The following is a 72,089-nucleotide window of genomic DNA, read 5'->3' on the forward strand; positions in this document are numbered from 1 at the left end:
GAAGTCCTGGTATGCTGCGATTCATGGGGTGGGGTCGGAAAGAGTCGGACATGACTGAGTGACTGAACTGAACTGTGAATATTTTGAAAAACTTCCTCAAATGTTGATGAAAACTTATACCTACCACTAACTCCTCCACCATGTTTTACTTTCTCCTCTCTCTACTCTGTTCCCTAATTTGCTTCCACCCATCAAAATGGTCAAGAAGAGGAGGAATTATAGGCCAACTAGGAATACTTCTAGCAGGTAAGGACTTGATGATCGGTTCTGGTCTCAGGGAAAGAAAACTTATCCTATTTGAAACACAAAGAAACCATTTACACAGATAGTTAAAGTAGCATTGGATGGCTTCCCTGATAGCTCACTTGGTAAAGAATCCGCCTGCAATGCAGATTCGATTCCTGGGTTAGGAAGATCTGCTGGAGAAGGGATAGGCTTCCCACTCCAGAATTCTTGGGCTTCCCTTGTGGCTCAGCTGGTAAAGAATCTGCCTGCAATGTGGGAGATCTGTGTTCGATCCCTGGGTTGGGAAGATCCCTTGGAGAAGGGAAAGGTTACCCACTCCAGTATTCTGACCTAGAGAATTCCATGGACTCTGTGGTCCATGGGGTCACAAAGAGTCGGACACTACTGAACAACTTTCACTTTCTTTTCACTTTCCCCTTAGCAATATATCACAAACATCTTTTATTCCTATAAAATATTCTTCAGAAGAATAATTTTAATGGCAGCTTGGTAGTCTGTGTATAATTTATTTTCAAACTGCCTTTGTTGGGTGTTTTTAGCATTTTCTTTTTACATGATTATAATGGTTCATAACATCACATATATACATCAGCATTTTCCAAAATAAAACTATGTTTACAGTGAATGATATTAAATCTCACTATCAGTCAGTCTCCAGGTTACAAACATCTATGATTTTGTGATTTAAAGTTTCATGTTGCATAAGGTCCAAAAACACGACTTGCATCTGCCTGGACACCCTAGCAGACTGTTCTATATAACATTTATGAGGACTACATATTATCAGGATGAGAATGACAGTAGGCTTTAACATGATACATGCTTTGTAGGGTATAGCCATATTAAGACCAGTCTGTGGTACAAAAAGTAGTATGATTTAGAAATAGGGAAGGGGACAATGTTCACAATGATATAGAGAAAGTGCTTTGAATCTTAGTGAAAATCTCATTCTACAAACTTAGAAAAATCTCACCTAAGACTTAGGAAAATCTCATCTAAGAAACCTGAGCCATTTTAACAATGGCCCTTCTATCTTAAGGGAAGATTGAGAGACAATACTTCATAGTAAGACATCAAAGTGTTTAAAAGGCAGGCTATGGAACTGAACTGCCTGGGTTTGACTCCCAGTTGTTACTACTAGAAATTGACCATGTTGATCTTGATGGCTCTTTTTCTGGTGCCTCAGTTGCCTCTATTGCATGAAGGGTAGAGCTCGATTTTACAAGTTTGCTGCTACTGCTGCTAAGTCGTTTCAATCGTGTCCGACTCTGCAACCCCATAGACGGCAGCCCACCAGGCTCCCCAGTCCCTGGGATTCGCCAGGCAAGAACACTGGAGTGGGTTGCCATTTCCTTCTCCAATGCATGAAAGGGAAAAGTGAAAGTGAAGTCGCTCAGTTGAGTATTAAAAATAACTTGGTGAACATAAAGCTCTTTGAATGTATTCAGCTTATTAATAACCATATATAAGTGTTAGCTATCATCAGCGTTAAGGTGTGGAATTTCTCTGCCATTGAGAGGATCATCTTTAATTCTCTTGGCATCTACAGAAAAGAAGATAGTGGTGAGACATTGAAGAGCTCTTCTACTTCCTTTTTTTGCTAATTGTGAAAAACTTACTTTGAAAAGTAGTTTTCATTTCCTGACCGTGGAATTCAGCAGGTGGTTATGGGGACATCTCAAATAGCTGAACCAGGCCTTCACACTGTTATGATCATTGCTGATAATCTTTTGTGCGTTAACATGAATTTAGAACTGAAGTGGAAGCAGGATGAGATCTCCAGCTCCTGAAAGATCTAAGGATTTCTCAGAGCTCAGAGACCAATAGAAATGTTTGGGTCTCTGCTTCCAGCTTAGACTTCAAAGGCAGATGCAAAACAGTGGCCCCAGGAAAATCCTGTTGCAATACATCCTAATTCTAAATGCTCAGGGCAGGCCCCTTTACCATTTGTTGACCACGAATGGAGTGAATGAATGAATCTGTTTTATCTTAAATCTCAGAGAGTAATATGTTCTCATAAATAAAATTCTCATAACTTCAAAATTTCATAATGCTTAATACCTCTCCTTGAAAAGTATTTAGATAGTTATCAACAAGATTTTGGCTTAAAAGATGTATTGGGACCTTTAGCTAATGTTCCTTTGCTTAATCATGGGCAATGGGAGAGAAGAGGGCTGCTGCTGTGAAGCAAGATTCCTTTTTTCTACATTCAGTAGGCACTAAATTTGGTAAGTCCCCTACATATGAACCTTCAAGCTGTGAACTTTCAAAGGTGTGAATGTGTTAGGGGAAGCACACTGATTGAAACCGCCCACCCTGGCCAGGCACCATAGTACCCATTTGCATGAGCTGTTTTATGACAGGAGATCCTAATAAGGAATATGGAACTAATAAGCCACCACCAACTGGAACAGTTCGGGAAAGGTCAAAAGAAGACACTGCATGTCCGTCCACTTCCCAGAATCCCTCTCTCTAGCATCCATCTTGGCTGAGCGATGCATGCGCCACCAGGAAAGACTGAATTAGAATGATTGGTGGCCAAAGACCACCTGGAAACTAATTCCATCACCATAAAACCTGAGACTGCGAGCCACATGGTAGAGCTGTTCTCCTGGCTTCCCTTACCCTACTGCTTTCCACCCGGGTGCCCTTCCCAATAAAATCTCTTGCTTTGTCAGCATGTGTCTCCTTGGACAATTCTTTTCCGAAGAGCCCAGTTTCGGGGCCTGGAAAGGGTCCCCTTTCCTGCAACAAATGTGCTTGCCCTCCATCTCCTATTGCTGATAATTCTTCAGAATGACCATGTGTCTGTCATTGCTCCTTTGACTCTCTATCAGGAGTCAGCAAACTTTCTCTGTAAAAGACCAGAGAGTAAATAGTTTAGGCTTTTCAGGTCTCTGTTGTAACTTTGTAAACTCTGTCATTATAGCAGAAAAGCCACTATGGACCATGTGTAAATGAATGGGCACAACTTTGTCTCAATTACACTTGATTTACCAGAACATGCAGCTGATCAGCTCACAAGGCACTGTCTGCTGGTTCTGACAGTCATTATGCAATTCTGAATTTCTTCATATGTGTGATTCTTTTTTTAACATTGTATGAATAAAGATAATTTCATCTTACTGCTTGATTTAAAACTGTGCTAAACAAAAGAGGTAAATGAAGACAATGTTTTGTTCTATACACAGAAAATCCACGAGCCAAGAGTAAATCTGAGGAGCTGGAGAATTGTTTCCTTGCTTATCCAATGATAACCACCAAGTGGGAGGGTCTTTGTGGGCTCTAAGGAATTGTACTGGGATAAACAAATTCCTGTCTCACCTTTAACTGTGAGACATTAATGGAACAGGAATGTATAGGGACATTTACAGAAGTTTTAGCTTTCAGCTTCCTCAGGAGCAAGACTCATCTCTTGCATTCACTCTATCCTTTGAATAATTCTTAGTGACCTACTCAAAGGTTCAGTTAGGCAACTATACCCCAAGCCTGTGAAGTTGCTCATCATGAGCCCTTTCAATAGCATTTCAAACCATGACTTAGAATATTTCCTTCCTATCTTAGAAAGCATTATCCCTGGGAATTTTTTCCAGTTTCTAGGTGAAGACTCTAGTAATGGTTTAAAGATTGGCTTCATTGTAAGCCCCAAGGCCAAGTCCCCATGGGATCTAGTCTCCATCTATAAAGGAGAGAAAAATTCTTGAATTAACCTATTGTTACTATAATGCACATTTTCTGCTCTTCTGATTTTATTAAACAGATTGTCCCTCAATATTCAACAGGTAAGTCTGATTTTCCACCTGTATTAGTCAGTAAAAAACCGCAAGTTTTTCTTAAAAATTAAAATTCTAAATTCCATAAGCTTCTTGTGGCATTTGGCTCTGTATTTACAGTGATACTTCAGGAGGTATGACATCTCTTATATGACTGACCTTCCCTTCCTTACACTGTACATCCAAATTCTGGTAATCATGGTGTAATTGGACAGTGGTAGGGATAATATTTTCATTTGAGGTATAGCTTAGTTCCTCACCTTGGGATCAAAATCCTCAACTATAATCCTAAAATATATTGCAGATGTGACAAACACAAAACATAGTTTGGTACCATAAATAAGTGAAGACACAGGGTGGAAATTAGATAATCCATGACCAATCTAAGAAGAGCAGCCCTTGGGGAGGACATTTGTATTTGGTAATGAAAAAAAATTTTTTTTTCACAATTATCAGTCACTTAAGAACTAAACCTTGGATTTAAACTCGTATCTTCCTCATTATAGATTCAATGAATGGACAAAAAATTTTTGGAAACATTTAAGAAGAAAGTTCTGAGAATTGAAATTACTGGATCTTATTCTAGTAACCAGCTTATTCTGCAGTTATCCAGGCCACTTTGTGGTTTCATCTAGCTAGTTAAGAAGAAGGAACAGAACATGAATTTATAATATGGCATAGAGCCTTGAAAGATTGGAAGAAAGCATGAGCTATGGGAAAGCAAATGCCCACAAGGACAATGGTCCCCTGTGTGATGTCACCAATGCAGAAAGCTAAGAAGTAGGAGCTTTAGCAGAATACACTTTTGCCATGTAAAAAGTTATTCCCTGCAATGGACTGACTGTTTTAGTCAGTTATCCACTCATGTGTTAAAACCATCTTCCCACAGTGATAGTATTTGGAGGTAGTATTTTTGTGAGGTAAATAGATTATAAGGGTAGAGTCTTCGTGAATGGGATTAGTCCCCTTATAAGAAGAGGTCAAAACTGGCTAGTTTTCTTCCTGCTGTATGAGAAAACAAGTCAGCAGTCTGCAACCTGGATAAGGGGCCTCAGCAGAACTAGACCATGCTGGCACCAAGATAGGGCTTTCAGGCTCTAGAACTGTGAGAAATATTTGTGTTATTGATAGGCCCCCCTGGTTTATGATGGGGGCTTCCCTCATGGGAAGTTAAGGCTATTTACTCTGGCAACTTGGTGGCTCAGACAGTAAAGAATCTGCCTGAAATGCAGGAGACCTGGGTTCGAACCATGGGTTGGGAAGATTCCCTGGAGAAAGGAATGACAACCCACTCCAGTATTATGGTTTATGATATTTTGTTAAGTGCTAAGGAAGTTGTTCAGTCATGTCTGACTCTTTGCAACCCCATGGACTGTAGCCTACCAGGATTCTCTATGCGATTTTCCAGGCAAGAATACTGGAATGGGTTGGCATTTCCTTCTCCAGGAGATCTTCCCAATCCAGGCATTGAACCCGAGTCTCCCGCATTGTAGGCAGATGCTTTACCATCTGAGCCAACAGGGAAGTCAGCCCAAATTGACTAAGATATTCTCTCAGGAAAAATAAGATGCATGTCTGTCTGCCTAATGGGTTGCAACTACCATTTTGTCTAAAGGTGAAGAGATTGTGCCTAGTACCATCTCACTGCCTAAGAGTAAGGGAGTAGGTTAGACATTAGATTCTCTGCAGAAATGAGAAGTCCAGTCCCCACCCCTCCCCTCTCTTTCAGACTGTCTCACCTTCTTGGCTCCTTCTTCTGTCTTTGAATGAAACAGTGTGATTCTGGTACTCCAGAGAGAAAAGGCCTGGAAAACAAAGACTGCAACTTATGACAAAACTAGAAAAATTTTGTCCACAAACAAAAGAAAAGAGGTATTTTGTGAATAACTCACAAGAGTTATCTTGTGAAAGGAGTTATTTTTCACAAATGAAGTCTTAAGCTTTCCTGTCCAAAATTGGCAGTTGTGAGTGACAGTGGCAAATATTACTGTACTGTTACTCGGAGAAAATTCTAAAGAAAGAAATAGTAAAAAATAGTAGAGGGACTTCCCTGGTGGTCCAATGGTTAAGAGTCTGAGCTCCCAATTCAGGGGGTCCAGGTTCGAATCCTGATCAGGGAACTAGATGCCACAAACTTGAACTAAGAGTTTACGAGCTGTAACAAAGGTTGAAGATCTCATTGCATGTCACAACTCAGACCTGGCACAACCAAAATAATAATAATAATAGCAAAGATTACTGTCTTTGGTAAAATCATCACTCCTGTGAAAGCTGGGCTGGACAGGAGACAGTGGTAGCAGAGCAGGTGAGAACCTCCTAGTGGAAACCTAACCATACATCAAATACGAATTGAAGTCCTTGTGGTGTGACCATACAAGGGAGACATGGTAGATGATATATGTCTTGTTATGAATATCCTCTTTGCTGGGATTGCTTTTCACTAGGTCCTTTTCAGCAGGAACCGTAAGTTGCAGTCTTCTGAAAACCATTGTGATCCCTCTTTTCAGAACTGTTTCCATGTCTTAGGCTGACATTTAGCTCCTCTGGGCCCACTGATGGGGGCCCAGTGACCCTGACGTCTCTTGAGAGACCTAGTCTTTTTTGCAGAGCCCAGATGCCCAACTCTAATTTGCTTCTTAAGAGCCAGCAGGACCCTGGGATCAGACTAGAGCAGCTCCTCAGAGCTCCAGATATCCACCATACTGAATGAAGACTCAGGATCTTACTGGTGGCAGGCAGAGACAGTGATTCACAGTGTCAGAAGTCGGAGCCTCCAGTCCTAAATTCATGAGCAGAATAAGTATCAGTGGAGCTGAGCATGGGGGAAAATATGAACACTGTAGCTTCAGCATGGGTTGCTAGTCTTCTGTTTCTTTGTGCAATTTCTGTCCTTGTGGAAAGTAGGAGTTGGACTAGAGACACTGCAAATTGCTGTTGGCATTTCATAAGAATAACAAATGCACCAAGCTCCTTATAATCTTTCTCTTTTTCATGAAAGTAATATCATCAATCAAATCATCACTGATCACTCATTGTGTGCCCTGGCATTTAGCAGTGGGCTGGGGACTTTAAAAGGCAAGGCTTCTACTCTCCAAACAGCTCCATGTGCTGAACTGCAACACATATTTAGCTAAATGAAGTATCAGAGAAAGGAGAAACCAAAGTGAACAGGAGTGGTCAGAGGATGGGTGATGATTTGTGTTGTCCCTTAGAATTGGGAATAATAGATTAAGTGTTATTATTATTAGGAACAGTGTCTTTTTCAAGGTAGAATTGAGGCTACCAGTGACCCTCTTCATTCTATGTGAAAAGTGTATCTGCACAGTGACTCATCTAAAAAAAATGTTTCTTCTCTCATGGAGTGGATTCATCACAGTTATTTAATGATTGCCCCCCAAGAAATTAGCTAAGATCTGGGTCAGGTCATGCAAGCATCAGTATCCACATACTTCAAGGATAATTACCATGGATTCCATACCATTGTGTACTTATTATATGTTACATAGGCAATACCCATATTACGCCTCCTTGCATTAGAGAGTGAAATAAGTCTACCTTCTGGTCCCAGAGTTTTTCATAGTCAAGGTTCTCACATGTCATTTTCTATTCAGATAAAAGTCCCAATCTGTGATGTAAGCTAAGATACTCAGGTCCCTAAAGGACAAGAGATTAAAGGAGGAGATCTCGTTCTGTTCTGCTCAGGGGCTGAAGATATAGGAAACATTACATTTTCCTAGCACAGAGAGGCCACAGGAACCCGTTTGGGACAGGAGTCCAGCATTCTCCATCAGCAGACCTAGAGATCCCAGCTGTGAAGGGCCGCCATGCTGGCCAGTATGACTGTGGAGCTGACAATGGCCACAATCCCACCCAGAGCAAGGTGATGAATATCCCTGTGAGAAGGAAGTTTCATGCTCTTTCATCTCAGATAGAAATCCCCAAACCAAGAGCCAGGAGTCATGAGGAAATCCCAGGAGATCCCAGAGATCAGTGCTGTGGAGAACCAACAACAATTTGAGGATGGGTTTCCTTTACAAGTTAAACTGCTGACATCTTTCTTTCTTTTCATGGAATAAAACACAAAGGGGGCTGGCTTGGCATTAGAAACAAATAAGATGAGAAGGACAAATGATCATGTCTCCAGACAATATCCAGAATTATATTTCCCCAAACTTCTAATGATACTGTTGCAGAAACAGCTTCTGATAATGCTAGTGGGAATGAGGGAATGGAAGGAATTCATAATGACTGAGAGCCAGGCTCTTTGCTGAGATCCTGGTATGGGAATTTGTGAGTCTAATGTATCACCAATCCTCTCTGATAGCCCCACTTTGGGTCTGTTAATTCCATCATCTTGTCCTGTCCTCACCCTCAGGGTTCCCAGGACCCAGACTGTCCTGGGGGATATGGTGGAACTTTGCTGTAAGATTTGAAGCTGCTCCCACATCCTCCCAGTCCTGTACTGGCTTTATCATGAGGACATCAATCTGGGGAACAACTTAGCACCCTCTGGAGGAGGAGCATTTCTCAATCTCTCCCTGACCACCAAACATTCTGGAAACTACTATAAGGCTGACGGAGCCCTGGGGGTCCAGCTCAGTGAACTGGTGCCACTCTTTGTCTCAGGTGGGTTGATGGTCCCTGGATATGGAAAGTGAAAGTGAAAGTTGCTCAGTCATGTCCGACTCTTTGCGACCGCATGGACTATACAGTCAATGGAATTCTCCAGGCCAGAATATTGGAGTGGGTAGCCTTTCCCTTCTCCAGGGGACCTTCCCAACCAGGGATGGAACTCAGGTCTCCCACATTGCAGGCAGATTCTTTATCAGCTGAGCCACAAGGGAAGCCCAAGAATACTGGAGTGGATAGCCTACTCTTCTCCAGTGGATCCTCCCAACCCAGGAATTGAACCAGGGTCTCCTGCATTGTAGGTGGATTCTTTACCAACTGAGCTATCAGGGAATCCCAGATACAAGGATAGTATTATAATCAATGACTTTTTATTGGTAACACATGGGAATTTAAGAAAAGAGGTGGAAGTATCTAGGTGATGTTGGCTAAGTGGGAGGAGTTGGAGAAAATGAGCTCATTCCAAGTTTGACTGCTTTTGTTCTCTCTGCACTAACCCGAGAAGTACACACTATATTTAGATAAAATTACATGAATTTATATTTACCATTCCTGCATAGTACCGGCAAGGATTCCAGGGCTCATCACCGATATAGATTGGATTTGAAAAAAAAAAAGAGAGAAAGAAAAAATAAAACCTTCCAAAATTTGCTCAATTATTTTTATGCTTCACAATTTTCTAAGGTTCCATGCAGTGGGCAATGTTGCTATATTACTAATTTTGCAATATGTCATTTTCCCCTGCATGTAGTCACTTGAGACTAAAATCATTAACACATTCCTCCATGCTTGACTTTTAAATAAAAAGTCCAATTATTAAATGTAATTTAACAATTTCAATAGACAAAATTAGTTTATACTCAATGGAGTAGGATATAATAAGGAGTTATATTTAAATAAATTAAAACAACTTAGTACAATATTTTCCCTTTTACTTATCCATTTCTTTTCAGTTACCCTCCTCATTACAAGAACAGAGACTCCTTTATGTATTCATGAATTTATTTTACAGATCATAAGTGGCCATCTACACGTACATAGCTGGTGGTTGATGCTGGGTATGGGTTGGGACCTCAACCAGAACAGTCAATTAGAGAGTGAATGTAAATGTGATCTGGATTCTCAGGTACTGTGGTGGCCTCAGGGTAGGCCTTTTTGTGTGTTGGCTTAGGCTTCCAAAAAAAAAAAGAACGTGTGATAGTGAATCTACAACATCTCATCAACTAATTAAAAAATTACCAGTATCACTTCCACCACAATTTCACTGGAAATGCAGGAGATGCCAATTTGATCTCTGGGTGGGGAGGATCCCCTGGAGGAGGACATGGAAACCCACACCAGTATTCTTGCCTGAAAAATCCCATGGACAGAGGAGCCTGGCAGACCACAGTCTATGGAGTCAAAAAGAGTCAGATATGACTGGGCAGTTGAGCACAGTACCCAACAAGGGCTTCCCAGGTGGCTCAGTGGTAAAAAATCTGCCTGCCAATGCAGGAGACATGGGTTCAATCCCTGGGTCAGGAATATCCCCTGGAGAACAAAATGGCAACCCACTACAGTCTTCTTGCCTGGAAAATACCATGGACAGAGGAGTCTGGTGGGCTGCAGTCCATGGGGTTGAAAGAATCGGACACAACTTACTGACTAAACAATAACAACAACAGTGTCCAACAAACTTGTCTGGATGCAAAGAGAGGGAGTATAGACTCCACTTCTAAATAAAGGAACTGTCAAAAATTTTAGAACCATATGTATATTTTAAATTGAAGTATAGTTGGTTTACAATATTGCATTAATTTCAGGTGTACTACACAGTGATTTGTCTTTGTTTTGCAGATTATATTCCATTATAAATTATTACCAGATATTGAATATAATTTCCATATTATACAGTAAACTCATTGCTTAACTATTTCATATATAATAGTTTGTATATGTTAATCCCATACTCCTAGTTTATCCTTCCCTCCCTCTCTTTCTTGTTTGGTATAGATTACTTTGTATTATTTTTTAGATTAGATGTATAAGTGATATAATTTGTCTTGGTCAGACATTTCACTAAGTGTAGTATTCTCCAGATCCATCCATGTCACTGCAAATGGCAGTATTTTATTCTTTTTTATATTACATCCATATTTTAAACATTTCCACACACTCACCAACATGAATTCCAGTCCATGCCTCCCAACCTCACAGCTGAGTCATGCAGTTGTGTATGACTCTTTGTGACCCCAAGGACTGCAGCACACCAGGCTTCCCTATCCATCACCAACTCCTGGAGCTTGCTCAAACTCATGTCCATTGAGTCAGTAATGCCATCCAATCATCTCATCCTCCGTCATCCCCTACTCCTCTTGCCTTCAATCTTTCCCAGCATCAGGGTCTTTTCTAATGAGTCAGTTCTCCGCGTCAGGTGGCCAAAGTATTGGAGTTTCAGCTTCAGCATCAGTCCTTCCAATGAATATTCAGGACTGATTTCCTTTAGGATGGACTGGTTTCATTTCCTTGCAATCCAAGGGACTCTTGAGAGTCTTCTTCAAAAACATCAATTCTTCAGCACTCGGCTTTCTTTGTGATCCAACTCTCACATCCATACATGACTACTGGAAAAACCATAGCTTTGACTAGATGGACCTTTGTCGGCAAAGTAATGTCTTTGCTTTTTCACATGCTGTCTAGGTTGGTCATAGCTTTTCTCTCAAGGATCAAGCATCTTTTAATTTCATGGCTGCAGTCACCATTTGCAATGATTTTGGAGCCCAAGAAAATAAAGTCTGTCACTGTTTCCATTGTTTCCCCATCTGTTTGCCATGAAGTGATGGGGCCAGATGGCATGATCTTCATTTTTTGAATGTTGAGTTTTAAGCCAGCTTTTTTACTCTCCTCTTTCACACTCATCAAGAGGCTCTTTAGTTCCTCTTTGCTTTCTGTCATAAGGGTGGTGTCATCTGCATATCTGAGGTTATTGATATTTCTCTCAGCAATCTTGATTCCAGCTTGTGATTCACCAAGCCCAGCATTTCAGATGATGTACTCTGCATATAAGTTAAATAAGCAGGATGAAAATAAACAGCCTTGACATACTCCTTTCTTTGTTTGGAACCAGTCCAGTGTTCCAGGTTCTAACTGTTGCTTCTTGACCTGCTTACTAGAAGTATAAAAGTAGGCACCTTTTATTAACCAACACTTTCATAAAGGTGTGTTTTTAGCATTTTCAGCATAAGTATATCTCTTTGTAGTATATTAGTTGTAAGTCCAAGAATCTAAAGAATTTCTTCAAATGATATACCATACTGATCCTCACTAATATCTACTAGCCAAAAATTATTACCAGTGACCAAGCTCTAGAGCCCTGCTGCATAACTGTTGCATCCATTGTCAAAAACAATGTGTCATATAATTAAAAATTCATTAAGAAGATAGACATCATGTAACGTGTTTCTTCTATAATAGAAAAAGAAAGGAAGGGAGGAAGACAGGAAGGAGGAAAGAAGAGAAGGGAAGAAGAAAATAAAGCAAGCATGATGGAGAACACACCAGACTCTTTTCAGCTCCTGTGATACTATAGTTTAAGGAGAGAAAGGAACATCATACATCTTGAGTCCTGCCCCAGGCTACAGGTGAGATGTCTTGCAAGGCCACAGAAGCAGAACCCAAGGTCATCTCTGAAGCTGGCTGAGACCCACTGTAACTGTTCCCAAAAGCTCTTGATTATCAGTAGCAAGCTTCCTGACTCCTAGTTAGGCAAAGATGTCCACTCCAGGAAACACCCTATAGTCTCCCAACCAATCACGTAATGCCAACCTTCCAGCAGGAATTTTCTTTTACTTGAGGCCATAAGAATTAGCTATTAACCCATAAAAACTGTCTGCTCTCCCTGGTCTTTCAGGAGGTCGGCCCCCTGTGCTCACAGTGCCCAACTTTATCTCTGCTCTTTATTCTTAATAAACTGACTCCTTTCTGCAGTACTCTGTGGCTGGAAATTCTTTTCCAACCTGCACTTGGACTGCCTCAACAATGCAATCACATAAATACATACAGAAAAACAAAATTTGGTAACTGTCATGGGGGGAAAGCATAGAAAGACATTTGTTTAAAGAGAACTTCTTTCCCTTGTAGCCTCAGGATGACCTCCTCAAAGAAGGGAAACTTGATCAGAGATTTCTCTAAGATAAAAATGTCTTTGAATGGCCATAACTTTCTATCCTACTGAGAACCATCTGTCTCTATGTGTAGAGCATACTTTCCCAGCAGAGGTGATATCAACCTCAAGGCAGCAAAAATTGGTCCTTGTAGAGGTGAAAAAAAAATCTTATTTTTTATATATAAAGCGTATATAATAAATACATAAAGATATACAGCATATCTGTGCTATTGCTTCATACAGTAGGGAGGTGGTTAGGGGAAAAAAAAAATCTAAATAGACCCTTTGGGATGTGCTAATGAAATAAATGTCAAGAAATCCTGGTCTAGAGTTTTTCATAGTTTCTTTAAATAATAATTATTAAATGCCTCCCTGCAAGAGAGAATTGGTAGAGGCACAGGGGATACAATGTTGGGTAAGATAAGCATGGGCCTTTAAATGTTAGCTCAGGAAAAGACATAAAAGCAAGCAAGAAAACAGAGGAAACAATTACAAATTATGATAAATGCTGTGGAAAAAGGGTACAGAGGCCTGAGATAGGAAATAAGCAGCTGAGACCTCTTCAATTGAAAGGTTAGGGCTCTGGCTTTAAAAACAGAAGTTTTGCAGAATGAGGCCTAACACCTGGTCTTTCCTTTGTAAGGCAGAAGCCTAACGTAAGCTTTGTTTGCTGAGGCATCCACTTCTAAGAACTGCTTTGAATAAACATGTTTCCAGCCACTGGATAAGAAGGCAGCATGAAAGCCCATCCCCCAATCCCAGACTTCCTAGTTTTAGAGACATTGATTGATTTTCATAACTGACAATCTGGGCTTGGTTCCCCCTCTCCCGCCCCCCACCCCGCTCTCTCTTCTTGTGCTCCACCCTCCCCTCCCCCCCCTCCTCCGGTCAATAAAAGCAGAACCCCAGGCCTTTGACCTCATAGTGTAGCCTCAGGCGAGCCATATTGCTTTCCCGGATTCTGTGAGTAATAAACTTTTCTTTTTCAAACTTTCTTCGTGCTTGTTGCTGAGGGTTGTCAACTACAAACTTGCACTTGCCATCTACCTCTACGAGGATCAAATCGTGTGCTGCTGCAGCTGCCAATTTTCAACACCCTCTGAAAGGAGTTCAGGGTGGAGATCAGAAATGAGGCACTCTGTGCTCAATGCGGGTGGGACTGGCCGGACAGGTCTTCAGATAGGTATTTTCAAGAGCCGATTTTATGAGCCTAATTCTTGTATCTGCTCACATCTAGAAAAGCACATGGCGATGACTATTCCTTATGACCAGCAGAAAGCTTCACGTGACTAGTAGAAACCTTCTGTGAAAATATATGCTTGATTGTAGATATCCCCCCTTCACCAAAATCACATATATACTGACCTTTCCCCACTGCCTCTTTGGAGAAGTTTCTCAGAGCTATCTGACATGCTGACTCCTGGGCTGCAGTCCTTATTTTGCCCCCCAGTAAAGCTGAACTCAATTTTCATACTGTGCTTTTTTTCTTTTTAAGTCGACAGGGTGTCTTGAGATCATAATCAGAACCACAAGTTTCTGCGCAGCCACACCACTGGTTATATAGGCTGAGTGTGCATGTGCTAAGTCCCTTCAGTTGTGTCTGACCCTTTGAGACCCCATGGACTGCAGCCATCAGGCTCCTCTGTCCATGGGATTCGACACTCCATGGAGTGGGTTATCATGCCCTCCTCCAGGAGATCTTCCTGACAGAGGGACTCAACCTGTGTCTCTTATGTCTCTTGCATTGGCAGGCGTGTTTTTTTACCACCAGTGCCACCTGGGAAGCCCAGTTATAGGCTGAGGTGGGCACAAAACAGTTTCTTATTTAATGCGTGTTCATTTACCTCCTAATTTGCCTAGATCTAGGAGGAATTTAGGGACAGACCCTTTAGCTAGTCTGTGAATTTAAAAAAAAGTCCTCTTCAAAAACTTCATGCCAATGTGTATTAGGTCAAAAGATTTTCATGTCTGCTTTGACACTTTGATTCTTTGTGAGTCACACTACAAATCATAGTGGGACATCACAATCTATATTAGGAGCCTCATACAGAACCAAAAGTTGTATGAATTCAAGGTAATGAAGGGTTTTCCATTTTAAAAAATGGAAAAAAAAAGTTATTTAAATACTAGCAAATCCATAGCATGACCAAAGAACCCAGCACAACCTTGGAGACAATTCTCCTAAGAGCTGAGCTGTTGAAAGATGACTGTCAACATCTGAAAATGCACAGCTGCCGGGGTTGAAATACAAACAACATTTTAAAAGGTAGCTGTGTTAATTTTTCAAAACCCAAGGTGAAATATGATTCTTTCACTTCCCCTTTTCTGATTCTTGCAGATCTCCTCTGAGTACCTCCCTTCTGTCTTCTTTGTGGATGGGAAATAAGCCCAGCTTTGGTGAGACAGATTTGCCCTGCCCTCAGCCACGCCAGTTCCCCATGCTTCTGTGGCTTCTGCTGCTGCTGATCCTGCGTGAGTAGATGGGTTAGACTGGACAGTGGCCTCTGTTCCTAATACCAGCCAGGGAAAAACCAAGGAGCTTCTGCCTTTGCTCCCACTCAGGGTTCAGAGACATATAGCAAGTGTCAAGCAAAAGAAAAATGTACAATGTAAATGTGAATTAAGGTTTATTCGGGAACCTTACTGAGGACCATCAACCAGAAGGCAGCCTCTCAGATAGATCTGAGGAACTGCTCTGAAGAAGTAAGGCAGAAGCCAGGATATATATCAACTTTTTTCTGGGAAAAACATGTAGTCAAGCATCAAAAGATCACTGCTAATCACAAAGAACAGGAATCTCAAGTTAGCAATTTAAATGCTTTTCGATGTATGGGAAGATGAAAAAGCCGAGTCATTTGAATTTGTTTTTTCTTAGTATGCATCTTAACTATCTAAGGATGAGTAAATCTAAAGCACAGAATGTTCTCTGTTTTTTTTTTTTTTTTTTCATCCTGAATTGTCCTCGGAGCCTACTGCCAGTGGGCAACCGCAGCAGCTAATGGCTTGATCCTTGTAGAACTGGAATAGCAAGCAACAGTTTTTTCCTTACAGTGCTCTTTGTTGGTCATAAATTTGACCAAGGTTTGGGAGGCATTTCATGATAGATTTATCCCATGGTGCTAAGAATACTTATTCCTAATTAAGGCAAAGATCTCCATGATAGGGCATTCATGTACTATATCTGGATTAGGCCCTGTTAGTAACTTATAGTTCTCTGGATCATCTATTTTACTAATCTATTATGATCCAGGAAATGTTTTTCTCTTGTTACTTTTTCCCATGTCTAGAGTTGCACGATTACAATTATTCTGTATAGAGTTATATGTGTAATCATTGCTTCAAGACTTTTAGCCATCATTAATTTTGTTGGAGGCTTCATTACACACATTAGGTAGGTAATTCAAGAGACAACAATTTTACAAAATAGACAGAATATAAGTAATAGTGCTAGGAACATTAACAGGGTCAGACTAGAACAGAAAGAGATACAAAGCATCTCTTTGTAGTTTGAAAACAACAAAGAGAGAACAGATTAAAATGATTTGTATAACGAGGTATAACCTGAATCACAATAAGCCATAAAGTCCAGAGGGGGCCCAGCTGGAAAAGCCAAATTCTGGAGGATCAGGTAGAGAGAAAAAGATTAATGTTTCATATTTGTTTACAAAGGTATACATTATCAATTGGTTGTAAGTCATAGTGTTAAAGGAAAGGTTTTCTAGAAAACTAAGGATTAAAAGTCAGCAATACTTCAGAAAAAGATATAAATTATAGGGACTTACCTGGCAGTCCAGTGGTTAGAAGTCAACACTTCTAATGCAAGGGGTGCAGGTTCGATCCCTGTGGGCTGCAGTCCATGGGGTCGCTAAGAGTCGAACAGGACTGAGCGACTTCACTTTCACTTTTCACTTTCATGCATTGGAGAAGGAAATGGCAACCCACTCCAGTACTCTTGCCTGGAAAGTCCAATGGACGGAGGAGCCTGGTGTGCTGCAGTCCATGGGGTCACTAAGAGTCGAACGCGACTGAGCGACTTCACTATCACTTTTCACTTTCAAGCATTGGAGAAGGAAATGGCAACCCACTCCAGTGTTCTTGCCTGGAGAATCCCAGGGACGGGGGAGCCTGGTGGGCTGCCGTCTCTGGGGTCGCACAGAGTCGGACACGACTGAAGCGACTTAGCAGCAACAGCAGCATATTAGCTATTTCAGTCCCATAAATTGATTCTTATTGATCTGGATGAAATTATCATTTTTTTTGTTTGTTTTGTAATTTCTTACCCAGTTCAGTGGTATGATCTAAAAGTCTCAGAAAACTTGTTTGTTAAAAAGTCCTTTTTGTGAATCTTCTTAAAGATCTTCATTTTGTAAAACCATCAGAGTAAAACAATGACTGTCTATAAGAGGCAACAGATTTTAAATGGCATGGTTAAATATCGGATTGCAATGTAACTGACAAAGAATATACAATATTTTGCGACATACAATATTTTGAGATAATAGAATGATGACTAATAACATTATACCAGGATATATCAAATTTTTAGAAATTTCATAGAATTTTTGGAATCTCTATGTTAATGACATATATCCATATAATAAAACCTAAGAAGTTTTATCACCACTTATTTGGAAAAGACCCTGATGCTGGGAGGGATTGGGGGCAGGAGGAGAAGGGGACGACAGAGGATGAGACGGCTGGTTGGCATCACTGACTCAATGGACATGAGTTTGCGTAAACTCCGGGAGTTGGTGATAGACAGGGAGGCCTAGCGCTGCGATTCATGGGGTCGCAAAGAGTCGGACACGACTGAGCGACTGAACTGAACTGAATTGATTTGACAATATTTCCCATGTATTAATAATTTAACATACCCAACAAACCTAATTAGTTTAATACCTCTCTTTACTTTGAAACATCTCAAAGTTAGCTAGAAGTCTAAAGAACTTCATGTGGAATTTGACTTGAGAAGTTCATCAAAGATATTAAAAGGTTTTTAAAATATTTGGTTAAGTAGAACCATAGGTCACTGTGAAACAATTCTTATTCACCCAACTAAAGTGATAATAAAAGATTTTAAAGGCATATACAGACAGAAAGTTACAACAAATTACTTAGAAGGTAAAGAAACTTTACAATCCATTAACAAAAGCAGATCAATATTCCAAAAAAAACTGTTCTCTGAACATAAAAAAAAAATTCTAGCTTTGTACCAGCTCACTTTTAATATTTAAATTTATTTACTCAAATTTTATTTTAATCTTAGCCAGTCCTGACCATGCACAAAACTCTTTGAAGCTCGTTTCCCACAAACCTTCTATAACTTTCTTTTTTGCTTTCAGATTTTGCCCAGGGATTTTTCTTTCTTTCTTTCTTTCTCTCTGGAATAAAATGACTGTTTTTTCCCATAACAAAATGAATGTCCATTCTTTAATCCTTTTCCTTTTACACAAAGATATTGCCTTTAATAATTTTAGTACTTTAGATTATATATAAATTAGAATTCTTAACTTTTAAGTACCTTAATTTCTAGTAGACACTAAGAAGTAAGAAATGATGAACTGTCTCTTACATTAGCATTCTGTAGATTGGAAAACATAAATATTATTTATGATTCCTAAAAATTTGTGTTTTTTATAGGATATTTTTTAGTGTGGCACCAAAATTTTTATTAATAGTTCCAAGTATCTTTAGTTTCTCTGTAAAATGAAGCCTATATTTAGTAATTAATATTTCATTATTTTATTTGCAAATGATCTGATATTTAATAAATTTTCCTCATTTTAATTCACTTAGAAAAATTCTAAAGTTTTAAGAAATCAAAAATCTGGAAAAAATATTTTCAAGTAGATGTACCATAAAACACAATTATTTCTTAAGTGTTCACCTCAAAGTTCTTACCCCATTTGTAAATATTAAATTAATCTGTTTTCAACAGTTCTATTTAGCTTACCCATGAAAACTTTATGAGACATGAGACCAAGTCACCCATCATCCCAAGCTATTTTTCTTGCTGATAAATTTTATAACAGAGATAATATGATCTTATTTGAATTTTAGTAAACCTAAGTGTAATAAAAGTAAGACATATCTGTATTAATTAAACAAACTTGAATATAATACCAAATATTAATTTAATATCAAATATTTCCCAGATTGTGTGAATTTTAAATTCACTTGGGTAAGTTTCTAAAACATTTAAAAATATTTAATTTGTAAGTATCTACTTTTAAGTCTATTAGATAGAGATTTGTTATAAATTTAATTTTGATAATATTATCTGAAGGTAAAGATACATCATCTGTATAACATACTTAATTCAGTTCAGTTGTTCAGTTGTGTCTGACTCTTTGCGACCCCATGGACTGCTGCACGCCAGGCTCCGCTGACCATCACCAACTCCCGGAGCTTTCTCAAACTCATGTCCATCAAGTCGGTGATGCCATTCAATCGTCTCATCCTCTGTTGTCCCCTTCTCCTCCGGCCTTCAATCTTTTGCAACATCAGGGTCTTTTCCAGGGAGTCAGTTCTTCATATCAGGTAGCCAAAATATTGGAGCTTCAGCTTCAACATCAGTCATTCCAATGAATATTCAGGACTGATTCCCTTTAGGATGGACTGGTTGGATCTCCTTGCAGTTGAAGGGACTCTCAAGCGTCTTCTCCAACACTATAGTTCAAAAGCATCAATTCTTCAGTGCTCAGCTTTCTTTATACTCCAACTCTCACACCCATACACAACTACTGGAAAAACCATAACTTTGACTAGAGTGACCTTTGTTGGTAAAGAAATGTCTCTGCTTTCTAATACTCTGTCTAGGTTGACCATAGCTTTACTTCCAGGGAGCAAGAGTTTTTTAATTTCATGGCTGCAGTTACCATCTACAGTGATTTTGGAGCCCCCCAAAATAAAGTCTCTCACTGTTTCTATTGTTTCCCATCTATTTGCCATGAAATGATGGGACCAGATGCCACGATCTTAGTTTTCTGAATGTTTTTTTTTTTTTTTCCACTCTTCTCTTTCACTTTCCCCAAGAGGCTCTTTAGTTCTTCATTTTCTGCCGTAAGGGTGGTGTCATCTGAGTATCTGAGGTTATTGATATTTCTCCCAGCAATCTTGATTCCATCCTGTGCTTCATCCAGCCTGGCATTTCATATGATGCGTTCTGCATACAAGTTAAATAAGCAGGGTGACAATATACAGCCTTGATGTACACCCGATTTGGAACCAGTCTGTTGTTGCATGTCCATTTCTAACCAGACATGCTCACAGATGTGTAAAGACATAACTGAGATTGCATAGCTTCATTTTAAAACTTTGTCATGAGGTATTACAATACAAATGTACCAATTTATAAATAACAATTGTTGTAAAAATTTTTTGCTCAGATGATGAAGGCTTTTTACTATTTGTGGAAAAGCCTTTGAGATTTGTATCTGTCCTTGATAAATCCTTAAGAAGGCCATTAATTAGATTTTGGGTGAGAGAAACTTTCCAGCAGCTTGAGTTATTTTGTTTGTTTTTGTTTTAGACAGGTAAAAAGTGGATTTATTTAGAGAGACACATATTCCACAGACAGAACACAGTCCATCTGAAAAGGCAAGGAAGGCAGTCCTGAAAGAAAGACACTCTACAGAGTGTGGGCCATCTCAGGAGGCAAGAGTGCCAGCAGTTTGAGTCTTAAAAGGTCTCTTTTTTCCTTTTTTCCCCTCTTCAGCTTCAGATTCAACCTGATTGATTTAATTAGGCTCAGTCTCAGGTCACTGTTGAATTGTATTTTCTGATTTGTAGCCATTTGAGGGACAAAGACAGTTGCTTTTAATTCCCCAAAGAACTGGTCTGCTGCCTAAATGATTTTATTTTTATTTTTTTTGCCCAAATGATTTTAAAAAGTTGATTTGCCCAGCTATATCCAGCTATATTTTCTTTAATTTACTTTTTTTTAATATATCAACAAGATGATATTCAGCTAAACTGGAAGTCAAGAGTTCTATATTCTAGAACTTTAAGATTCAATTTATTATGTCTTCAAAAGTGTATACAAGATATTCAATAAGGACACTCTTTATGAGTTGACAAGTTAAACATAGCAATCTATCCTAGAGAAATAAAAAAATTATTGCTTTTATTAGTCACTGAATATTAGCCCCAGTTTTTACTTTATACTGTGTGGGCTCAGGTAACTCTATTGGTTTCTTTTAGTATGTTTAACTAATACTGCCCGAGGGGCAGATGTATATGCTCCATCTTATAATACAAGGCAAGGGAAGCATTGCTCAGAGATGTAATGTCTATCCCACAGTACAATTAGGTGAAAGAGATGCAACCATCTCATTGAAAGCTCATGCAAATACTCCAGTTTTTATAAGATTTCATTTCAGTTGTATAACTCTTATACCTTTAACTTTACCCTCCCTCCATCAGGACCCCATCAACAAGTTTTGGTCTTAAAAGGAGTCCTGAAACTTTCCTTTTTATCACCCTGGCCATTTAATCCATTTGTGTGTAAAAGGTTTTTGGGTCCCCAGTGAGGGGTCAAGCCCAGGGACACAGGCCCTTTTGTCAGTTTTAACTTGATTAATTGATCTCACTGTTGTCCCAAGTAAATGCTAGTCAGGTATCTCAGTGTAATTTTCTTCCAGCCTTTAAATTTTGTTTCAAAACAGGGATAAGTAGAGTGAATTACACTGTTGCAGGGACCAACTGGGGTGTCCCTTTGGTCTATCCAACCTCAGGTAGTGTTAACTCAAAACCTTTGTTTTAATCCCATCAGCATCTATTTTATTTATCTCATTTCCTAATAACCATCTAAAGATTTCCATCCTGTTGAGATAAGCCCTTTTAAAATTTCCACCTTGTTAGAAGTCTCTTGACTTTCCCCTCAGTTTCTTATTTCTCTGTTAATCTACCTAACTTACATTAATTAAGCTAATTTTTTGTTAGCATCTTTAAGGCTCACTGAAGGGAAGCTGAGACCACAAATAAAGCTTCCCCAAACAGTTTTTGTTTGTTCCTCTAAACTAAGGGAGTTTTTAAGATTAGCTGTTACATATGTGTAGTATTTTTCATAGGCAACAATAGAATAGCTCTTTAATTTCAGAGCTCTCTAAAAATTTACCAGTTTAGAAGTTTCTCCTTAAATTCTTTAAATAAGAATCCATTGTCTGGTCGTTGATGAATAGTATCTTGTGAGCATGCTGAGTTGCTTCAGTTGTGTCTGACTGTTTGTGACCCTCTGGACTGTAGCCCACCAGTCGTCTCTGTCCATGGGATTTTTCAGGCAAGAATACTGGAGTGGGTTGCCATGCCCTCCTCCAGGGGAATCTTCCCAACCTAGGAATTGAATCCTCATCTCTTACGTGTCCTGCATTGGTAGGTTGGTTCTTTACCACTAGAGCCACCGGAGAAGCCCTGAATAGTATCTAAATACTGACTCAAACCCATAAGACACAAGAGGCATTCTCAGAAGAGAATGCAAAGGATGCAGCTTTCATAAGATACAGAAAGTTTATTCCCCCAAACAGCCTAAGAAATTAATGCCTTTGTTGCACGGGTAGACACAGCAAAGATTGAAATGACAAAGGCCCTTTATGGGCTAGGATTCTTTGTTTTTTCTTTCTTTTAATTGGAGGCTAATTACTTTACAATATTGTGGTGGTTTTTGCCATACATTCACATGAATCAGCCACGAGTGTACATGTGTTCCTGTACCCTCCCTCCCACCTCTCTCCCCATCCCATCCCTCAGGGTCATCCCAGTGCACCAGCCCTGAGCACCCTGTCTCATGTATCAAACCTGGACTGGCAGTCTATTTTACATATGATAATACACATGCTATATATATTTCATTGCTATTCTCTCAAATCACCCCACCCTTGCCTTCTCCCACAGAGTCTAAAAGTCTGTTCTTTACATCTGTGTCTCTTTTGCTGTCTTGCATATGGGGTGATCGTTACCATCTTTCTAAATTCCGTATATATGCGTTAATATACTGTATTGGTGTTTTTCTTTCTGACTTACCTTGCTCTGTATAATAGGCTCCAGTTTCATCCACCTCATTACAACTGATTCAAATGCATTATTTTAAATAGCTGAGTAATATTCCATCGTGTATATGTACCACAGCTTTCTTATCCATTTGTCTGCTGATAGACATCTAGGTTGCTTCCATGTCCTGGCTATTGTAAACAGTGCTGTGATGAACATTGGGGTACATGTGTCTCTTTCAATTCTGGTTTCCTTGGTGTGTATGCCTAGCAGTGGGATTGCTCAGTTGTGTGGCAGTTCTATTTCCAGTTTTTAAAGGAATCTCCACACTGTTCTCCATAGTGGCTGTACTAGTTTGCATTCCCACCAACAGTGTAAGAGGGTTCCCTTTTCTCCGCACTCTTTCCAGCATTTATTGTTTGTAGACTTTTGGATAGCAGCCATTCTGACTGGTGTGAAATGGTACCTCACTGTGGTTTTGATTTGCATTTCTCTGATAATGAGTGATGTTGAGCATCTTTTCATGTGGGCTAGTATTGTTTATAACAAATTTTCCCAAGAGCTGGCATAGCCAGACAAAATGACTGCTTGAAATCCCAGTTGATTCAATTGCCTGCCAAATGTACACCATATGTGTACCTTCCCATGACAGAGACTTCTCCCTCAAAACACGGAATAAAATGCCTCAGAAGTCCAGATATAACATTTACTTCTCAAAGGCACAAGGAGAGAAATTCAAGTTCCTCCTGGAAGGGCTTTATTACAACCTTTAAGGTCAGAATTTTGAAAACATGTTTTATCAGGCTGACTTTCTTCTAATCAGTCTTGAAATGTCAAAATAAGCCTATCTTGGCCACTTTAGGACAAGATTTCCTTTGATTTCCAATTAAGCAAGTACCTATAAGAATAAATTCCATAGGGACATAAACAAGGCTGGAGTGTTAGTTGGGGGCTGACTTTCTGATGCCCCTCATTTCACCCAGTCTAGAACGCTCAGTGTCTTTCAACCAGGCTCTCCCAGTACCTTTAAACTGGGGTTGGGGGAGGCAGAGGCTAGATCCCTGTCATATATCAAAGAATAAAACTCAGGACCATCAACCAATAATTGGGAGATCCGAGAGCCAGGAGGGACTCATCCAAGTTTGTCTAAGTTCGCAGAGGAGAAGAATGGTCACAAGAGTCCTTGCTGGTATCAGGGCTCCGGATCTTTGTAGAGTTAAGGCAAAGGAATGAAGTCTGCTCTGGATCCCTTTGTGATCACCAATACCATTGAATGAAAGAGAAGCTCACAATGTAAAATTTGAGTCAAGTTTTATTTGCAACCTTACTGAGGACTATAGTCCAAAAGACAGCCTCTCAGCTCCAAGGAACTGGTCTGAAGAAGTAAGGCAGGAGCCAGAACATACACATGAACTTTTTTGGTGGGAAAAACATGTAGTCAACCATCAAAAGCTTACTGCTAATCACATGGAAGAGAAATCTCAATGATTTTAGTGCTTTCCTCTGTATGGGAAGACTTAAGAATCTGGGGTCACTTGAAAATTTCCCTTAGATATGCATCCTATCTAAGGAGCCAATATATCCAAAGCACAGAATGTCTCCTGTCTTTCTTTATCCTGAACTTCCTGCAGAGTACACTGTGGGCAATTGTGGTGGCTAATAGCTTGATCCTTGTACAAACTGGAATGGCAGGCAACATTTTTTTCTTTACACAAGAGATGGAAAATGAGCAGAGTTGGGTTGCAGGAGAACTAAAAGACTCTGCATACAACCAGCATGGCAAATCAATTATATTATCCTTGGTTCCTCAACCAATTTTTTTTTTCATTTTGTAGGAAGTTTGGATGTTTCTTTCTGTCAAACCCTCCCTATATCCCTCACATAAATAATTATTTTCAAAATTTAGGTGCGTAAGGGAAGATCTACTAAGAAATATGGTTCCCTTCTTGAGACTTGATGCCATAATTTAACCAGAGATCAAAAAAGGAGGAGGAACAATGTCCAAGAAATGAGAGGAGAATAAATCATTTCTACAAGCCCTTCTCTACATTGCTGAGTTCAGGCTAGAGAAGAGAGGGAAGGAATGAACTATGAAGCTGCTAAGAGATGAGCCAAGGTTGTGGATACAAGTCATTCATATTTATAAAGCAAATTACAGGCTATTCTTTTTTTGTTTGTTTGAGGACTATGGGAATCATAGAATGGGGGCAAAGAAATGGGAAGGAAAAACTAAAAGAGTGGTGGTGGCTGTGTTATTGGAACATTTCTCAGATTGTCTAAGTGAAAAGATTTGAAAAATTGTGCTCTGTGCTAATCTTTAAATCTTGGCTCCCTCACAGCTCCTGGAAGAGATCAATCAGGTCAGTTTTCCCTTTTCTCTGTTCCTCCCGGTCTCTGGGCATTGGTCCTCCCAGCCAGCACTACCTGTCCCCATAAATGAGGCCTGTGGTAATGCGCCAGCATCAGTGGTGTTGCTACTCTGAGGTCACACCTGTTGCGATAGTGGGTGAGCAAACCCTCCTCTGATCTCTCCTGGCTTCAGTTCTTTCCCTATTACTGAATGCCATAGTGTAGAAGGGAAGAAAATGTTTGCAGAAGGAATGACAGAGGCAGGAAACTGATGTTTAAAGATCCTCGGATTTAATCTCCTGTATTCCCTAAGACCCCGCCCTCTGTATGTCCAAGCCGGTGCCACAATCAAAGAACACAGAAATAGCTCCTGTTCACAGAGGGAAATGCTATGGCCAAATCTTTATATATCTCCAAAAGAAACTCATGTCACTGAACTGTTTCAATTTATGGTCCCGTTGGTCATTTGCAATTATATACACATATATGATTATGCAAGCAGTCCATGCCCCTTTGTTTAATCTTTTTTCATGTGTCGTGTATCAATTGCTGATTATGTTCACCTTAGGTGGAGAGTTGAAAAACATTGCCCTCCCCATAGAATCTAAAATTAAGCAAGGTTTAAAAGAATTGTAAGTGAAAAAAATCTTGCTCATTAAATATTAACAACCAAGGAGGAACTGGTTTTTCAGTCTAGAAACTGCTTCTGAGGTATATACATCCCAGGCTCACTTTTCCCTTGACAAGAATGTGTAGGACAAGAGCTTTCAGAATCAGCCCACTTACAGGCCCTCAAATATAGCTCAGTCTTCATCCATCTATAAATTATATCTCCTGAACTTTTCTGAGCCCATTCCAGGAACCTATACCCCCATCACCACTAGGCAAAAAAAAAAAAAAAAAAAAGAACAGATTCTGTATGAGGTATTTTTCTCCAAGTTAATATGGAGGTATTGCTCCATTTCCAATCCTGTCCCTAATAGGAATTAGTCCAGAAAAACTCATAGTTGCAGCTGGGCCTTTCCCTATGTTCCACCCACTTCCCATTCACCTTCACCTGCCTTTGTCTTCCCTATTTCGTCTTCAGGAGTAACTCCAAAAGCTTTCCTTCTCCTCAACCCTCCATGGTCCACAAACTTCCACAAAGATGAAGTGACTCTCACGTGCAGGGATTCCCTTTCTCCAGCTCAAGGAGACATATATTGGTATTATAATGAGAATTTGTTGAATAAAAAGTCTGAAGAGATCCAAATACACAAGACTGGATATTACAAATGCAAGACCCAAAGATCTTCTCTCAGTGACCCCGTACATGTGGATTTTTCATTTGGTGAGAAAGGAAAGGGGGTGGTCTCTGAAACTAAACCCCTGGGCAGTATGTCTAAGGGCTGGGGAACTGATGGGAGCTGAGATAAGATTGTAAATAGGCATGAGGATATTTGATGTACTGACCCCAGGGGGGAAATAAGGAGATAGGGCAGCGACAGAATGCTGTCTTGTCCATCTTTTCCATACAGAGAAGTATAAGTCAGAAATCACCAGGTAAAACAGATTCAAGTCAGAAGAAAGATGAGGTATAAAATTCCTCTTTTAACCATATACATGGGGATTGCCTAAGGACATTTTCTGGAAATGAGTTCATTATCCTAGGATAAGGGAGAACTGGGTTTGGGGACCATGTAGAAATGTTGATGGAGGGTATTTTCAGGTGTACAGGATCATAGCTCTTTCTTCATGCGCAGAAATGAGAGTTTGAAGAAAGAAGCATCAGGGAATACACTGAGTGCATTTCTCTACTCTTTGCAGACAAGCTGATCCTTCAGGCTCCACACTCTGTCTTTGAAGGAGATGAGGTTGTTCTCAGATGCCAGGCAAGAGAAGAAGCAAAAGAAAAAAGATTTTACAGAAATGAAATACAAATTCAATCAAACTTCACTCTACAGTCAGTCTCCATGAACAATGACAAATATCATTGTACTGCTCTTGTGAGAGGCTTTTGGACATGGAATAAAGAAATTTCAAAACATCTAATGATTCAAGTTCAAGGTAACAGCTGCCCTTCTGTGGGTAATAGGACTCAGCAGAGAAATGGTGTGTGACGATTTAGGGAGTGGCTCATCGGGGATTTCATGAAGTGCTTCCTGTCCTAGGAGGGAGATGGGAGGTGATTCCACCTGCTTGGGTCCTTGTGTTCTACTGGCTGATGCTGAGTGCTCATATGCGTCTTTCCAGGATCCCTGAGCTGCGCTACCCTGAGAACTGTGTTTGTTCTTCTCTCTAGAGCTGTTTTCCCCTCCTATGCTGATAGCCAGCCCCTCCTCACCCACAGAGGGAAGCCCGGTGACCCTGAAATGTGAGACGTGGCTCCCTCCACAGAGGTCACACATTCAGCTTCAATTCTGCTTCTTCAGAGAAGACAAGGCTTTGGGGAAATGCTGGAGCAGCTCTCCAGAGCTCAAATTACCCACTGTGTGGAGTGAAGATGCAGAGTCTTACTGGTGCCAGGCAGAGTCAGTGACTCCACCTATCAGAAAAAGAAGCTTGAGATCCCAGTTATATGTGCAGAGTGAGTATTTATGGAGTTGCTCTTCCAGAGTCAGAGCTGGGGAGATGAAAGCAGAGCAATGACATTTCCTGCTCCCTGGGACAGTGAACATAACCAAGAGGAGGTTTCTGCTATCCTGATATCCTTCTCACTTCAGGTTCAACACTGGCCTAATGTCCCTAGAACATTCTCTTCCATCTAACTCAGTTAATAGCAATTGTTGATCAATTGCTGGGTCCCCAGCCCTTTGGGGGTGACAGAGCCATACAGCATATGTTCTCTCAAGAGCCACAGATAGTTAGAAGCACAGATGACCACATGCAGTCTTTAGAGGTCCCTATGCTTCTTCCATTTGTTGATCTAAACATATTCCAAAATAAAAGAGGAAATTAAACATGAACTGGTGTAATCAGAAAAATACATGGGAAGATGGGGGTGAGAATGGAGAAGAGTCTTGAAGGATAGGAGAGGGGTTTGAATTTTAGGATAGAAGTAATATTCTCAGGGTTCTGTTTCTTTTGAACAGAAGTAAGACTACTCATTTTGTGGTCATTGGTGCAACAAAGATTCCTTAAGTATAGGTGTCCATAAAATGTGACTGCTATCAATATTAGGTTTAAGATCAAGAACCCGTCACTGCATTCTCCAAGGATGGGAACTGTTGTGTGTGGTGGGAGGGGTATTTGCTACCTTTATAATAACACACACACTTAATTCCCTGTTGCTCACTTTGGCCCCCTGCTTATTGTGTCTGCTGCTATTGACTTATTCATGGCAGAACCAGCCTTCTCCTTGATCCTGAAGTTTCTGCCATGAGAATCTTCATGTGTCATCTTGTGTCCTCCCAGGAATCCCTGTGTCTGATGTAACTCTAGAGATCCAGCCCCCTGAGGGGCAGCTTACTGAAGGAGAAAACCTGCTCCTTATCTGCTCAGTAGCCAAGGGTACAGGGACTGTCACATTCTCCTGGCACAGAGAGGGCACAGTAAGAAGTTTGGGGAAGAAAGACCCAGCGTTCCTTGTCGGCGGTGCTGCAGATACTCACTGTGAAGGAGAGCGATGCTGGGAGATACTACTGTGCAGCTGACAACATTCACGGTCCCATCCTCAGTAAACTGATCAGAGTCACACTGAGAAGTAAGTTCTCGATTCTTTCTATTCAGCCTCAGTTCACAAGTCAGGGTTTAGCTTGTCAATTAGCCATGAAGCTCTTTGGAAGGAGGCAAAGGAATAGAGGTGTAAAGATTTAGAAGCTAATGAATGGCAAAGATGACAAAAGTTGAAGACATGTCTTATGGAGCAAACTGAAAACAGTAGTAGTGATGAAAGCAAAATCATCTAAGATTACTCTTCATGGTTCAAGCGATATATCCATATTTAGGCTTCCCTGGTAGCTCAGTTGGTAAAGAATCTGCCTGCAATGCAGGAGACCATGGTTTGATCCCTGGGTTGGGAAGATCCCCTGGAGAAGGAACTGGCAATGCTCTCCAGTATTATTGCCTAAAAAAATCCCACAGATAAAGGAGCCTGTCAGGCTACAGTCCATGGGGTCATAAGAGTTAGACACAACTTAGCGACTAAACCACCACCAGGCTTCTTGAGTGTGGTTATGAGTCTGGCACAGCATCAGAGTCCTCTGACACCTCTTTTGTATCTTTCAGTTCCAGTATCTCGCCCTGTCTTCACCCTCACATCTCCTAGGATGCAGGCTATGGTGGGGGATGTGGTGGAGCTTCACTGTGAGTCCCAAAGGGGCTCTCCCCCTATCTTGTACCGATTCTATCATGAGAATGTCACCCTTGGAAGCAGCTCAGTTCCCTCTGGAAGAGCAGTCTTCAAATTTTCTCTGACTGCAGACCATTCTGGCAACTACTCCTGTGAGGCTGACAATAGCCTGGGGGTCCAGCGCAGTGACAGGGTGATTCTCAGTGTCACAGGTGAGTAGGATATGCCCACAGCAGTTACAAACAAGAACAGAGTATGTCCTCTCCTTTAGGCCACCTGCTGGTGCGGCATTCCATCAGACTCCTTGTTCTTCTGCCTCTACCTGAGAGTCCTGGGATTCCTTCCTCTGACTATACATTCAGGAACTTAGGCCATTCCTAATGTTTTTCCTACATTTATTGAGATGATCATATGATTTGTCTTCTTCACTTTATTAATATGGCATATCATGTTGACTGATTTGCAAATGTTGAACCATCCTTGCAAACATGGAATAAGTCCCACTTGATCATAGTGTATGATCCTTTTAAAGTATTGTTGTGTTTGGTTTACTAATAGTTTGTTGATTTTTTGTGTCTATGTTATCTGAGATAATGGTCTATAATTTTCTTTGTCTGGTTTTGGTATCAGAATGCTGGCTTTGTAAAATATCAGGAAGTATTCCTTTCTCTTCAGTTTTTAAAAAAACTATTTTGAGAAGAATAGGATTTAAATCACCTTTGACTATTTGCTAGAATTTGACCTGTGAAGTCATCTGATCCTGTGCTTTTTTATTCTTGGGAGTTTTTGATGCTTGTTTTTCTCTTTACTAGTGATTAGTCATTCAAATTTCACTTTTTGTGATTCAGTCTTGGAAGGTTGTATGATTCTAAGAATTTGTCCATTTATTCTAGGTTGCCCAATTTGTTGGCACATAACTGTTCATAATATTCTTATATAATCCTCTGTATTTTGGGGCATCCATTGTTATACCTCCTCTTTTGCTTCTGATTTTATTTATCAAAGCTTGGTCTCATTTTTCTTAGTGAATGTAGCAAAAGGTTTGTCAATTTTTATCTAGCTTTTAAAAGAAGTAGGTCTTAGTTTTTGTCAATCTTTTGTATTTTGCTTTTAGCATATATTTCATTTATCTTCTCATCTTTATTGTTTCTTTCCTCATACTGACTCTGGGCTTCATTTGTTATTTTCCTAGTTCCTTTATGTGCAAAGTTAGATTTTTTTATGTCATATTTTCATTGTCACTTGTCTTCATTGTTTCATTTATCCTTTGCTGTCTTGTTTGACCCAATAGTTGTTTCTCAGCAAATTGTTTAGTCTTCACATATTTGTGATTTTCCAGATTTCTTTTTGTGGTTGATCTCCAATTTCATACCATTGTAATCAAGAAAGATGGTTGATATGATTTCAATCTTAAAGTCATTGAGACTTGTTTTGTGTTCCAATACATGGTCAATCCTTGAGAAATTTTCATGAGCAGCTAAGTATGTGTATTGTACTACATTTGAATGGAATGTTCTATATAAATTTATCAAGACTGCCTGGTCTAATGTTTCTTTTAAGGCTGCTATTTCCTTGTTGACTTTTTGCCTGTATGATCTATTCATTAATGTAGGTGAGGTGTTGTAGTTCCCTACTATTATTGTGTTGTTCTCCGTTTCTCCCTTTAGGTCTGTTAATAATTGCTTTGTATATTTGGGTGCTGCTATGTTAGCTACATATGTGTTTATCACTGTTCTATCTTCTGGGTGAATTGTCCCTTTTACCATTACGTAATATCCATTTTTGTCCTTTGTTACCTTTCCTGGTTTGAGGCTTATTTCACTTAATATGAGTGTGGCTACACCCACTTTAATTTGGTTGCCATATGCATGGAGTATCATCTTCTAGTACTCTGTCCCGCCACTCTAGGTCTTTTGATTGGTGAATTCAATCCATTTACATTTAAGGTGGTTATTGATAAAGGAAAACTTTAGTGCTGTCCATTTTATTTTGTAGTGCTGTCCTTTTTATTTTCTGGTTGCTCTATCTCCTTTTTTTTCCTCTTAAGTTTTGCATGTCATCTTGGTTTTGTGGCTTTCTATGAAATTTTTCTCAATTTCCTCTTTTTTATTTTTTTTGTATCTCTGCTTTAGATTTATGTTATGTGGTTACCTTGAGGTCTACATAAAAGCTCTCATAGATAAAGTAGTCCATTTTCTGTATTCTGGCCTGGAGAATCCCATGGACAGAGGCGCCTTGGTGGGCTACAGTCCATAGAGTCACAAAAGTCGGACACAACTGAAGCACACACTGCCGAGAGCATTTTATTTTCATTTAATGATATGAGTTTTATTCTTTCCCTCTTCCCCTCTTATGCTTTTGTTGTCTCAAATTATCTCTTTTTATGCTGTGAGATTGCTACCAAATTGAAGTAGCAATAGTTTGTTTTTTTTTTTTTTTGCTTCCTCCTTTTACCTTTATGCTATAATAAAGTATTTAAAGCCTATTCTGAGTTGCAATTTTCTGATTCTATATATAACTTTCCTCAAAGTATTGTGTATTTTTGCCTTTTTGTTTTTAGTAGAGAGCTTCTTTAAACATTTATTGTAAGCAGAGCCAGTGTTGATGAATTTCCTCAGCTTTCATTTGTTTTGGAAGATCTTTGTTTTTCCTTCACATCTGAATAATAACTTTGCTAGAAAAAATAGTCTTGAATGACACTTTTTATTTTTTAGTATTTTGAGAATGTCACTCGATTCCTTCTTGTCCTGTAGAGTTTCTGTTGAGACACCTGATCAAAGGCTCACGGGGATTCTCATGTAGGTACAATCCTTTTTTCCTCCTGGCTGCCTTAAAAATCCTTTCTTTGTCATTGACTTTTGATGATTTTAATATAATATGTCTTGTGCAAGGTCTTTTTGCATTGAGATAATTAGGTGTTAGCTTCATGAATTTGTATATCCAATTTCTTTCCCAGATTTGGGAAGTTCTCAGCTATTATTTCTTTAAATATACTCTCTCAGTTATTATTTGTTTAAATATAACTGAGAGACTTCCCCTTTCCCTGTCTTCTCCTGGGATACCCCTTTATCTAATGTTGCCTTTCCTAAAAGAGTCATATAGCTTCTGGAGAATCCCCTCATTTTTAAATTATCTTACTTCTCTCTCCTCATATACTTGTAGCATTTCTAAATTTCTATCATCAAGACTGCTAATTCTCTCTTTCATAAAGTCTAATCTATTTCCAAAGCTTTCCAAGGCATCATTCTTAACATTTACTGAGTTCTTAAGTTCCAAAATTTTTGTTTGGCTCTTTTTAAGAGTTTTAATGTCTCTGGTATTTTTTCTGTTTACTAGTTTTATTTCTGAGCTCTTTAGTCTGGCTTTCTGATTTTTCTTGCAGCTTGCTGAGTTTCTTCATGACAGCCATTTTGAATTCTTTCTCAGTTAGGTCATAATATTTTATGACAGTAAGTTTGGTTTCTGGAAAATTGCCATTTTCTTTTTGTGGTACAGTATTAACTGTGATTCTTCATGGTACTTGAATTTCCCTCCGCTGGTGCATTTGATGTAGTGTTAGAGGCCTTTCTTTTGTCTTCCAGTAGGTGGTGCTATGGCATAAGTTTTTGTTTTCTCACACCTAGGCTTGCTGCTGCTACTGCTGCTAAGCCGCTTCAGTCGTGTCCGACTCTGTGCGACCCCATAGACGGCAGCCCATCAGGCTCCCCCGTCCCTGGGATTCTCCAGGCAAGAACATTGGAGTGGGTTGCCATTTCCTTCTCCAATGCATGAAAGTGAAAAGTGAAAGTGAAGTCGCTCAGTCCTGTTCGACTCAGCGACCCCATGAACTGCAGCCCACCAGGCTCCTCCGTGCATGGGATTTCCCAGGCAAGAGCACTGGAGTGGGGTGCCATTGCCTTCTCCACACCTAGGCTTACTCTGATTATATTTGGGAGTAGTCACTTTCCATCCTCGGAGAAGGAATTTCCTAGGAATAATTTCCATTATTAGGGAAATTTAGACCAAAAAAAGCTACAATGAAATACCACCTCATTCTCATTAGGATGGATACTATAAAAAATAACAGAAAATAACAAGTATTGGCCAGGATGTGGAGAAATTGGAATCCTTGTGTGATCGTTCTGAGTGATCACACCATCATGGTTATTTGGGTCGTGAAGATCTTTTTTGTACAGTTCTTCTGTGTATTCTTGCCACCTCTTCTTAATATCTTCTGCTTCTGTTAGGTCCATACCATTTCTGTCCTTTATTGTGCCTGTCTTTGCTTGAAATGTTACCTTGGTATCTCTAATTTTCTTGAAGAGATCTCTAGTCTTTCCCATTCTATTGTTTTCCCCTATTTCTTTGCATTGATCACTGAAAACGGCTTTCTTATCTCTCCTTGCTATTCTTTGGAAGTGTACATTCAGATGGGTATATCTTTCCTTTTTTCTTCTGCGAAAGCTTCTCTTCTTTTCTCAGCTATTTGTAAGGCCCCCTCAGACAATCATTTTGCCTTCTGCATTTCTTTCTCTTGGGGATGGTTTAGATCCCTGTCTCCTGTACAATGTCACAAACCTCCATCCATAGTTCTTCAGGCACCCTATCAGATCTAATCCCTTGAATCTATTTCTCACTTCCACTGTATAATCATAAGGGGTTTGATTTAGGTCATACCTGAATGGTCTAGTGGTTTTCCCTACTTTCTTCAATTTAAATCTGAATTTGGCAATAAGGAGTTCATGAACTGAGCCACAGTCAGTTCCCAGTCTTGTTTTTACTGACTGTATAAAGCTTCTCCATCTTCGGCTGCAAAGAATATAATCAATCTGATTTCGGTGTTGACCATCTGGTGATGTCCATGAGTATGGTTGTCTCTTGTGTTGTTGGAAGAGGGTGTGTGCTATGACCAGTTTGTTCTCTTGGAAAAACTCAGTTAGCCTTTGCCCTGCTTAATTTTGTACTCCAAGGCCAAACTTGCCTGTTACTCCAAGTACCTCTTGACTTCCTACTTTTGCATTCCAGTCCCCTATGATGAAAAAGATATCTTTTTTGGCTGTTAGTTCTAGAATGTCTTGTAGGTCTTCATAGAACCATTCAACTTCAGCTTCTTCGGCATTAGTGGTTGAGCATAGACTTGGATTTTTGTGATATTTAATGGTTGGGCTTCCCTGATAGCTCAGTTGGTAAAGAATCCACCTGCAATGCAGGAGACACCAGTTGGATTCCTGGATTGGGAAGATCCCCTGGAGAAGGGAAAGGCTACCCACTAGAGTATTCTGGCCTGGAAAATTCCTTGGACTGTATAGTCTATGGGGTCGCAAAAAGTCAGACATGACTGAGTGACTTTAACTTGCCTTGGAAATGAACAGAGATCATTCGGTCATTTTTGAGATTGCATCCAAGTACTGCATTTCAGACTCTTGTTGACTATGAAGGCTATTCCATTTCTTCTAAGGGATTCTAGCCCAAAGTAGTAGATATAATGGTCATCTGAATTAAATTCAACCATGCTGGTCCATTTTAGTTCACTGATTCCTAACTGTCAGTGTTCACTCTTGCCATCTCCTGTTTGACCACTTCCAGTTTACCTTGATTCATGGACCTAACATTCCAGGTTCCTATGCAATATTGTTCTTTACAGCATAGGACTTTACTTCCATCACCAGTCACATCCACAACTGGGTGTTGTTTTTGCTTTGGCTCCATCTCTTCATTCTTTCTGGAGTTATTTCTCCACTCTTCTTCAGTAGTATTTTGGGCACCTACAGACCTAGGGAGTTCATCTTTCAGTGTCATATCTTTTTGCCTTTTCATACTGTTCATGGGGTTCTCAAGGCCAGAATACTGAAGTGATTTGCCATTCCTTTCTCCAGTGGACCACATTTTGTCAGAACTCTCCACCATGACCTTGTCTGTCTTGGCTTTACACAGCATGGCTCATAGTTTCATTGAGTTAGACAGGCTGTGTTCCATGTGATCAGATTGGCTAGTTTTCTGTGACTGTGGTTTTCATTCTGTCTGCCCTCTGATGAATGAGGAAAAGAGGCTTATGGGAGCTTCTTGATGGGACAGACTGACTGTGGGGGAAACTGGTCTTATTCTGATGGGTGGGGCCATGATCAGTAAGTCTTTAATCTTACTTTCTGTTGATGGGCAGAGCTGTGTTCCCTCCCTGTTGTTTGGCCTGAGGCCAAACTGTCGACCCACACCTCCACCACAGACTCCTGGACACTCACAGGCAAGCCTGGCTCAGTCTCTTGTGGGGACACTGCTCCTTTCTCCTGGGTCCTGGCTTGCTTGCACAAGGTTTTGTTTGTGCCCTCCAAGGGCCTGTTTCTCCAGTCTGTGGAAGTTCTGTAATCAAATCCCACTGGCCTCCAAAGTCAAATTCCCTGGGGGTTCTCAGTCCCTTTGCAGGATATGCAGGTTGGGAAATCTGTTGTGGGTCCTAGAACTTTCTTAACAGTGAAGAATTTCTTTGGTATAATTGTTCTGCAGTTTGTGGGTCATCTGCTCAGCAGCTCTATGGTGGGGCTAATGGCGACCTCCTTCAAGAGGACTTATGCCATATGCTGCATGACCCAAGTCTGCTGCAGCCAGCCAGAGTCCCTGTCCCCGCAGCAGACAGCTGCTGACCCGTGCCTCCACAGGAGATACTCAAACACTCAAAGGCAGCTCTGGCTCAGTCTCTGTGAGGTTTCTGGGTCCTGGTGCACACAAGATTTTGTTTGAGCCTTCTGAGCATCTCTGCCGGCTATGGAGTTTGATTCTAAATGTTACGTAATTTTGGTGGGAATGTAAAATGATAAAATCATTATTGATACCACTATGGAAGTTCCTAAGAAAATTAAAAATAGAGCTACCGTATGACACATAAATTCCACTTGTGAATTGTTTAGTCTCTAAGTCGTGTCTGACTCTTTATGACCCCATAGACTGCATCACATCAGCCTTCTCTGACCTTCACTATCTCCTTGAGTTTGTTCAAACCCAAGTCCATTGTGGCAGTGATGCCATGCAACCATCTCATCCTCTGTCACCCTCTTCTCCTCTTGCCCTTAGTCTTCCCCAGCATCACGGTCTTTTCCAATGAGTCAGCTCTTCTCATCAGGTGGCCAAAGTATTGGAGTTTCAGCTTCAGCATCAGTCCTTCCAATGAATATTCAGGACTGATTTCCTTTAGGATTAACTGGTTTGATCTCCTTGCTGTCCAAAAGTCTTCTCCAGCACCACAGTTTGAAAGAATCAGTTCTTAGGCACTCAGCCTTCTTTATGGTCCAACTCTCACATCTGTACATCACTACTGGAAAAACCATAGCTTTGACTATATGGACCTTTGTTGGCAAAATGATGTCTCTGCTTTTGAACACATTGTTTAGGCTTGTCATTGTTATTCTTCCAAGAAGAAAGCATCTTTTAATTTCGTAGATGCAATCACTGTCTGAAGTGATTTCAGAGCCCAAGAAAATGAAATCTGAGACTGTTTCCTCATTTTCCCCATGTATTTGCCATAAAGTGATGGCAATGGATGCGATGATCTTAGTTTTTTGAATGTTGAATTTTAAGCCAACTTTTTTACTCTCCTCTTTCACCTTCATTAAGAGGCTCTTTAGTTCCTCTTCACTTTCTGCCATTAAAGTGGTATCATTTGCATATCTGAAGTTGTTGATATCTCTTCCAGGAAACTTGATTGCAGCTTGAGGTTCATCTAGCCCAGCACGTCACATGATGTCCTCTGCATATGAGTTAAATAAGCAGTGTGATAATATACAGCCTCAATGTACTCCTTTCCCAGTTTTTAACCAGTCCATTATTCCATGTTCAGTTCTAACTGCTGCTTCTTGTCTTGCATACAGGTTTCTCAGGAGGCAGGTAATGTGGACTGGTATTTCATCTCATTAAGAATATTTCACAATTTGCTGTGATCCACACAGTCAAAGGCTTTAGCATAGTCAATGAAACAGAAGGAGATTTTTTTTTTTAATTCCCTTTCTTTTTCTATGATCCAGTGTATGCTGGGAATTTGATCTCTGGTTTCTCTGCCTTTTCTAAAGAAGTTCCTGGTTCACATACTGCTGAAGCCTGGCTTGAAGGATTTTGAGCAAAATCTTGCTAGCATGTGAAATGAGTGCAATTGTACAGTAATTTGAACATTCTTTGGCCTTGCCTTCCTTTGGGATTGGAATGAAAACTGACCTTTTCCAGTTCTGTGGCCACTGCTGAGTTTTCCAAATTTGCTGGCATAATGAATGTAGTGTGTTAACAGCATCATCTTTTAAGATTTGAAATAGCTCAGCCAGAATTCCATCATTGCCACTAGCTTTGTTTGTAGTGATGCTTCCTAATATCCTCTTGACTTCACACTTCAGGATGTCTGGCTCTACATGAGTGATCACACCATCATGGTTATCTGGGTCATTAAGACCTTTTTTGTATAGTTCTTTTGTGTATTCTTGCTACATTTTCTAAATCTCTTCTGCTTTTGTTAAGTCATTGCCATTTTCGTCCTTTATTGTGCCTATCTTTGTATGAAATATTCCCTTGGTAGCTCCAGTTTTCTTAAAGAGTTCTCTAGTCTCCCCCATTCTATTGTTCTGGATACTGCCCCCCCCGCAAAAAAAAAAACAAGAGAAAAAATTGAAAATATATTCTCACAAAGACATTTGTATACTCATGTACAGAACAGTATTCATTATAGCTAAAACATGAAAACAACCCAAGTGTCCATTAAAAGATAAATGGGTAATCAAGATGTGGTATACACATGACATGGAATTTGTTCAGACTTATAAAGAAATAAAATTCAGATACATGCAGCAACATGGAAGAATCTTGAGGTCATTATGGTAAGTGAGATAAACCAGTCAAAAGTAGACAAATACTATATGATCCCACTTATATAATATATTCAGAGTAATCAAAATAATAGAAACAGAAAGTAGGCTGGTGTTTGTCAGGGGCTGGGGAGAAAGAGCATAGGGACTTATTGTTTAATGGGTATGTAATTTCAGTTTTACAAGAAAAAAGTTATGGAAATTGATGATGGTGTTGGTTTCACAGTGTTATGAAAGTATTTATACCACTTCACTATACACTTAAAAGGTTTATGGTGGAATATTTTAAGGTATGTATGTATATTTTACAGCAATACAAATTGAATAAAAATATAAGAAGTGGTGACACGGGTGAAAAGGTACAGTGAGATGCACAAGCATATAAAGACTTACTCCTGAGACCCTTAGCATCTGGCCCAAGTCATTGTATATTGTAAAGGATATACAGAAGGCCAAAACCCAAGCCATCTGTTTGAATTTTATAAAAGCACGACTTGGCATTTCCACCCAGATGAGACCGCTAGTGCCATCTGCCTTACAGCCAGCAGATGGTGCATTTTTGAGTTGAATTATCCCCATTTAACTGATTGTCTCCATTACCTCTCTCCTTTACCCAATCTCAGATGCAAAGCTAAGCTCTAGATCCTTGCCAAACTTCTCTTGCCAATGAAGCACACAGTTTATATCTTAAGTCCTTGCACACAGATTGGTTTACCTGGGTTTCCTCACAACAGAATCAGCAATCTTACTGTTCACATTTCACATTAATTGATTATTGATAAATAATTCCATATATTAATTTAAAACATAATGATTTTCTGTTTTTCCTGGCTTCCTTATTTCTATAATCACAAATTAAAATGGAAATCTTTCTTGCTATTGCTGTATCTGGATATTTTGGGGCCAGATATAAATTAATTTACTTATCCACTTATTCACCAATTATTGATAATCTATTACATGCCAAGGCAAAATTCTAGCAGTTGGAAATACAAAAATGAACAAAGAGTTAAATCCTTGTTCTTATGAAACTTACATTCTGTTGGGAGAATCAGATATATAACAATGATAAATGGATAGATACATAAATAACAGATTGATAGATGTTAGTGCGAATGCTAAGTAGAAAAATAAAGCAAGGTAACTGAGTAGAGGATACTTCAAATAGGTGTGGATGTCTAGGTTTAAAGCTAAGTCTCAGGAATTAATAATATGGAGCAACAAACCTTGCTTTTAGTAATTATTCCTCTTGCTTTTAGTAATTTAGTTTATTGAATGCTTTACATACATGATTCTTACTATTACCTCCACTTTAATAAGGAATAAACTGAGACTTGGGGAAAGTAAAATGTTTTAAAACATCAAGATCACAGGGCTAATAAAGGGCAGTGAAAGTGTTATTCACTCAGCTGAGTCCGGCCCTTTGTGACCCCATGGACTGTAGCCTGCCAGGTTCCTCTGTCCATGGAATTCTCCAGGTAAGAATACTGGAGTGGGTAACCATTCCCTTCTCCAGATCCAGGGATTGAACCTGGGTCTCCTGAACTGCTGGCAGATTCTTTACCATCAGAGCCACCAAGGAACTTGAGTTTAAATCCTGTCTCTGCCATTAATAAAGAGCAGAGATGGGATTTAAATTCAGGTTTTCCTGAATTCCAAGCCCATGCTCCCACTACTGAACTATGCTGGATATTTCCTTTATTAAATTATTTTGTACATACTTAACCAGGACGGCTCATAAGCTATGTTGCCTCTTTCAGTTCCAGTGTCTCATCCTCTCTTCACCTTCAGTCCTGCTGTGCCCCAGGCTGTGGCGGGAGATGTGTTAGAGCTTCGCTGTGAGGCCCAAAGAGGTTCTCCCCCAATCCTGTACTGGTTTTATTACAAGAATGTCACGCTGGGGAGCAGAGAGGCCCCCTTTGGAGGAGGAGCATCCTTCAACCTCACTCTGATGGCAGAGCATTCCGGAAACTTCTCTTGTGGGGCTGACAATGGCCTAGGGATACAGCACAGTGAGATGGTGATACTAAGCATCATAGGTAGGTTGGTGGTACCTGGGCTACAGGTTACATTTATAGTCAATAAAATATTTCTCCAATAGACTGTACAAATCCTCCCAATGTCAAAGAGTTATTAACATGAAACCAAGGCTTGGGGCTTCTGGAGATTGGTACTGATTTCATGGGGACAGGGGAGGGAAAAGAAATAAATTTTAATGTTAGATTCTGGCAATCACTTTCCCTGTGCTATTATTTTGAAAATTACAAATTATACTGGAAATGATTCCAACTGAGAAATCAGAACCTGGCAAAAACCTGTCCTAATATATAGCTAGTCCCACACCTACATAGTTTTTGTCTGGATGAAATATATTTGGCACTGAACTCAAGTAGAGGTCTCTTCACTTAGGACCACCCAGTAACAAAACAACCCTTATCACTGAGGGAGTCACTGCAGGGCTACTGAGCATCCTTGGCCTTGCTGTTACTGCTGCTCTGGTGTGTCACTTCAGGACCCAAAGGAATTCAGGTAAGTGGCTATATCTCACTCTTTGATGTTGTGACTTTTGCCATTGCTATTATTATTTCGACTTGTGTAGTGCATCCTACAAAGGTTGATTATTCTTTTCCAAGTACTGATCACACAGATTGGCAGAGATAAAAAGGCATAACAAATTTCTTAATGAAGTTGTTAGTCCACGTGTTTCATTTGAGTTTTAAATCAGAGAGTAGAGTTTTGTTTCCATTCAAAAATTAGAAAGTTAAGTATTTACTGTTCCAACCTCAGTCCAAAGCTTAGTGAAAATAAAAAGAATGAAATAGAAAGTCCTTCATCTGTAACAACAGAAATAAACAATAGCCATAGGTACAATCCATAAACTCATATATATTTAAATAACATTTAAATATAGTGATATTTAGATAGAATTAAGATATTCTGAGAATGGACTTTAAAATTTCAGTTTCTGCTTGTTTGTGGCTACTATGTTAGTCGCTCAGCCATGTCCAACTCTTTGTGACCCTGTGGACTCTAGCCCGCCGGGCTCCTCTGTCCATGGGATTCTCCAGGCAAGAATACTGGAATGGATTACCAGTTCCTTCTCCCGGGTATCTTCCCAACCCAGGGATTGAATGGGTCTCCCACATTGCAGGCAGATTCTTTAACAACTGAGCCATCAAGGAAGCCCCTTGTTGCTAGTATATAGAAATTCAATTGATTTTTCTATGTTGGTCTCATATCCTACAACTTTGCTAAACACACTTATTAGTTCTAGTATTAGTTTTGTCGATTTCATCAGATTTTCTACATAGATGATCAAGTCATCTATGAATAAAGATAATTTTATGCCTTCCTTTCCAATCTCGATTCCTTTTATTTCTTTTTCCTTAGTGTACTGGCTAGAACCTCCTGTACAATGTTGAATAGAAGTGTTAAGAGAATACATGTCTTTGTCTTGTTCTTGAGCTTAGGGAGGGGAAAGTATTTGAACTTTCACTATTTACATATGATAATCTTAGCTGTGGATTTCTTGTAGCTACTGTTTATTAGGCTGAAGAAGTCCCTACTAATTGTAATTTACTGACAGTTTTTATAGAACAATGACAAATGCTTTCTCTACATTTAGAAAATCATATGATTTTATTTTCTAGTCTACTGATACAGAGTTTGGATTTTGAATGTTGAATGTTGAAACAGCTTTGCATTTCTGGGGTTAACCTCACTTGGTTATAATTTTTGAATTTGATTTGCTAAAATTTTGTTAAGAATGTTTGCACCTATGTTCATCAGGGATATTGGTTTAGTAGCTTTATTTCTTATCATTTCTTTTTCTGGCTGGGTGTCAAGGTAATATCCATTTAGTTATGACCTCCAGAATCTTTCATTCCTCTTTGTACATATATACATCCACATGGTATCATTTTCTCTCTGCCTAAAGGATTTCTTTTTAACATTTCTTGTAGTATGAGTTTGTTGGTGAATTTGATTGATAGTGTTGAAGTCTTCGCTATCTGTACTTTTTTTTCTCCTACTTTATTGATTATTGAGAGAATGATATTAAAATCTTCAACAATAATTGTAGGTTTTTTCATTTCTTCTTGCAATTCTATCAGATTTGCTTCATCTTGCAAACTCTTGAAACTCTATTATTAGGTGCACAAATATTTATCACTGTTATGTGTTTTTGATGAAATGACCACATTATCCCTTATGACTTTATGACCTTTTTATTCCTGGTGGTATCATTTAACCCTGAAACACTATTTGATATTAATAAAAAATTAATTAATGTATTAACTATAGGGCTTCCCTGGTGGCTCAGATAGTAAAGAATATGCCTGTAATGCAGGAGACCCAGGTTTGATCCCTGGGTTGGGAAGACCCCCTGGAGAAAGGAATGGCTAGCAACTCCAGTATTCTGGCCTAGAGAATCCCATGGAAAGAGGAACCTATATTAATATATTGATATCAAATAATATTTCAAGGTAAATTATACTACCAGGAATAAAAAGCTATGTAATTAATGTTGGGCTTCCCAGGTGGCTCAGTGGTAAAGAATCTGACTGCCAAAGCAGGAGACACAAGAGACATGGGTTTGAGACGTGGGTTTGATCCCTGGGTTGGAAAGGTCCCCTGGAGGAGGAAATGGCAACTTGCTCCAGTATTGTTGCCTGGAGAAGCCCATGAACAGAGGAGCCTGGAGGGCTACAGTCCATGAGGTTACAAAGAGCTGGACACAACTGAGCATGTATGCATATAATTAATGTTAGCTTGATATTTCTTTTTTCCACTCTTTAAAATTTTAACCTATTTGTGCTTCTATATTTAAAGCATATTTTTATAGATAGCATATGGTTAATTCTGTTTTTTATCTAATATGACAGTCTCTTTCTACTTTCTAATTTTAAAAACATTGACCATTTACAGTAATATGATTGTCGATACAGTTAGGTCCCTATGTCTATTATTTTCCTATTTGCTCTCTGCTTGTCTCATTTGTTCTTTGTTTTCCATTTCCTTTTTTTGTCTACCCTCTTGGGTATTTTTGTGATTCAATTTTATTTCCTTTGTTGGTTTATTAGCTATATAAGTCTTTGTTTTGTTATTTTAGTGGTTATTTTAAGTTATATGATATACATATCTAACTTATCAGTCTACTTACAAATGACACTGTATCACTGCATGTATAGCATAAGAATATTATCACTGTGTACTCCATTTCTCCTTTCCCTGGTACATTGTTATTACTTTTGTAAACAATCAGTTATTTTTTAAAGAAGCTTACATATAATTTAAAAATATTATACATTTACTCATACAGCTAACACTTCAATGTTCTTCATTCCTTTATCTGTATCCATATTTTCATCTGATATCATTTTTTTTTTCTGCAAAAAGATTTCTTGTAGGATGGGTCTTCTAGTGATTAATTATCTCCACTTCTGTATGACTATAAAAGTCTTTGTTTTGCATTCATTTGTGAGAAATATTTTTACTGGCATAGAATCCTAAGTTGAAAAAAAATTTTTTCTTTCAATATTTAAAAGATGTTGCTGTTCTGTCTTCCTGTGTGCATGGCTTCCGACAAGAAATCTGCCATCATCCTTGACTTGGTTCTTATGTGACTGCTTTAATTTTTCTCTCTGAATGCTTTTTGTGGATCAGAAATCTTGGGATGTATGGACTGTTTTATTCAGTGTTTTGGGTGCTGATAAGGTTTCAAGACTTTATATTTGGAACTACTAATCCTTTACTTTCTGTCTTTCTCTGTGGTATAACATGAACTCTCCTTTTCTATCAGGCCAAGTGATTCTGTTTTCCTTTTTTTTTTAAGGGCTCATACTGAAAATCAAGCAAATAAACAAATAATTGGATCTCAGTTTAATGAAAACCATCTTAATGATGGTGGCTAAGCATGTCTTCTTACTTCTACTTTCAGGTCAATCAATGGTCCTTTACCCTTCTGCTTCTTTGCATAAAAAAATGGCATCATTTCACATCATTTGTGACTGATATTTACAGCTACCTAATATTTTTTCAAATAATATTATGTATACAATTTTTATGTAGCACTAACCCTGATCAGTTCAGTTCTGTTCAGTTGCTCAGTCATGTCCGACTCTGTGATCCCATGGACTGCAGCATGCCAGGCTTCCCTGCCCAACCCCAACTCCAGAGCTTACTCAAACTCATGTCCATTGAGTCGGTGATGCCATCCAACCATCTCATCCTCTGTCGTCCCCATCTCCTCCTGCCCTCAATCTTTCCCAGCATCAGAGTCTTTTCAAATAAGTCAGTTCTCCGCATCAGTTGGCCAAAGTATTGGAGTTTCAGCTTTAGCATCAGTCCTTCCAGTGAATATTCAGAACTTATTTCCTTTAGGATGGACTGGTTGGATCTGCTTGCAGTCCAAAGGGCCCCTCAAGAGTCTTCTCCAACACCACAATTCAGAAGCATCAATTCTTTGATGTTCAGATTTCTTTACAGTCCATCTCTTACATCCATACATGACTACTGGAAAAACTATAGCTTTGACTAGATGGACCTTTGCCGGCAACATAATGTCTGCTTTTTAATATGATGTCTACGTCATAGCTTTTCTTCCAAGGAGCAAGCATCTTTTAATTTCATGGCTGCAGTCACCATCTACGGTGATTTTGGAGCCCCCCAAAATAAAGCCTCTCACTGTTTCCACTGTTTCCCCATCTATTTCCCATGAAGTGATGGGACCAGATGCCATGATCTTAGTTTTCTGAATGTTGAGCTTTAAGCCAATTTTTTTCACTCTCCTCTTTCACTTTTATCAAGAGGCTTTTTAGTTCTTCTTCGCTTTCTGCCATAAGGGTGGTGTCATCTGCATATCTGAAGTTACTTATATTTCTCCTGGCAATCTTGATTCCAGCTTGTGCTTCATCCAGCTTGGCATTTCACATGATATACTTTGCATATAAGTTAAATAAGCGGGGTGACAATATACAGCATCAACGTACTCCTTTCCCAATTTGGGACCAGTCTGTCGTTCCATGTCCAGTTCTAACTGTTGTTTCCTGACCTGCATATAGATTTCTCAGGAGACCAGTAAGGTGGTCTGGTATTCCCATCTCTTTCAGAATTTTCCACAGTTTCTTGTGATCCACACAGTCAAAGGCTTTGGCATAGTCAATAAAGCAGACATAGATGTTTTTCTGGAACTCTTTTGCTTTTTTGATGATCCAACAGATGTTGGTAATTTGATCTCTGGTTCCCTTGCCTTTTCTAAATCCAGCTTGAATATCTGGAAGTTCACGGTTCACATACTGTTGAAGCTTGGCTTGGAGAATTCTGAGCATTACTTTGCTAGCATGTGATGAGTGCAATTGTGTGGTAGTTTGAGCTTTCTTTGGCATTGCCTTTCTTTGGGATTGGGATGAAAACTGACCTTTTCCAGTCCTGTGGCCACTGCTGAGTTTTCCAAATTTGCTGGCACATTGAACGCAGCACTTTTACAGCATCATCTTTTAGAATTAGAAATAGCTCAACTGGAATTTCATCACCTCCACTAGCTTTGTTTATAGTGATGCTTCCTAAGTCCCACTTGACTTCACATTCCAGGATGTCTGGATCTAGTCCAGTGATCACAACATTGTGGGTATCTGGATCATTAAAATCTTTTTTTTTTTGTATAGTTCTTCTGTGTTCTTGCCAGCATCTTCTGCTTCTGTTAGGTCCATACAATTCCTGTCCTTTATGGTGCTCATCTTTGCCTGAAATGTTCCCTTGTTGTCTCTAATTTTCTTGAAGAGATCTCTAGTCTTTCCCATTGTATTGCTTTCCTCTCTTTCTTTGCATTGATCGCGGAGGAAGGCTTTCTTATCTCTCCTTGCTATTCTTTGGAACTCTGCATTGAAATTGGTATATCTTTCCTTTTGTCTTTACCTTTCACTTCTCTTCTTTTCTGAGCTATTTGTAAGGCCTCCTCAGACAACCATTTTGCCTTTTTGCATGTCTTTTTCTTGGGGATGGTCTTGATCTCTGCCTCCTGTACCATATCACAAACCTCCGTGTCCATAGTTCTTCAGGCACCCCGCCTATCAGATCTAATCCCTTGAATCTATTTTTTATTTTCACTGTATAATTGTAAGGGATTTGTTTTAGGTCATACCTGAATGGTCTAGTGGTTTTCCCTACTTTCTTCAATTTATGTCTGAATTTTGCAATAAGGAGTTGTTTATCTGAACCACTGACAACTCCCAGTCTTGTTTTTTCTGACTGTATAGAGCTTCTCCATCTTCAGCTGCAAAGAATATAATCAATCTGATTTTGGTATTGGCCATTTGGTGATGTCCATGTGTAGAATCTTCTCTGGGTTGTTGGAAGAGAGCATTTACTATGACCAATGCAAGGAATCTAACCCTGATAGTACTCATCATAAAATCTACCATTCATTTGGAATCTATTATATGTGATTTTTTAATGTGTCCAGTTTTGTGTACATTTGACTTCAATTCAACCACTATTGCTATAACTATATATTGAAGATGAAGAAATGAAGAATTCAAGAAGCTAGCAACCTTTCCAGATTCATATATATCTAGTAAGAATCAGAGTTAGGGCATAACTGGGGTCTCCCTAGCCCTTAAGTCCATAGTCTCTCCATTACATTTTTTTTTTAAGTCACTCAGTCATGTCTTACTCTTTGAGACCCCATGGACTATATAGTCCATGGTATTCTCCAGGCCAGAATACTGGAGTGGGTAGCCTTTCCCTTCTCCAGGGGATCTTCCCAATCCAGGGATTGAACCCAGGTCTCCTGCATTGCAAGTGGACTCTTTACCAGCTGAGCCACAAGGGAACCCCAAGAATACTGGAGTGGGTAGCCTATCCCTTCTCCAGGGGATCTTTCCAACCCAGGAATCGAACTGGGGTCTCCTGAATCACAGGTGAATTCTTTACCAACTGAGCTATGAGGGAAGCCCCCATTATGTCTTGGCGACTTGTAAAATGCTGGTTGCACCTCCTACTTTAAAAAGTTACTTTTCTATATCATTGCCTGTCTGGATTTCATTTATTAATCAGTAATATACTAGACATGCAGACACAGGAACTTCAGTATTGCAGTTGATAATACTAAAAAACAAAAACAGATTTCTGTCAGTACAACACCAAATAACACAAGAGAAGGAAAAATTACCAATCATTGTTTTATGTGGTCCATGAGGGCAGAGGCCCAGGAGGTTCTGTCCTCCAGATTTAGGGGAAATTGTTGTTTTAAATGTCAAACGTGACTAAGAAATTCTGACAGGCTACCAATCAGAGGGCCTCTGCCTATCACAACTCAAAATCTTGCCTACTGTACTTCCCTCCAAGCAAAGTCTTCCTTCTCATTATTGACCAGTCTTCTCAGGGAAGAGCTCAGGCCTTCCAAATTCCTCTAAAAATGAAGAATTCTGCTCCTTAAGCCTGATTGTTTCCTCCAAGTTACCAAAAGGAGTGGTATATTTATTAGCTCTATAACTGCTTGGATTAGCATTCTGGTAATGTAATGCCCTCCGAACCCCAGTCTCCTCAGCTCTGTGGTGGTCACGATAATAGAATTTACATTATAGGCACTATGAGACAATCTATGTAAACTGCTGAACACGGTGCCTGGCCAAAATACCTTCAGTGAATATTAGCTTATATTATAAATAGCCACGTTTTGGGTCTGTTTTCCTTCAGGCAAATGAAGAGATAGTCTGACTCTCAGATGCACTCTAAATTTAGTTAACCTGTCTAAAAGTAAGAATACTGGTTGTTGATTGACGAGGTTGCAATTCCAGAGGAGAGAGACACAGGCTAGGATTATGCTTACATGCACACCTGGTTCCCAAAGACAGGGTCTGAAGGCAGTAATCAGTCATTTTTTGTGGTATGTAAAGGTGGCTCAGTGGTAAAGAATCCACCTGCTAATGCAAGAGACACAGGAAACATGGGTTTGGTCCCTGGGTCGGGAAGATCCTCTGGAGAAGGAAGTGGCAACCCACTCCAGTATTCTTGCCTGGGAAATCCCGTGGACAGAGGAGCCTGGTGGGCTACAGTCCATGGAGTCTCAAAGAGTTGGACATGACTGAGTGACTGAGCACACACACAAGCCTGAATATGTCTACTTTGAGCAATAACCTGTGTTCTCTAAGCCCAGTGAGATGGATACAATGTGCATGCGTGCTTAATTGCCCAGTTGTGTCTAACTCTACGGCCTTTATGGATTGACTATGTGACTGTTATGGAGCCTCACGGACAGGTTCCTTTGTACATGGGATGTTTCAGGCAAGAATACTGGAGTGAGTTGCCATCTCCTCCTCCAGAAGATCTTTCTGATTCAGGAATCAAACCCAAGTTTACTGCCTTGCAGGCAGATTCTTTACCCACTGATCCAACAGGGAAGCCCGAGACAGATATAGCTGCTGCTGCTGCTGCTAAGTCGCTTCAGTCGTGTCCGACTCTGTGCAACCCCATAGATGGCAGCCCACCAGGCTCCCCCATCCCTGGGATTCTCCAGGCAAGAATACTAGAGTGGGTTGCCATTTCCTTCTCCAATTCATGAAAGTGAAAAGTGAAAGTGAAGTCGCTCAGTCGTGTCCAACTCTTCTCGACCCCATGGACTGCAGCCTTCCAGGCTCCTCTGTCCATGGGATTTTCCAGGCAAGAGTACTGGAGTGGGTTGCCCCTGCCTTCTCTAGACAGATATAGAGTCATAGGTAAAAGGCAAAGGACAGAGACGGGAAGCTTAGGAGGAGGGTTGTATTGGACAGGCCAGAAAGACTTCAATATTTCAGTGTTGATGGAAATATTGTATATATTTAAGGCTGATGGAATAGGCTTCTGGATTATGTTTACATTTAATCACTGATTAGGTAATTGTCTTCCCTGGTGTCTCAGATGGTAAAGCGTCTGCCTACAGGAGACCCAGGTTCAATCCCTGGGTCGGCAAGATCTTCTGGAGAAGGACATAGCAACCCACTCCAGTATTCCTTCCTGGAAAATCCCATGGATGGAGGAGCCTGGCAGGCTACAGTCCATGGGGTCGCAAAGAGTTGGACACAACTGAGCGACTTCAGTTCACTTTACTTCACTTCAGATAATTGTCAACTTGTTTTTTAGTCCTTGTAGTACATAATTTAATTTGTTCAGTTGTTTAACAAATCTTTATTAAATATTTTCAAACTTCTAAGCACAGGAAATACAAAAATAATTAAGACAAGTTTTGTACCTTCAAGTAACACACCCTTTCATGAAGCAGTGTTTGAGGCAAACGCAGAAATTGATAATTACAATGCAATATGGTAATTTTAATATAGCAGGGTTCTATGTGCATCAGGGGAAGCTCTGGAGGAGGAAGGATAAATTGGAATTAGGTGAAAGGAAAGGAAAGAAGGGATACGGAGAAAACAATATGCACCAAATGCTGTTGAAATGGGCTTGCAAGGTCATAGATAAAGGAAGGTCTGACTACAAGAGTCTTGTAGTCCCATTGAATCACACTTGTGTAACAATTCAGTATTAATTTTAACCCCTGTCTAGGCCACAGTCTCCTTGTCTCTACCTCATGGGGCTGCAGTCAGAATAGAGAAGTGGGAGTAGGGGTAGCACTTGGCCTAGAGTTAAACAGTAAGTTGTCTGTCTTCTGCTACTCAATTACAAACTACGTAGAGTTCATTCTATTGACTGAATGAGAATAATTGTGATTCTGTGCAAACATCTCTTCAGATCCCACCTTCCTTCTCTATAACATGACCTACGGGGTGGAGCCAGATGTTCTCAAAGATTTGCCATAGCTGAAATCTAGGATGGATTTGATTTCTGGGAAAGGACATTCTAACATATAGCATTGTCCACACAGATCACTTATCATCAGTGTTCCTTTGTTGTTTTTCAGAAAGACTTTCCACCACTGGAACACCTAGGTAAGGTTTCTGCTTCTGGTGCTGCGAGCCTTTTCATGTTATTTATGTTTCCAGGATAGAACAGGAAACTATGTGCATTTAAAAGTATATTACTGGATTTCCTATTAAATTTTCAAATGCTTGGTGGGGAGGGATAAATTAGAACTGGATTGACACACACACATTACAATGTATATCAATAAGATAGATAACTAATAAGGACCTACTGTATAGCACAGGGAACTCTACTCAATATTCGGTAATGGCCTACATGGAAAAAGAAGCTAAAAAAGGGTGTGCTGCTGCTGCTGCTAAGTCACTTCAGACTCTGTGTGACCCCATAGACGGCAGCCCACCAGGCTCCCCCATCCCTGGGATTCTCCAGGCAAGAACCCTGGAGTGGGTTGCCATTTCCTTCTTCAATGCATGAAAGTTAAAAGTGAAAGTGAAGTTGCTCAGTCGTGTCTGACTCTTAGCGACCCCAGGGACTGAAGCCCACCAGGCCCCTCTGTCCATGGGATTTTCCAGGCAAGAGTACTGGAGTGGGTTGCCATTGCCTTCTCCAAAAAAAAAAAAAAAGGGTATATATATATATATATATATATATATATATATATATATATAATATATATTATATATTTTATATATATATATTTTTTATATATATATAAAATAACAGATTCACTTTGCTGTACACCTGAAACTAACACAACACTGTAGATAATACGCCAATAAATTTTTTTTTTTTAGTTTCAAATTCTCATGACATAAATGTGGTACTGCAGATGGTGACTGCAGCCATGAAATTAAAAGACGCTTACTCCTTGGAAGGAAAGTTATGACCAACCTAGATAGCATATTAAAAAGCAGGGGCATTACTTTGCCAACAAATGTCCGTCTAGTCAAGGCTATGGTTTTTCCTGTAGTCATGTATGAATGCGAGAGTTGGACTATAAAGAAAGCTGAGCACTGAAGAATTGATGATTTTGAACTGTGGTGTTGGAGAAGACTCTTGAGAGTCCCTTGGACTGCAAGGAGATCCAGCCAGTCCATCCTAAAGGAGATCAGTCCTGGGTGTTCATTGGAAGAGCTGATGTTGAAGCTGAAACTCCAGTACTTTGGCCACCTGATGCAAAGAGCTGACTCATTTGAAATGACCCTGATGCTGGGAAAGATTGAGGGCAGGAGGAGAAGGGGATGACAGAGAAGGAGACGGTTGGATGGCATCACCGACTCAATGAACATGAGTTTGGGTAAACTCCAGGAGTTGGTGATGGACAGGGAAGCCTGGTGTGCTGCAGTCCATGAGGTTGAAAGGAGTCAGACATGACTGAGCAACTGAACTGAACTGAACTGAAATGTGGTTAGGAAGACTCCTTTCAATCATAGTTATGAATGAGCACACTGATGCTTGGACTGTAAAGAAGACTAAGTGCCTAAGAATTGAAGCTTTTGAACTGTGGTATTGGAGAAGACTCTTGAGAGTCCCTTGGACTACAAGGAGATCAAACCAGTCAATCCTAAAGGAAATCAACCCTAAGTATCCATTGGGAGGACTGGTGCTGAAGCTGAAGCTGAAGCTGAAGCTCCAATACTTTGGCTACCTGATGTGAAAAGCTGACTCATTAGAAAATACCTGAGGCTGGGAAAGACTGAAGGCAGGAGGAGAAGGGAATGACAGAGGATGAAATGGTTGGACGGCATCACCGACTCAATATACATGAGTTTGAGCAAATTCCAGTAGATGGTGAAGGGCGGGGAAGCCTGGCAGGCTGCAGTCCATGGGGTTGCAAAGAGTCAGACATGACTGAGCGAATGAACAACAAAATACTTACTTATACGTGGAATTAATGTTATTTACTATCTATCCATCTTAATTTATCTTCTTCCTTAAGTGTGCTCCAGCAGAGAACTGACCACTTAATGACACCATCTTTCTTAAGGCTTTATTTATTTATTCCCTTATCATTCATTTTCTCACTCATATACTTATTCAGGAGACTATGATTGAATGCTGGCAGTGCTCAACTCACAATGTTAACTTTGGAACAAAATGAAACTGGAAAAAAAATACTTTTTCTGAAGAGCTTTCATAGTATTTTACAGGAAAGATAGATCATTATAATTTGAGGTATAAAACTGAAAGAGACCTTAAAAAAAACAAAGACCAATTTCTGAGAGAATGTAGAAGCCTCTGTTAATTGATGCTTAAGCATTTCAACTTTTGAAAATAATTTTAAAAATAGGTAAATACAAGTGTTTATTCTATCAAAGGGATCTTGAACTGTGTAGTCTTTGCCCTCTGACCTTGCCTCAGCTGGTCTTCTCTGTAATGTTGCCCTGGCTATATCTTGCACCATACTTCTGACATTTTCTCAAAAGAGCCATGCAGATTCTTAGAGTAAGCAGCCATGATATTTTACATAACCATGCTGGGCTCTTCCTGCATATTGATTTTCCTGAAATTCGATATAATCCACAAATACATTTCTCTTTTTTTCTTTCATCCCCTTGTCATAGTTACAGTCCCAGGGAGTTTAAGGAACCTTCCAGAACCTCCAACACAAATCCCCAAGAGCCACTGGACCCAGTGGAACCACAGCCAGTGTACAACAATGGTAATGATTTCCTAAGGGACAGAGAGCTCTAGGAATGAATCAGGGAGGGAACAGAGATTGAGCAATAGTCCATGGTTCAGTTGTATTCAATTTTAAAATGACATTTCTGGCCCTATGTCAGGGATAGTAGGTGGTTATAAACTTGGTGACCAGAAGAAGAGTCTGTAGTGTGAGGTCTTGACTACAGCCGACTGTAATCTGTTCTTTCACAGTGAATCCTGGAGATAGCGACCTGGTTTATTCTGAGATCTGGAGCACCCAACATACAAATGAAAATTCAGGTAAGACAAATTTGAAATAAGTAGAGGTAAGGTGGCAGTGTTTTATCAGATCCAGCAAGGGAGTTTTGATCAAAGAGTCATCTCAAATATGAATCCAACATGAAAGGCATTAACGATTCTTCTTATATTACAAATCCTGTAATCATATCTATTCCTTCTTACTTGTGTACACTGCCACCATTACCCCAAAAATTCATTAAGGACAGATACTGTATTTCTTTGCTAATATGTCAATAGCATCTGGTGTTATGCTTAGAAAACTATAGGCCCCCTCAAATAGTTGTTTTTTTTAGTAAATAAATGAACATAATTACTAAATTAAGCCCTTTATTATCTAATGAGTAAAGAATTGTAATTCTTTTAACTGGTCTCTTTATTTCCAATATTGTTCTCCTTCCAACCTTGGGTTTGATCCCTGACTTCCTGGATTGGGAAGATTCCCTGGAGAAGGGAAAGGCTGCCCACTACAGTATTCTGGCCTGGAGAATTTCATGGAATGTATAGTCCATGGGCTTGCAAAGAGTCAGACATGACTGAGTGACTTTAACTTTCCAACCTTCTAACAATCTGTTTCCAGCATGATCCCTCTGAGATGCACAACTGATCACATCATTGTCTAGATTAACTGTCCTCAATGATTCTTCATTTTAAAGCGTGATCTTTGCCTCCCTCCATGCGTTTGTCCTTCCTCTAAGCTCTGCCTTATGTCCTTGCTTTAGCCATGTTAAACTCTCAGCATTTCCTTGATCAAACTGAGCTATTTTGTGCTTCTTATCTGTCTTGTAATGTTCTTGCCTCTAGTTGGCCTATAACCCTTAGTCACATTTCTAGGCATAATTCAATTATCACTACCAAACTCACAATGATTCCCACCAGTCCTCTCTATCTCCAAACCTGAGAGGAACTGATTACTCTTTGGGGCAGCAGCATAGTTTAATATGCATTTTTATCTTGGTGTTTATAATACTTGTTGAATTTGTCTTCATCTCTATTTTTCTCCTTAATGGTAAGATTCCTGATCATATGCACTGAGTTGGTGTCATTTTTGCCTCCTTATAGATTATTTACTGAGTACTTACTGGGTGGTTAAGTAAATAAAAGAAATCCAAATAGTCTCTTGGAAGGATAGGAGAAATACACACACTGAATTTTCTAGTGTTAACGTTGCAAATCTTTGGCTTACTGGAAATTTTCTTTGTGATCTTAGAGTCCCAAGCTGCCGTTGGAGAAGCCTCCTCCAATTTCTCTGTGCAAAGTGAAATGAATCATATTTACTTCCTTCTCCCAAATGACCAATATAGACATTGTTGTTGTTGCTTAGTTGCTAAGTTGTGTCCAACTCTTTGCAACCCCATGGACTGAGGCAGACAAGATTTCCCTGCCCTTCACTATCTCCCTGAGTTTGCTCAAACTCATGTCCATTGAGTTGGTGATGCCATCCAACCATCTCATCCTCAGTTGCCCCCTTCTCCTCCTGTCCTCAATTCTTCCCAGCATTGGGGTCTTTTCCAATGAGTCAGCTCTTCTCATCAGATGGCCAAAGTTTTGCAGCTTCATCTTCAGCATCAGTCCTTCCAATGAATATTCAGGACTGATTTCCTTTAGGATTGACTGATTTGATCTCCTTGCTGTCTAAGGACTCTCAAGAGTCTTTTCCAGTACCACAGTTTGAAAGCATCTATTCTTCAGTGTCCAGAGAAGAATTGCTTTATGGTCCAACTTTCACATCTATACATGACTACTGAAAAAAACCATAGCTTGACTAAATGGACCTTTGTTGGCAAAGTGAAGTCTTTGCTTTTTAATATACTTATCTAGGTTCGTCACAGATTTTCTTCCAGGGAGCAAGCATCTTTTAATTTCATAGCTGCAGTCACCATCCCCAGTGATTTTGGAGCCCAAGAAAATGAAATCTGTGCCTGCTTCCACTTTTCCTCTTTCTATTTGCCATGAAGTGATGGGACCAGATGCCATGATCTTCAATTTTTCAATGTTGAGTTTTAAGCCAGCTTTTTCACTTTCCTCTTTCACCTTCATTAAAAGGCTTTTAGTTCCTCTTCACTTTCTGCCACTAAATGGTATCACCTGCATGTCTGAGGTTGTTGGTATTTCTCCCAGCAATCTTGATTCCATTTTGTGAGTTATCCAGCCCAGCATTTTGTATGATGTACTCTGCATGTAAGTTAAATAAGCAGACTGACAATATACAAACTTCATGTATTCCTTTTCCAATTTTGAACCAGTCCACTGTTCCATGTATAGTTCTAACTGTTGCTTCTTGTCCTGCATACAGGTCTCTCAGCAGGCAGGTAATGTGGTCTGGTATTCCCGTCTCTTTAAGCATATTCCACAGTTTATTGTGATCCACACAGTCAAAGGCTTCAGCATAGTCTATGAAACAGAAGTAGATGTTTTGTTGGAATTACATTGCTTTTTCTATGATCCAGCATATGTTGGCAATTTGATGTCTGGTTCCTCTGCCTTTTCTAAATCCAGCTTGTACATCTGGAAGTTCTTGGTTCACCTACTGTTGAAGTCTGGATTGAAGGATTTTGAGCAAAATCTTGCTAGCATGTGAAATGAGTGCAATTGTATAGTAATTTGAACATTCTTTGGCATTGCCTTTCTTTGACATTGGAACAAAAACTCACCTTTTCCAGGCCTGTGGCCACTACTAAGTTTTCCAAATTTGCTGGTATATTGAGTGCAGTGCTTTAACAGTATCATCTTTTAGGATTTGAAATAGCTCAACTGGAATTCCATCACCTGCACTAGGCTTGTTTGTAGCAATTTTTCCTAAGGCTCACTTGACTTTGCACTCCAGAATGTCTGGCTCTAGGTGAGTGATCATACCATCTTGGTTATCTGGGGCCATTAAGAGCTTTTTCCTACAGTTCTGTGTATTCTGTGTAGTGCCTCCTCTTCTTAATCTCTTCTGCTTCTGTTAAATCCTTGCCATTTTTGTCCTTTATTGCACCTGTCTTGGCATGAAATGTTCCCTTGGTATCTCCAATTTTCTTAAAGAGATTGCTAGTCTTCCCCATTCTCTTGTTTCCCTCTATTTCTTTACATTGTTCACTTTAGATGGCTTTCTTATCTTTCCTTGCTATTCTCTGAAACTCTGCATTCAGTTGAGTATATCTGTCCCTTTCTCCTTTGCTTTTATTTCTCTTTTTTTCTTAACTATTTGTAAGGCCTCCTCAGACAACCACCTTGCCGCTTGCATTTCTTTTTCTTGGGTATGGTTTTCATTACTGTCTCCTGTACAGTGTTACGAACCTCCATCCATAGTTTTTCAGGCAGTCTGTCTACCAGATCTAGTCCCTTGAATCTATTCATCACCTTCATTGTGTAATCACAGGGATTTGATTTAGGTCATACATGAATGGCCTAGTGGTTATCCCTGCTGCTGCTGCTAAGTCATGTCAGTAGTGTCTGACTCTGTGCGACCCCATAGATGGCAGCCCACCAGGCTCCCCTGTCCCTTGGATTCTCCAGGCAAGAACACTGGAGTGGGTTGCCATTTCCTTCTCCAATGCATGAAAGTGAAAAGTGAAAGTGAAGTCGCTTAGTCGTGTAGGAACCTCAGTGACCCTATGGACTGCAGCCTTCCAGGCTCCTCCATCCATAGGATTTTCCAGGCAAGAGTACTGGAGAGGGGTGCCATTGCCTTCTCTGAGTGGTTTTCCCTGCTTTCTTCAATTTGAGCCTGAATTTTGCAATAAGCAGCTGATGATATGAGCCACAGTCAGCTCCAGGTTTTATTTTTGAAGACTGTATAGTGCATCTCCATCTTCAGCTGCAAAGAATATAATCAGTTTGATTTCCATAATAACCATCTGGTGATGTCCATGTATAGAGTCATCTCTTGTGTTGTTGGAAGCCATAGAGGTGCTGAATAGAGGTGGGGAGGTGGAAATAGCAGGGCTTCTCTGCTGTAGTTATGATGAGCAGTGGAGAAAGAAAGATATTTTCAGGAAAGTTATTCTGGACATTTTAAGGGCAAAGGAAGGGCTTTATTGTGTGTGTGTGTTAGGATAGGATACTTGGTATGTGAGGGCTTGAAAGAATTCATCAGAGGAGACAGTTAGGAAATGAGTCAGCAGAGGAAAAATTGGTTTAGAATGTGTTGTGAGTATATTGTAAGTTACAATATATTACCCACAGTTTAATAGTTTTCTTTCCTCTTCCAATTCAACAGCAAATTCACCAAGGAAACATTGGGAAGATAAGGTGAGTCACATTTCCTGGCTTACTTCCCCCTCTGCTCTTCCTTACTTATATTTTGGTACTAACTGTTTGTGCTTTTTCCCTTTCCACTAGGAACCCACAGTCATCTATTCAGATTTGAAGAAGGCATATCCGGATGACTCCACAGAGCAAGCCAGCATTGTAGATAGTGACCTTGAAGATGCTGTAGAAAACTATGAGAATGTTCCATGCATATTATCAGCCTTAGACCGCTAACTCTGCACCCACAGTGGCTCACAGAGACCCTGTGAAGCAGTCTGTCACTCTCTCGGTTATCTCCATCCATACTTCTTTCTCTACAGTGCTCAGCATCCCAAAAGACTGGACAATGGGGGATGTGAGACTGTGTGAAAGTTCTGCCAACTTCCTCTGTGCCCAAGTCTGTGTGTTCTCTAGGAACACAGTGAGCAGCATTTGAGTAAATTCTGCAATCTTTTCACAGGAGGGATACTTGTGAAGGCAAGGCAGGTAGGCCTTCAGGTCCTGGGCCTGTTAAAGAAGAGGGAAAAGCAGTCTAGCCAGGATCACAAGGATGCAATCATCGAAAGCTGATCTGAGAGGGATGAAAATCTTCTAGGGTACTGTCTCTACATAAACAGTTTGCTTGTTCTAAACATCTTGTTTCCCTTTCCAATTTTGTTGTTAGTGTCATTGATGATGTTCTGGTGCACATGCTTTGTTCCAGCTACCCACACTGCAAATGACCAAAAAGCTTCATTCTGTCCACTGATATACTATTTCTTCATGAAATATACATCAGTGTTAAGATTTTCAAAAACAACCCATTCTGTTTAATGGGCTGCTGCTGATGCTGCTAAGTCACTTCAGTCCTGTCCAACTCTGTGCGACCCCACAGACAGCAGCCCACCAGGCTCCTCTGTCCCTGGGGTTCTCCAGGCAAGAATACTGGAGTGGGTTGCCATTTCCTTCTCCAGTTTAATGGGCAAGAACTTCCAAACTGTCTGACTAAACAGTATTATGGACCAATTGTATTCTCTCAAAGTTCAGTGTGACCATTCTTGGAGATAGGACCTTTTAGGAGGTAATTACAGTTAAATGAGATTTTAAGGGTGGCCCCTAACTGAAGTGGACAGGTGTCTTTGCAAGAAGAAGAGGAGACAACAGAGCCCTCTCTGTCTTTCTTCATGCACAGAGGAAAGGCCATGTGGAGACAAACAAGAAGGCAGGCATCTATAAAGCCAGAGGTGGCAGGAAGACAGATTTCAGCAGAAGCCAAGTTTGCCAGCACCTTGATCTTGGGCTTCTATGGGCAACTATGATCAAATAAATTTTTGATGTTTAAGCCACCAAGTCTGTGGTATTTTGTTGTGACAGCCAGAGCAGACTAGCACAGATTTATACATAGATAGATGATAAATGATTGAGGATGACAATCATGATAGATAGATAGATAATAGTTAGTTAGATACATAGATAAGATAGTTGCTGGTGTGTGACAGTGTTTGTACATCGCAGCCCACACAGAATTTGTAGTCTTCAAGATACTTCCTCTCTCATAAGACCAAATATTCCTCCTACCAGTAGCAGCTCAATTTTACTGTTTAATTATTCAACATCCACTATTTGATGTCTACAGAAGCATCAACATCAGTCTTGGAAAGTCATTAGAGCCAGTGATTCACATGACTCAGATGAAAAAGCTTAGTGTCAATCAGGAGCCCTCTTGAGCTGAGCTGGCAGTGTATGTAGACATGGAAGGTGATTAGCGGGCTCAAAGGAGGACAGCCTTTGCATTGCTCAGTGACTCCTAATCAGTTCCTCAATTGACTGACAGGCTTTGGCTGTCTACCAGTGAAGAATAAAACATCTTTTTAAGTATGTCAAAAAAAATGACAGAAGCACTTTTATTCATGAGTTCTGCTGAGGCAGAAAAGGAATAAATCAAATTGTTAGCCTCTATTACCTAGTGTTATACTGAATTTTTTTTATCTCTGAAAACAAAAAATCAGAACTTAAGAAAAGAAGCTAGAAGGTCATTGAGGACTGATGTACCTCAACTGATACAATTTATGGGCATTGTTGATTTTACACCAGCCATTGTTGATAACTGTAAATAAATAATGCAACTGCACTTTGTAAACTTGAAACCAAGTTTACAAGCATAAAAGTATTGTGTGTTTCAAATTTTATATTTATCCGCCCCACCCCCCCTGCCCTGTGTCAGAAGCTTAGACGTCAGAAAGTATAAGATATATCAAAATACAATCTGACTTGAGGATTTATCCTCAACTAATGAATTCAACTAGCAGGATCATTGGGCTTCCCTTGTGACTCAGCTGGTAAACAATCCACCTGCAATTTGGGAGACCTGGTTTCGATCCCTGGGTTGGAAAGAGCCCCTGGAGAAGGGGACCTTTGCATTCATCCAGGATGCAAAGTGAAGCGGGCCTTAGGAAGTATCACTATGAACAAAGGTAGTGGAGGTGATGGAATTCCAGCTGAGCTATTTCAAATCCTAAAAGACGATGCTGCTAAAGTGCTGCACTCAATATGCCAGCAAATTTGGAAAATTCAGCAGTGGCCACAGGACTGGAAAAAGATTAGTTTTCATTCCAGTCTCAAAGAAAGGCAATGCCAAAGAGTGATCAAACTACCACACAATTGCACTCATCTCACACACTAGTAAAGTAAAGCTCAAAATTCTCCAAGCTGGGTTTCAGCAGTACATGAGCTGTGAACTTCCAGATGTTCAAGCTGGATTTAGACAAGGCAGAGGAGCCAGAGATCAAATTGCCAACATCAGCTGGTGCATTAAAAAAGCAAGAGAGTTTCAGAAAAACATCTATTTCTGCTTTATTAACTATGCCAAAGCCTTTGACCATGTGGATCACAACAAGCTGTGGAAAATTCTTAAAGAGATGGGAATACCAGACCACCTGACCTGCCTCCTGAGAAATCTGTATGAAGGTCAAGAAGCAACAGTTAGAACTGGACATGGAACAACAGACTAGTTCCAAATTGGGAAAGGTGTATGTCAAGGCTGTATATTGTCACCCTGTTTAATTAACACATGCAGAGTACATCATGTGAAATGCCAGGCTGGATGAAGCACAAGCTAGAATCAAGATTGCTGGGAGAAATATCAATAACCTAAGATATGCAGATGACTCCACCTTTATGGCAGAAAGTGAAGAGGAATTAAAGAGCCTCTTGATGAAAGTGAAAGAGTAGAATAAAAACCTGGCTTAAAGCTCAACGTTCAGAAAACTAAGATCATGGCATCCAGTTCTATCACTTAAGGGCAAATAGATGAAAAAGGGAAACAATGGGAACAGTGAGAGACTTCATTTGGGGCTCCAAAATCACTGCAGATGGTGACTGTAGCCATGAAATTAGAAGACATTTGTTCCTTGAAAGAAAAGCTATGACCAGCTAGACAGCATGTTAAAAAGCAGAGACATTACTTTGCTGACAAAAATCTGTCTAGTCAAAGCTATGGTTTTTCCAGTAGTCATGTACGGATGTGAGAGTTGGACTATAAGGAAAGCTGAGCACTGAAGAATTGATGTTTTGACCTGTGGTGTTGGAGAAGACTCTTAAGAGTCCCTTGGACTGCAAGGAGATCCAACAAATCCATTCTAAAGGAAATCAGTTCTGAATACTCATTGGAAGGACTGATGCTGAAACTGTAATACTTGGGCCACCTGATGTGAAGAACTGACTCATTTGAAAAGACCCTGATGCTGGGAAAGATTGAGAGCAAGAGGAGAAGGGGACAACAGAGGATAAGATGGTTGGATGGCATCACCGACTTGATGGACATGAGTCTGAGTAAGCTCCAGGAGTAGGTGATGGATAGGGAAGCCTGGCATGCTGTAGTCCATGGGGTCTCAAAGAGTCGGACAGAGCTGAGCAACTAAACTGACTGACTTCAAGGTAATTTGCTGAGAGAAAAAATGATCACCTTCTTAAAGAGGAAATAAATATTTTTATTATGAAAGAGGGACTTAACATGTCTTGTTCTGTGTTAATAGGTACAATATGCAATCCATAATAATGTATGTCTGGCCTTTAGCGAAAGCAGGGAATCCAGGTCTGTGTCTGAGCCTAAATTTTGCTCCAAGTGTCTCCCCACTCTGAGTTCCAGAATGAATAAAAGTATACAGGGAAAAGGGAACATGCCACTAGATCCAGATGTGGAAGCCCATCTAAGTTAAGAGTGGTGACAAAAGCCAGGTTTTCTCTATTGACTTCATAGGGAAAAAAATTCCTGAGGGAGAAAGACATGGTTGAAGTAGCTTCCCACGTATAGTAAAGAGTCATTCTCCAGGAATGCAAGCCAGAAGTGCAAGCAGCACCAAGGACAGCAATATCTAAGATGAAGAGAATCAGGAAATGCCCACCAGAAAGAGGAACACCAGAGGGGATCTAAGCCCATAGAATAGTTCCAAGTGTATGGAAGACCTTCCTCCCCTTATACAAGTCTTCAAGTGGAAGGCAGATAGAGTATCTATAAGTAGTCAGGGAGAGTCTAAGGAATATTTGGGAGAAGATTCATGAGGAAATTTTGTTTCCAACTAGTTGGTAAAGAATCTGCCTGCAATGCAGGTGACCCAGTTTCAGACCTTGGGCTGGGAAGGTCTTCTGGAGAAGGGAATGGCTATACACTTCAGTATTCTTGCCTAGAGAATCCTATGACAGAGGGGCCTAGCGGGCTACAGTCTATGAGGTTACAAAGAGTAGGACACCACTAAGTAACTAACACTTTCACTTTTGGTCAAAAGGTAACAGTTGAGGCATTAGGATTAAAGACATTATTATAATTTCTTTCTTTACATTTATTTTATTTGTCTGTAAATAATTGAATAATTTATGCACAGTAAGTTGCACCTACTTAAAGTGTACAATTTGATGAATTTTGATAAATATATGCATTGGTGAAACCACTACCACAATCAAGATCCCAAATATCTCCTTTACCTCCAGAGTTTCCTTATTTCCTAAGCAATAGCTCTTTCCCTCCACCTTTATGTTATATAATCACTGATATGCTTTCTGTCACTGTAGATTGCAGTGTACTCTCTAAGGTTTTTACAGATAGAATCAGAGAGTACACACTCTTTTGTGCCTGGCTTCCTTTACCAAGCAGAAAGATTTTGAGATTCATTCACATTGTTTCATGTATTCATAGTGTATATATTTTATTGCTGAGTAAATATTCCATTATCCAGATATACCACTTTTGATTATCTATTTACCTCTTAATGGACATTTGGATTGTTTCCTTTGCTATGAAAATTCATGTACAGTTCTTTGTATGGACATATATTTCCACTGCTTCTTTGTAAACACTTTGGAGTGTAATTGCAGGGTCACATAGATTGATGCTTAACATTTTAGGAGGGTGCAACACTCTTTTCCAAAATGGCTGTACCATTTTAAACCCCCATAAGCAGTGCTTGATAGTTACAGTTGCTTGACATCCTTGCCAATACTTGGCATTTTCCACCTTTAATTTTGGTTGCTCTAAGGAGTGTGCTTTAAGGACCTCAACAGAGACTGAGACAGAACTGTGTCTGAACATCTCGTGTGGAGGTACAGGTCAGCAGTGGACTGCCACAGAGACGGGGGCTCTCAGTGCAGCATACTTGGGTGTGGCATAAGCCCTCTTGGAGGAGGTAGCCATTAACCCCACCATACAGCTGCCAGAACTTACACAGGACTGGGAAATAGACTCTTGGAGAGCACAAACAGAACCTTGTGTGCACAAGGACCCAGGAGAAAGGAGCAGTGACCCCACAAGAGACTGACCTAGACTTGTGTGACTGTCCGGGAGTCTCCAGTGGAGGCATGAGTCAGTGGTGGCCTGCTGAGGGTTGGGGCACTGAGTGTAGAAGTACATGCATGGGATCTCTTGAAGGAGGTCACCATCATCTTCATTACCTCCACCATAGTTTGGCCCCAGGTAAATAACAGGGAGGGAACACAGCTCCACCCATAAATAGAAAATTGAATTAAAGATTTACTGAGCATGGCCCCACCCATCAAAATAATACCCATTTCCCCCTCAGTCAGTCTCTCCCATCAGGAAGCTCCCATAAGCCTTTTATCCTTCTTCATCAGAGGGCAGACAGACTGAAAACCACAATCACAGAAAACTAACCAATCTAATCACATGGACCACACCTTGTCTAACTCCATGAAACTATGGGCCATGCCTTGTAGGGCCACCAAGACAGACAGGTCATGATAGAGAGTTTTGACAAAATGTGGTCCACTGGAGAAGGGAATGGCAAACCACCTCAGTATTCTTGCCTTGAAAACCCCATGTACAGTATGAAAAGGCAAAAGGATAGGACACTGAAAGAGGAACTCCCCAGGTCTGTAGGTGCCCAATATGCTACTGGAGATCAGTGGAGAAATAACTCCAGAAAGAATGAAGAGACAGTCAAAGCAAAAACAACACCCAGTTGTGGATGTGACTGGTGATGGAAGTAAAGTCCAATGCTATAAAGAACAATATTGCATAGGAGCCTGGAATGCTAGGTCCATGAATCAAAGTAAATTGGAAGTGGTCAAACAGGAGATGGCAAGAGTGAACATCGACATTTTAGGAGTCAGTGAACTAAAATGGACTGGAATGGGTGAATTTAACTCAGATGACCATTATGTCTACTACTTTGGGCAAGAATCCCTTAGAAGAAATGGAGTAGCCATCATAGTCAACAGAACAGTCCAAAATGCAGTACTTGGATGCAATCTCAAAAGCAACAGAATGATCTCTGCTCATTTCCAAGGCAAACCATTCAATATCACGGTAATCCAAGTCTATGCCCCCCCCCAGTAATGCTGAAGAAGTTGAAGTTGAACAGTTCAATGAAGACCTACAAGACCTTCTAGAACTAACACCCAAAAAAGATGTCCTCTTCATTATAGCGGACTGGAATGCAAAAGTAGGAAGTCAAGAAACACCTGGAATAACAGGCAAATTTGGCCTTGGATCAAGAATGAAGCAGGGCAAAGGCTAATAGGGTTTTGCCAAGAGAACAAACTGGTCATAGCAGATACCCTCTTCCAACAACACAAGAGAAGACTCTACAGGTGGAGATCACCAGACGGTCAACACTGAAATCAGATTGATTATATTCTTTGCAGCCAAAAATGGAGAAGCTCTAAACAGTCAGCAAAAACAAGACCAGGAGCTGACTGTGGCTCAGATCATGAACTCCTAATTGCCAAATTCAGACTTAAATTGAAGAAAGTAGGGAAAACCACTAGACCATTCAGGTATCACCTAAATCAAATCCCTTACAATTATACAGTGGAAGTGAGAAATAGATTTAAGGGACTAGATCTGATAGATAGAGTGCCTGATGAATTATGGACAGAGTACATGACACTAACAGGAAACAGGGATCAAGACCATCCCCAAGAAAAAGAAATGCAAAAAATGTAAAAAAGTCAGAGGAGGCCTTAAAAACAGCTGTGGAAAGAAGAGAAGCAAAGGAGAAAATGAAAGATACACCCATTTGAATGCAGAGTTCCAAAGAATAGAAAGGAGAGAAGAAAGCCTTCCTCAGTGGTCAGTGCAAAGAAATAGGGGAAAACAATAGAATGGGAAAGACTAGAGATCTCTTCAAGAAAATTAGGGAACATTTCATGCAAAGATGGGCACAATAAAGGACAGAAATGATATGGACCTAACAGAAGCAGAAGATATTAAGAAGAGGTGGCAAGAATACACAGAAGAACTGTACAAAAAAGATCTTCATGACCCAGATAATCACGATGGTATGATCACTCACCTAGAGCCAGACATCCTGGAATGTGAAGTCAAGTGGGCCTCAGGAAGTATCACTTTGAACAAAGGTAGTGGAGGTGATGGAATTCCAGCTGAGCTATTTCAAATCCTAAAAATGATGCTGCTAAAGTGCTGCACTCCATATGCCAGCAAATTTGGAAAACTCAGCAGTGGCCATAGGACTGGAAAAGATCAGTTTTCATTCCAATGCCAAAGAAAGGCAATGCTAAAGAGTGGTCAAACTACCACACAATTGCACTCATCTCACATGCTTGCAAAGTAATGCTCAAAATTCTCCAAGCCAAACTTCAACAATATGTGAACCATGGACTTCCAGATATTCAAGCTGGTTTTAGAAAAGGTAGAGGAACCAGAGATCAAATTGCCAACATCCGTTGGATCATCATAAAAGCAAGAGAGTTCCAGAAAACATCTATTTCTGCTTTATTGACTATTCCAAAGCCTTTGACTGTGTGGATCACAATAAACTGTGGAAAATTCTGAAAGAGATGGGAATACCAGACCACCTGACCTGCCTCTTGAGAAATTTGTATCCAGGTCAGGAAGCAACAGTTAGAACTAGACATGTAACAACAGACAGGTTCCAAATAGAAGAAGGAGTATGTCAAGGCTGTATATTGTCACCCTGCTTATTTAACATACATGCAGAGTAAATCATTAGAAATGCTGGGCTGGATGAAGCACAAGCTGGAATCAAGATTGCTGGGAGAAATCTCAATAACCTCAGATATGCAGCTGACACCACCCTCATGGCAGAAAGGGAAGAAGAACTGAAGAGCCTCTTGATGAAAGTGAAAGAAGAGAGTGAAAAAGTTGGCTTAAAGCTCAACATTCAGAAAACTAAGATCATGGCATCTGGTCCCATTACTTCATGGCAAATAGATGGGGAAACAGTAGAAACAGTGGCAGAGTTTATTTTCTTGGGCTCCAAAGTCACTGCAGATGGTGACTGTAGCCATGACATTTAAAGATGCTTACTTCTTGGAAGAAAAGCTATGACCAACCTAGACAGCATATTAAAAAGCAGAGACATTACTTTGTCAACTAAGATCCATCTAGTCAAGGCTGTGGTTTTTCCAGTAGTAATGTATGGATGTGAGAGTTGGACTATAAAGAAAGCTGAGTGCCGAAGAATTAATGCCTTTGAACTGTGGTGTTGGAGAAAACTCTTTAGAGTCCCTTGGACTGCAAGATCCAACCAGTCCATCCTTAAGCAAATCAGTCCTGAGTCTTCATTGAAAGGACTGATGCTGAAGCTGAAACTCCAATACTTGGGCCGCCTGATGCAGAGAACTGACTCATTTGAAAAGACCCTGATGCTGGGAAAGATTGAGAGTGGGAGGAGAAGGGGATGACAGAGGATGAGATGGTTGGATGGCATCATGGACTCAATGGAGATGAGTATGAGTTGGTGATGGACAGGGAGGCCTGGTGTGCTGCAGTCCATGGGGTCGCAAAAAGTTGGACACGACTGAGCGACTGAACTAAATTGAAGGAGTGTGTAGTGTGGTATAGTGTTATTTCATTGTGATTTGATTTCCCCAATAATCAGTGATATTGACTATCTTCTCAATTCCCTATTAACAGTTTGTAGATCTTTTTTGAAGTGTCTATTCATACATTTTACCTTGTCTTTATTGGATTTTCTTATTATTGAGTTGAAAGAGTGTTTTTTTTTTTTTTTTAATTTCCTGGTCTAATTTATGTGTTGCAAATGTTTTCTCCATGTCTATAGCCTGCCCTTCATTTTCTTAATGGTGCCTTTGAAAAGAAGATTTTTTTTTGTTTTGTTTTGATAAATTTCAGTTAATCAACTTTCTCATTTTATTGGCAAGCTTTGTGCTTTTATACAAGAACATATACCTTGGAATCAAAAGATTCCTTCCTATTTCTTTTTCTAGAAATTTTATAGTTTTAACTCTTACAAATAAGCCTAGGAGCCATTTAGTGAAAATTTTTTTGTGTATAGTATGAGGAAAAAATGTTCATTTTCTTCCTGCGAATATCCACGTGTTCCAGGACTATTTGCTGAGTAAGCTTTCTTTTGCCTCTTTATAATTTGAGTTCTTTGTCTTCTTATTACTGAGATACTGAATTCTTTATCTGGGATATGTACACCTTTGTCAGATACATGCTTAGCAAATATTTTCTCCTGATATGTGACTTGCCTTTACAGTTTCTTAACTGTATCTTCCAAAGAGCAATCATCTTAAATTTGATGAAAATTATTTATCAGTTTTTTTCTCTTATGATTCATATTTTGTTTATCCTGTTTTAAAACAATTTGCCTAACCAGATGTTATGAAGATTTTCTTCTATATTGTTTTTTAGAACTTTAATAGATTTGGCACTTGTGTTTAAAAATATGATGCATTTCAGGTTAACTTTTGTATGCATAATTAAGTGAAAGTTGATGTTACTTTTTTTCCCCCACACAGATATCCAATTGTTTCACCATCATTTCCTGGTGGGAAAAAACCTAACTTTTTCTCATTGGATCACCTTGTCAACTCTGTCAACAATCAATTGACCACGTAATTGTGGGTCTACTTCTGCACTACTTTGTTTCATTGTTATCATATATCTACCTATCTGAAAGAGTTTGCATGAGACTGATTATTTTTCCTTAAAAATATTTAATAGAATACATCAGAAGAAGCTGTTTGAATCTGGATTTTTCTTTGTGAAAAAACTTTTTTTTTTATATGTAAGAAATTTAAGTTCTTAATACACAAAGGACTATTCACACTTTTTTTTCTTTTGGTGTCTATTTTGGCAACGTGTATTTTTCAAGGACTTTGCCCATTTCATTTGATTGTCATACCACTTTATATAATATTTTATTATCTTTTTACTATCTGAAGTATTTGTAGTGCTAGGCTTTCATTCCTAATATTGTTGGTGTATCTATTTTCTTTTTTCCTTGATCTGTTTAGCAGGAAGTTTCTAAATTTTGTTGATCTTTTCAAAGAATCAGATTTTCTCTTTATTGATTGACTATTTTTTCTGCCTTCTATAGTGCTGACTCACTCTTTCATTATTATTTAATCCCTCTGCTTATTTTGTGTACAGTAGTGATCTTGGAGGGAGAAGAGTGAGTGGTCCTGAAGAGGGATCTTAGTTCCCTCCCCAGGAATTGAATCTAGGTGTCATGTATGGATATGAGAGTTGGACTGTGAAGAAAGCGGAGTGCCAAAGAATTGATGCTTGAACTGTGGTGTTGGGGAAGACTCTTGAGATTCCCTTGGACTGCAAGGAGATACAACCAGTCCATTCTGAAGGAGATCAGTCCTGGGTGTTCATTGGAAGGACTGATGCTAAAGCTGAAACTCCAATACTTTGGCCACCTCATGCGAAGAGTTGACTCATTGGAAAAGACCCTGATGCTGGGAGGGATTGGGGGCAGGAGGAGAAGGGGATGACAGAGGATGAGATGGCTGGATGGCATCACTGACTCAGTGGACATGAGTTTGGGTGAACTCCGGGAGTTGGTGATGGACGGGGAGGCCTGGCGTGCTGTGATTCATGGGGTCACAAAGAGTCAGACACGACTGAGTGACTGAACTGAACTGAACTGAGTCTGGATGAAAACCACTAACCTAACCACTAGACCTCCATGGGCTACAGGCTAGAAACAAAGTGATTCTGATTCTTTGCCTGGCTTGAAAGCAAGACTGTTTCAAGGAGGTGAAAACTGTAAAAACAGGCACAAAGTTTATCATTATAGACACAGCAGAATGCATGAGAGAGCACTCAGAGAAGCACTTGATTTAAGTCAGAAGCTAGGCAGAAACACACGCTTGGAGAGGAGTGTGGGCATCCTGAATGAAGAGTGCAGTAAAGAAGTGATTTAAATCACTATATGTAGGACAGTTCTTCTGGGCCTTTGTTTACCTTTGGCCAATTATCTTGTTTCTTTCTTCACGCCTGACTAGTCCTAGTGTTGCTGAAACTTGGCCCCTGTTTACTGGTGCCAAACAGAAATACAGAGACCGAGTTTTGGGTGAAGTAGAAAGGGGTAGCTTTTATTGCTTTGAGAGGCAAAAGGGGCCACAGTGGGCTAATGCCCTCAAGGTTGTGGAGCCACCCTATAGTGAGGGGGAGTTAGTGCTCAAGGAGCAGGGCATGATCAGCTCATGGACAATTCTTGGATAGGTTGGCATCAAGGTGAAGTTTCAAGCATCATCAACCCTCTGGTTTCAATCAGTCTATGTTCTTGTGGTCAGCAGTTTTCATCTGAAGGGTATCTGCTTCCTGTAAAAACAACTTAAGAATGCTTGTCAGGCCTTTATCTATATTTTTCAGGGAACTGTGAGTTCACGATTCTGCTATTTGGTGGATTTATAGTCTAATTTTTACCAGTTTCCCTTTCCCTGGTCATTAACTCTTGTGTCAGCCTTTTACTTTAAAAGACAAGGACACAGCGGTTTGTACACGGTTTCAATACTGATTTTTAATTTAATTGCACTGTTATTGGAGAACATTCTAGTATTTCAATCATTTCAGACCTATTGGAACTTGTTTTATGACCCAGTAGATAGTCTATCTAGGTGAATATACCCTGTACACTTGAAAATAATATATATTCTGCAACTTTGAAGTCTCCTATAAATATCAATTAAGTTGAGGAAGTTCAGAGTGGTATTCAAATTTTCTGCATCTTTATTGAGTTTTTGTCTAATGTTCTTTCAAGAGTTGAGAAAAGAATGCTAAAATTTCCTACTACCATTGTGGATTTACCAATTTTTCCATTTTTACCATGAATTTTTGCGTCACATATTTTGAGGCTCTCATACTAGATGTATCCGTTCAGTTCAGTTCAGTCGCTCAGTCGTGTCCGACTCTTTGCAACCCCATGAATAGCAGCACGCCAGGCCTCCCTGTCCATCACCAACTCCTGGGGTTCACCCAGACTCATGTCCATCGAGTCGGTGATGCCATCCAGCCATCTCATCCTCTGTTGTCCCCTTCTCCTCCTGCCCCCAATCCCTCCCAGCATCAGGGTCTTTTCCAATGAGTCAACTCTTCACATGAGGTGGCCAAAGAATTGGAGTTTCAGCCTTTATACACATTAATAATTATGGCTTCCTGAAATTATCTCTTTTACCATTATGAAATTCTATTTTATCTCTAATAATAATCTGTCTTGAGGTCTATTTTATCCAATATTAATGTAACTGCTGCAGTTCTCTTATGCTGATTGTTTGAATAATATATGTTTTTCTATCCGTATACTTTTGATCTATTTGTATCTTTATATTCCAAGTGTGTTTCTTGTAAGCAATGTATAGTTGGGCCTTATTTTTTAAATTATTCAGATAATCTCTTTCCTTTAATTAGTGTTTAGACCACTAATATTTCATACAATTATTGTTATAGTTGGATTTATTAATTTTATTTTTGTTTCTAATTTTTCTCTACTGTTTTTTGTTCCTTTATTTCCCCCTCTCCCTCTTTTGAATTATTTGTATATTTTTAGTATCTTATTTTAGTATGTTAAATATGGTAATTTTATCATCTTTTTAGCTATATGTCTGTATTATTTTTGGAGGCTGATCTAGAGATTACAATACACATTCTTAATCTTTCCTGATCCACTTGAAATTAGTTTTCAACTTCTCCATAGAAAATGTAGAAAGTCTGAAACCATATAGATATCTTTATATCTCTGGCTCTTGAATTCTTTAGGTATATTTGTCACAGGTACTGTATTTACATACATGTAAAAAATCACATAAGTGATGGTTGTAATTTATGTTTTAAGAAGCCACACGTATTCTAAATAGGTAGAAAATTGTAATCTTCTATTTTTCTACAAATATTTGCCACTTCAGTATTATTAACTTTTCCTGAAGATCCAAGTTTCTCTCTGATATCATTTTCCTTCAGTACTTAACATATTTCAACATTTTTTTATGCTCTTCTAAAACATGAGTTTAATAGTTATATAGTATTGCACCATATAGGTATACTCTAATGACCACTCTTCCATTTTGGATATTTGACTTTTTTTTTCTACTCTTATAAAAATTTTCAAATGTAATGACTTCTGTCTGCATCTCTGATTATTTTTTCACAATAAATTCTTATTAAGAAAAAGAGTATAAAGAATATTAAAGTTCTTAATTCAATACAAATTTATATTTTATTTTTCCAGAAATGTACATGAGTTCCAACTTTGGATAGTGTATTTTTTTTAACATATATGAAAGTAGAAGTTATATTTGATTGCTTACAGTTTATTTAGTCATTAACATAGTTGAATATCATTTCATGTGTTTGGGGTATTCTATTTTTTTTAAACCAATAGTGAGTTTGTGACAATATTTTTATATTTCTTTCTAGAAATTGAAATCTTCTTTTTCTAGTGAACCATGTGATTACTTTCAGGTGGGTTCTTTACTGCTAGAGCCCCCTGGGAGGCCCCATGAATTAATGATAGATAGTAATCCTTTATTATGTATGATGTAGATATTCATCGTGTGTCTTTTGCCTTATACTTTTGCCCATGGTATTTTAATATGCCAAAGTTATCTAGTAGAATATAAAGATATATTCATTTATGAAAATGTCTCTTCTAGCCATGTGTAAAGAGACAGGACATCTGCTGAAACTTCTCTAAATTCTCTAAACATGAAACCAAAACCTGGCCTGAGGAGAAGAAATACCCATGCGTAATACAGAGGACAAGCCACTTCTTGAGTTGCATTTTTTAAGCAGAGTAGTGTCATGATGCTCAAAAATCTGAAAATTAGATTCCAGACAGAAATAATTAAAGCCAGGGATTCCTAACTGCAAACAACCTAACAGCAAGGGACAATTTCAGAATCATGGACTAAGGTTACTCTTTAAAAGAACCATACGCATGCTAAGTTGTTTCAGTCATATCCGACTCTTTATGAACCGATGGACTGTAGCCCGCCAGGTTCCTCTGTCCATGGGATTCTCCAGGCAAAAATACTGGAGTGGGTTGCCATGCCTTCCTCCAGGAGATCTTCATCACTGAGGGATCAAACTCATAGTTCTTACGTCTCCTGCATTG

General features: G+C 39.6%; 1 protein-coding gene and 1 long non-coding RNA gene across 2 annotated transcripts; both read left to right on the top strand.

Moving 5' to 3' along the window:
• Positions 1-3,970: 3,970 nt before the first annotated feature.
• Positions 3,971-40,875, top strand: FCRL3 (Fc receptor like 3). Its single transcript, XM_027526014.1, is given in 11 exon segments — positions 3,971-4,028; positions 8,475-8,645; positions 25,119-25,139; positions 26,216-26,458; positions 26,935-27,174; positions 27,410-27,694; positions 28,522-28,670; positions 28,672-28,810; positions 29,335-29,610; positions 39,975-40,253; positions 40,727-40,875. Coding segments are annotated over 11 exon segments (2,010 nt in total).
• An 11,762-nt stretch (positions 40,876-52,637) lies between these two features.
• LOC113884639 lies at positions 52,638-58,114 on the top strand. The gene is made up of 4 exons (XR_003508947.1): positions 52,638-52,732; positions 52,945-53,013; positions 57,215-57,246; positions 57,337-58,114. It is a non-coding gene; the product is annotated as an uncharacterized LOC113884639 (long non-coding RNA).
• Positions 58,115-72,089: the final 13,975 nt, after the last annotated feature.

Source organism: Bos indicus x Bos taurus, chromosome 3, assembly GCF_003369695.1.
Source record: "Bos indicus x Bos taurus breed Angus x Brahman F1 hybrid chromosome 3, Bos_hybrid_MaternalHap_v2.0, whole genome shotgun sequence".
In the NCBI taxonomy this organism is placed as follows: domain Eukaryota; kingdom Metazoa; phylum Chordata; class Mammalia; order Artiodactyla; family Bovidae; genus Bos; species Bos indicus x Bos taurus.